Genomic DNA, 60,948 nt, shown 5'->3' with positions numbered 1-60,948 from the left:
GTACTGTGATAAATAAGATATTTCACATCATTACTGTAGTTTTGACATTAAACGCTAAATTCAAAGATAACAATAAATTCATAATATTCCAAAAATTTACTTTTGTTTAAAGGCATTATTAGCAACCCACTGCTGTGTAACATTCATTCGTTTCTTTTTAAAAAAAAAAAAAAAAAAACCTTAAAGTTTTCTAATGGTTTTCCTTCCTCTAGAAGGCCAACACAAACAAATTAGTGTGATGTGACTTGCATTTAGGTGCACTCTGCCCAGGCTTCCCAGTGACGTTGCTAAACACCTTTCCCTATTTTCCATTTATACCTTCTTCAAGATGTGTTAAAGTGTTGTTTACTAAGGGACCCTAAACAGAGGGTATCCACTCCTGAGCTTCTGGCACATGCATATGTTCAAACTCATCCAGGTAACCAGATGGCTAAGGGAACCACTAAAGAAATGAAATACGTTCTGGGCCAACTTGTTGGCCTGAATTCTCCTAACTCCATTTTGAAAGCTGCTAAAACTTTATATGAGCACTATAGTGGTGGTCAAAGTCATGATTCCTGTTCATCATCCAAGACTTTGGGGAAAAAATGGAGAAAAAAGTGATCTGCAGCTACTCATAAACTGTCAGGTATCACCTGTAAAATATATTGGACTGTTATACTCTTGATTCTCTGTGGAAGTCTACTCCTGATGACAACTTCACTCTGAAATGTCATTGGCAGAAACATTCAGTAGATTATCCTCAAAAGCAAACTGTAAAAAACCACTAATGACAATGGTTTTCTCTTTTGTGCTTCCCTGATTGGCTGCACTGGGTCTTAGTTGCAGCAGGCCAGCTCCTTATTTGCGGCTCACAGGCTCCTTAGTTGCGGCATGCATGTGGGATCCAGTTCCCAGACCAGGGATTGAACCCAGGCCCCCCGCACTGGGAGCATGAAGTCCCAAACGCTGCGCCACCAGAGAAGTCCCTTGTTTCTACGGAGTTGGATGTTAAAATACATAGAGCTAAACTCAGCCCTTGGTCATTTTGTTTAACTAACTTTGTGTTCACAAGATCTCATTAATCATGTTAAAAGCCCTCCAAGCACTAATTTCAGAAGAGCAAAAAAAGAAAAGCAGAGTTCATTGCTTAGTGGATATCCAATATTTATCTTCACTGAAAAATTAATTTGGCTTTAGTATCATTAAGTAGGGATATGACATCCTCAGAACCAAAGACTAACAAAAACCTCACTTTTCTTCTTTCAGGAAATTAACGGCTATAGAGAAAAGTTTCAGTGAGGTAGAATATAAGCTCACATAAGCCACCGTTGTTCAATTTCTAATTCAGATACCTTACTCCTAAAGGTGAGAGAAATATGAGAAAACAGTGTGTTTTATTCCTGGGCAAAAAAGGAGTGAGGAGATATAAAGAGACGGGTAGCAAAGATAATTATCCACTGATCATTTCAAATTCTCATTTTGCAAACATTTTCTTTTTAATTTTTAAAAATTAAAAAATATATAGAGTAAACTGATATGAATTTCAAATACTTTTCCTCTGCCAATGAGCAGACTAATTAGATAAGAAACAAAATAAAATCTTAGGTAGTTATTAGACTGGATAGTCCAGTTTAAAATCACTAAGGATTGACCATCAGTACACTTTGTTACTGGAAGGCATGTACCAGGGTTTGTTAGAGAGGAGACTGAGCAGCCAGTTATATAGTCCAGAAAAAGAAAAAAGTAAAGAAGGTGTGTAGAGAAAGTTAAAGTTAAATCTTTAGGTCCTCCCTAAATCTCTTATCACTGAAAAGTGACTGTGTGAAAATGTGACTGGGAAATAACAGTAAGTAGCCCCTGGGCTCACGGCAGAAGGGATGCTGGCTTTCATTTCCAATAATTCAGGGCACTGTTGAGGGACACTTTCTTCTCAGTGAGGAAAGGGGAAGTCTGTGGTGCCCAGAGCAGAGAGCTCTTTGGTTCTTGGAAACTTTGAGAAGTTCTCTATAGCAACAATTAGAGACTTGAATTCATCTTTGGGGAAGGCCTTTCCTTTGTTATGTGAAAACCACCCTAATGGCCCTTTAGTTATAGTAAGTGAAGCAAGTCTTCACCTAACCCAATGTTTTTGGGGAAAACTGCGACATCGCAATTAATCCGAAAGCAGATATTCTAGAGTTAGACTGAGCAGCCAAGTGAACTGGTTTGTTAACGGTTGTGCATAGTTGAGTCTCACTGTAATTTGGCATTAAAGTTAGCATGTCTGCCTAAATGCAATAGCTCAGAGTTGTCCTAGATTCCAAATGAATATTTATTAAAATGAAAGTACATTATGGTGGTTTAAAATTAGAAAACTTTAAAATAGGATTAACAACCAGAAATCAAGACAATGGGAGCTCCCAAAGGCAGATGGAATTAATCAATTACAATTTTCCTCTTGATTCCATATTATCCATTTATGCAAAAACTTCTCCACCAAAATTCTGTGACATATTGAATGACTTAGGGCTCATAACTCCTTTTAGAGTTTTTGCCCCTTCATAAATTAAAACTTTTAAAAGATCATAGTAGGTATTTAAGTACTTGTTGATTGATGCAAGATTTCATTTGCTAGGAAAGTTTAGTTCAAACTCATCTAAAAAGTTTTTGAGAAATGAATGCAGTATTCAAAGTGGATTATATCTCAACGTACACACCCTGATTTGATAGAGAGGCACTAGCTACAAGCTTCCAAGTTTCCATCCTTTAAATCAGTGAAAGAAAGGAAATCTAGGCTTTTCAGTTTAGCTTCTGCATTATCAGTAAACTCCCTAGAGGCCTTCTGTAGTGGAAGCCGGGGTGGGCCCATTGGAATCCCAGAGACAAGAGTCATGATGGCTTTGGTCTGCGACACTCCAAAACCTAGACAGGAAAATATAAATGAGGAAACATGGCTGGCACTGTCCACTTTGCCACAAACACTCGAAAGAAGAGATCATATTCTTACAGTGATTACTATAACAGGATAAAGTGGAACTAAAAGATGGGAACATTTCCTGTCAATATGGCAGACTGAGCAGATGTAGGAAATCCCTATTCCTGCTTTAAACATACAGAAATGCTGGAAACTTTTTAACAAATTGACAAACTGTAAAACAAAACAAAGTGAGACTCAAAGTCAACCTCAGAAGCAAGAAGGAGGAACGAGAAGTATCAGGAATAAAGAGGTCAGAGTAGTAAGGAGTTGCTGAAGCCAGTGGTCCATGAGGATAATCTGATTCAGGGATACACTGTTGTGGATTGAATGATGTAGGACTTGGTCACTAGGTCACAATTTAGTTCAAACAAATCTAAGAAGTACCTGAGAAATGCACTATTTAAGGTAGTTTATGACTCAATGCTGCTGTTTTAGACTAGGGCAGGAATGCAAGATGAAGCCTTGAGTCTGTACACAGCAAAGAGCTGGAATTAAACTCCCCATATAAAACTGGTAGCCAGCCTTCTATGAAAAGAAATAGAAAAAAAAAACTGGCCCACTGGTCTAAGAGGCAAGGAAGCATGACTTCTGCCAGGGTGTGGAAGGAAAAAAATCATATAAATGAAATCCCAAGCCTGTGCCATATATGAATGCTGGATCCGTATTTGCATTATGTGCTTGGTACAGGAACCATACTAAGAAATATACCTAAAGACTGGTTAGAACTGATGAAACTATAGTGTCCTAGCAGAGGCAAATGTAAAATCATTTGATGGGACAACTCACAACCTAGAGTACAATGGATTCTCCAGAAAACAGCTGTCTCTGAAGATGAAATCAGAGTTAAAAATTACAAAGCACACAAGGAAAAAGAAGCTGCATGAGAGACAGCAAATGCCCAACTGACAAATTTTACATCCTGAGAAAAGATGATACAAAATTCTGAAAGAGGCTTCACAGAGATAAACGTAAGAATAGAAGCCACAGGCTAAGAGAAGGGCATATAAATAAAGAACAGGAAGATCTGGAAGAAAAAGACAAAAAGAAATGCTGGAAATTAAAAATATATAATCAGTAAAACTAAACAGTAGAAAACATAGCTAAAGATAAAATTAGTGATTTTGAAGGTAGATCTAAGGAAGTAATCCAGAATATAGCACAGGAAGATATTTGTTTTCTTAACTGGCTATTGCTCTTGGATCAAAGGTATGAGAAGTAACTTTCTTTTACTAAGGTAATTTGGTTATAGTAACAATTGAGCATTGGGAAGAAAAATACTAGCTTGGCTAAATATATAGAATATACTTTGCTAAATGCAAAATGGCCCTCCTAGGCTTATTATGAATGGTGGAAGACTGAGAGCTACCTTCATGATAAGGCTTTATCATGTTTATTAAGATTAAGTCTCTCTTATATACAATGGAATATTACTCAGCCATAAAAAAAATGAAATCTTGCTGTTTGTGACAACACAGATGGACCTAGAGGGTATTATGCTAAGTGAAATAAGTCAGACAGAAAAAGACAAATACTGTATGATTTCACTTACAAGTGGAATCTAAAAAACAAAAAATGAACAAACATAATAAAACAGAAACAGGGTTACACAGTGCTGCATGTCAGTTTTATCTCAAAAAAACTGAAAGAAAAAAAAAGTCTTTCTTTGACTAAACCATGAAAACTCCAACCCCCAAGGAAGTCTGAAACGAGCTCTTTAAAGATATGTTCTTTTAGATCATAAAAACTGTCTTCAACAGGCCTCTTTTAAAATGCCAAAAATCTGGCAAAAGAGTAAATCCTTTCAGCTAATACCTTACAGCTATACTTTACAAAACTACTGCAGAATCACTGCTGGTATGCAAAGTGATCTTACACGTACAGGTAAACTTTTAGTTCTTTAAAAAACTATAGAACTAGTAGTAGTTCAAAATCTACTTTAATGCATTTTAGGAACATATGCTAAACCCACGATTTTGTGAGAAGTATTGCTTAGGACAAGGGAATGATATTAGGTAATAATAGTACTGGTGATACACAAATATGACAAAAATCATCAAAGTGGAAAAGCAAATGGGAAGCATTGTCTTTGAAGGATAAATAGTTGGCTGAAAACCCTGTGAGAATGAGGGGCATAGTACATAATAGGTGCTTAGGGCTTGGGAGGAGTTGCCAGGAAGAGGCAGAAAGGCTCCGAAAGGAAGGTAGGAGGTCTGCCAAGAATAAACCTAAAACTTTTCCTGGGCTTGACCCAGGTCCTCAGGAAGGGCCAATCTCTTGCGGAAGTGGAGTGAATAGTGGCATTTATCATTTGTTATGGGATAAGACTTAGGAGACTGTGGAGAGGTTTCTCTACTCAAATTCACTGTATTTCCCTCAAACTTTACATTGTCATATTATTCAAACCTCCATCCATTTAAGCTTACTTGTGTTAATAAACTCTTTTAAAATTGCAGATACTCTTGGGAGAGCTGTCAGTCATTCACAGTTTAGTAAGATCTGTATTCAAACTGCCTTCCTCTAAACACTTAGGCTTACATCAGTTATAGTGTGGTAGTAGAATTTTAATGAGCAGAGGCAAGTAAAGGGAGGGAGTGTTGATGGTGTAGGAGAGAAGGGGTTAAAAAAATGGTGTGTGAGCAGAGTGGGGAGGTGAACAAAGTGCTAAGATGGAGGAGAGAGATTTGTAGAAGGTTGCCAAGACCTTCCAACTAGGTTTACTTTACCATTTTATAGGACTGGCCCTGAAAGTTAGTATTAGGAATAAAACTTTGCTTGTAGCTGATTAAAAGGTGTTCTTGTTGAACCCTCAGAGAAAGTGATGAAAGTCCCTCATCACCTTCTCTGAAACGCTCAGAGAAAGTCTATTTCCTTTACACTCTCCAGTAGGAGACAAAGCGGGAAACTTACCGAGTTTGACCACAAAGTTGATAAATCTCTGAATACAAAACTGGAAAGGAACAAACAAATCTATAGTCAGTAATTACTAAACTGTGATAATTTAAAGAATTTAGAGGTCAAATTGCAGAAACCCCAAACTAAAAAGTCCACACACCTTAGTTTTCTGAGGGTCTTTTGGAGTGGAGAACAGCCACGTGAGGATGACTCAGATCTACCCAGGATAAGGTAGGATCTTTTCATGTATATAAGCTTTTATGAAATGAGCCCATGAAGAAAAGAAGCTCCAATGAAGGAATTGTACAACAGAGAGTTAGGATGGGGAAGGTAACCTTTACCCACCTAGGTTACAGAGGTAAACTTATCAGCTAGTGCAGTTTCCAAACTGGGGTACTCTAACCTCTAGGGTACTTTCCAAGATACCTCAGGAGCACTTGGTCAAGGCTAAGATTTATGGCAATTTCTAGACCCTCAACTTCCATAAGTGCTATTTCTAAAATTGATCAGAATAAGAAGTTGCACATAATGGAGGTGTAGCTTGTCCTTTTATATTTCCCTTTTCACAGTCCTTCTCCTACTTTTGAAAAAATAAAGACATACCTCTTATATCACTGCCTTGGGACACCTCTGGGAACCAAATAAAGGAGCAAATCAAAATGTTGGTATTGGCATCCACAAAGAGAGCTGACAGAGTGATTCCTTTAATTAATGGATAACAAGTCCTCTAAAGAATCATAGGGTTTTCAATTTTTTCCTTTCAACTTTGCTTTTAATGTTGTGTTTCAGGTTGTCAGTTGAAAATCATTAAATGATCAAGCATATGACTCAAAAACTGCTCGAAGAACTGAGTGACATTGCTATACCAAAGTTTCTTCCATTCTTATCTACTAATATATATAAACAGGGTATCACAGCACTTATTTCTATAAAAGCAAAAAACAGAAATAGTATTGATGCTGAACTTTAACTCATCCTAGCATTAAAGGATATTCATCCACAAATTCATGAAGCAATTCTTAAAAAGATTCCCATTCATCTCATCAAGAGATGCATTTTCAATAACATTTTACTTTTATGTTGTTTTAATCAATGGTATACTAGTAATAAAAAAGTCAATGCAGAATAAAATTTTGATATCAAGCCTTACAAACATAAATGCACGTGTTCTTTTTTTCCCTAACACACAAAGTATGGCACATTACATTCAGAAGTCTCTACTTTGTTGCTTTTTTTACACTTAATGTATCATGGAGATCTCTCCAGATGTGTGCATATAAAAGTATCTCATCCTTCTAAAGGGCTGTATGTAGTTCCATTAAATAACTCAAACATAATGTATTTAACCATTTCCTTATGGGTGGATATTTGGGCTGTTTCTATCTTTTGCTAGTATAAACAATGCTATAAGGAATATCTCTGTACATGTATCATTTCACTTTGTAAATATAACAGATGGTATTTAAGTCCATGAGAATGATGGACTTCCCTGGTGGCAGAGTGGTTAAGAATCTGCCTGTCACTGAAGGGGACACAGGTTCAAGCCCTGGTCCGGGAAGATCCCACATGCCGCGGAGCAACTAAGCCCGTGCACCACAACTACTGAGCCCGTGCGCCACAACTACTGAAGCCCACGCGCCTAGAGCCCGTGCTCTGCAACAAGAGAAGCCACTGCAGTGAGAAGCCCGCGCACTGCAATGAAGAGTAGCTCCCGCTCGCCGCCACAACGAAGACCAACACAGCCAAAAATAAAGTCCATGAGAATGAGTAAGTTTAGCCCTAACTTTTTATTTATCTGTTTCTTCACTTGACTGCGAACTCCTTTAGGGCAGAGACCAGTTTTATTGAAATTATATATTCAGTTCAGCCCATGGTATATTAATAAGTGAGTAAATGAGACCTGCTCACACTTGCTTTCTGTAAGAAAAAACAGAATGTGGTAAACTAAACTGCTTACCAATACTGTTTTGGGTGAGATGATTTATTTGAGTAGGCTAAAAGAAAAAAAAGAAAAAGAGATGGAAATTGAATCAGCCAATAAAAGAAACCACTAAGTGGAAAGGTTCCGTATCAGAGCTGTTTCACAGTTTACTCCATCCTACGATTTTCACATCATTCAGCTCAGAACAGGTTGAAATTTTCAGAAATAATTTTTTCTGGGAAACTTAGGAAAAAGAAAATCATATATGAAAAGAGATGGCAGGGACTTCCCTGGTGGCGCAGTGGTTAATAATCCACCTGCCAATGCAGGGGACACGGACTCAAGCCCTGGTCCGGGAAGATCCCACGTGCCACAGAGCAACGAAGTCCGTGCACCACAACTACCGAGCCTGCGCTCTAGAGCCCGCGAGCCACAACTACTGAACCCGTATAGCACAGCTACTGAAGCCCGCATGCCTAGAGCCCGTGCTCCGCAACAAGAGAAGCCACCGCGATGAGAAGCCCGCGCACCGCAACAAAGAGTAGCCCCCGCTTGTCACAACTAGAGAAGGCCCGCGCACAGCAACGAAAACCCAAGGCAGCCAAAGATAAATTAATTAATTAATTAAAAAAAAAGAAAAGAGATGGCAAGAGTCCACACAATTCAGACTTCATATCTTAATTTAAACCAAAGTCTTGCCAATGTTTAATCTAGTTGACATAGCTTCCTAAGTCCTTACGCTGTTCCTGCTTTCAGCTTCACCTGGTCTGGGGCTGAATAAAGGTGAATATGAAATAAGCTATTTAAACTTTAAGTTAAGTAGGAAGTAGATTTAGGCTTGCTCAGTGTTCAGGGTTAAAGGGTAGGGATGTATTTAATCACTGCTTGCAACTGCTTCCTCCTGTTCTCTTCTTGGTTGGAGCTCAGGTCACTCCCTCAAACCTCCAGGATGCTTTGCAACTTCTGCTCTGTAATTTCTGATTGCCCTGATGGTGGCCTGTCCTGTTCAAAAGATCCCTTATCTAAACTTACTGGGACTGACCACCTGCTCTGATCTTGCTTATGCCTTTCATTCTCACTCATTTTCTTGGGACACTCCTCTCAGTCACTTTTATGATCCTGAAAGTTCCTGGGCCTCTCGGCCTCCAGAAGTTTCTCTGTAGTGCCTACCCTATTTCTTTCCACCTTATTCTGTTTACCTAACATATACACACTACCAGCTGTGGGGCTGGTTCTACCCTTCGGTGAGGCTCTTCCTTCTCTGGACAGCTAGGCTGTCCTCCCTGTAACATTAACAGCAGCCACCATTTCCCCCAGGGGTCTTCCCTGGAACACTTCAGATCCTGCCGCTTTTCTCTTCCTGTTTCAAAGCCAGTGTCTCCTTTTGGATCACCTATTCAGCTCTTGTTTCCTGCCTGGTGAATGTTTTCAGTTCTCAGCACATTTCCAGGGCAAAGAGGACTGACCTGCTCTGACTTTGGATTACGTCTCCCCTTTGTAGATCACCAGCCTCATAGCTTCCTTATATACTCTGGTGACTCAGGTGTGAAGTTCTCAAGGGGATGGCATGTGGTCATTTCCCCAAAAATCTATCACCATTATTTCACAGTCATAAAAATACTTTGAATGTAGACTAAAAATAAGATCATTTCTAGGAGGAACAGAAAGGAGTCATTCCTGTGTGGGGCCTGTCCTGATGAGACATGCAGGAAACATGGATAATGGGCACAGGTTTGGTTTTAAACAAGAAAAAGTAAGAAAAAGAAGGAAAATACAGAAAGAAGCAGCTAGGCAATCTTAAGGAGGGCAGGTGTGGTAGGAATGCTGATGAGAGAAAATAAGAATTCTCAAGTGGGAAAGAAAAAAGGCTATGATTTATATGAAGGGAAAAGAAAGCTTACCTGATGGTTCAGGGCCGAGGAGAAGTCCTTCCGTTCAAAAGCCTCCAACATCTGGTTTGTCTTTTTTCCCAGGTAGTTATAGGTACTGGAAAGAAAACAGCACATCTGCAGGATCAATAACTTAGAGAGAAGGTCCAGCTCCTCAAACCCCTCTAATGCTCAAAAGGGAAAAATCTACCAAGCCTTCCAGAAGTCTGTTTTTAGCCCCTAATCTATTAAAGGATCAGGTGTCTTCAGTTCTGAGTTTTCCAGCAACACAAAGCAGTGCAGAGGACGCAGAGAACACCAAAAGGAATAAAGAAAAGGGAGAAAAATAGGAAAAGGGTCAAGTTAGAAAAAAGAAAAAAAGTGAAAGACAGAGGTGTATTTGGCAAGGAGTGATTGAGGGCAACACCTGGCCCAGGGCGCACACAGAGGTGCAATGCTAGGTAAGAACTGTGGATAAAATGTAGTATCTGAGGGCTTCCCTGGTGGCGCAGTGGTTGAGAGTCTGCCTGCCAATGCAGGGGACACAGGTTCGAGCCCTGGTCTGGGAAGATCCCACATGCCGCGGAGCAGCTAGACCCGTGAGCCACAACTGCTGAGCGTGCGCGTCTGGAGCTTGTGCTCCGCAACAAGAGAGGCCGCGATAGTGAGAGGCCCGCGCACCGCGATGAAGAGTGGCTCCCGCTCGCCGCAACTAGAGAAAGCCCTCGCACAGCAACGAAGACCCAGCACAGCCAAACATAAATAAATAAATAAATAAAAATTAAAAAAAAAAAAGTAGTATCTGAGGTGGGTCCCAAAAACCCTATGCTGAGGAACTGGGTGAATGTAGCACCACAGTAAAAGGGGCAAATACTAGCAGATTACCTAAATTCTTTGCCAAGTTATATGTTACCCAGAGACTAGTTTCTAGTAATAATATTAATACGGATAATAATAATACAAGGACCATTTATTGACTGTTGTATTCCGGGTGCCTGACATAAACCATGTCTAATCCTCTCAGAGCCCTGTGAGGTAGGTGTGGTTTCCATTTTGCTGTGAAGAAACTATGTCTCAAAGAAGGGCAACAGAGTTGTCGAGAAGCTTACCATCCCTCATACTGCTTATTCTATTACATTTCAGAAAAAATGGAGATGAGAATGTTATTTGATATCGTAAAATGTTCTTGCTGACTTAAAAAAGAATCTCTAACTCTACCAATAAAGACAAATATCTTAGACTAATCACTGAGTTCTTAGAGAAACCAGCAAGGCAGAAGGTTCTAGAAATTCAGAACAAAGATGTTTCCCCAGTTTCTAATGACTTCTCCTACAGTAACTCAGGATCAGAAAAGAGTTTCATGTTGGTGTACCAGGAACAGAACATTGTTGGTACTTCATAAATGTAGTCCCTGGAGTCAATACAAGGCATTCTGAGAACGTGAAGTTCACATTATCTTCTCGTAAAAAAATAGGGAGAATAAAATATAATCATTGAGATAAGTTACCTGCAGATGTGAAACACCCAAAGTCGCAATATGTGCATGAATGTCTAAGGGGTTTCAGAATACTCTAATTTGAATCCCAGGGGTCTCAGATGTATCCTCATTTAGAGAGGAATGTGATCATAATTAAGGAGAAATTAAGTGTAATCAAATGTACTTTGCTTTCAGATTCTGTTGACAGAATAAAAATGCTTAGTATGGGGGCCAGAAAAAAAAAGAATTTCCAAGGTCAGCAGATCCAGGCATTCAGGGTTCCTTGGAGGAAATGGCCTGTAGTGATGATGGATGTTGCAGGCATCCTGGCTCAGTGAACGAACCATTATTTACCATTACATCCAACCCAACTACTCTTCATCAAAGCCATGCTCACCAAGATATGCTATGAGTATTACTTTGCTTCCCCTGTACTTTTCCCACAGGGAGGAAATACACTTTCAGTTAATGTAAATAGTTCAGTCATTCTGCTTGCAGGCACATTGCTACTGAACTAGGTTAACATGTGCAGTGGACATGCCAAATTTGAACATCCCTAGGCCTTCTGCTGAGTAGACATCAGGCCACATGATTCTACCTTCCTAGCTGCAGCTGACCGGACCTTACATGGACACCTGACTTAGCAGTGCTATCCAGTGATATCCTGAGATGCTCCATTTGGGCCCCATGACTGGCCACATGCATGCTGAAGCAGAGAAAGCCCATCTGGAGAGAAAGGCAAATAAAGGGATGTCCAAAGGACCACAGGTGGAGAACGGTCTGCCTTGGCTGTTGAGAGCTTTGCAGTTTTAGGTTCTCATCTTCTCTGAGACCTCACAGCACTTCCTCCCCTTGAGTTTTACGAAATTTTATAATAACTTACCTTCTTTCACATAAGCTAGTTTGAATGGCATTCTGTTATTTGTAACCAAATAATTTCTGATAAAGAAGTTCTGTGCATGCTCTCAGCTTCTGTGCCTCACCCCTAACTGCAACAGATGCTTCTTGTAAGAGTGACTGAGTCGCTAACAAAGTGCTAAGCCCTAGTTCATTCCTTTTCAGTAAGAAAATGTGGCAAAGAAAGGCAATTTCTATTAGAAAAGGTGTACTTGCAAGAAATACAACCGCGCAGGTGATGACTGCTTCTGTGGGGGATTTTACACTAATAAGCATTGGGAAAAATGAGTCCTGCTTACCTGCCCACTGCTCCAGTTGCTCCCATCACCAGAGCACTCAACAGTTGCTGATCAGAAACAGACAGAGAGTATTAACTTTGATGAAAAAGAGAAGAGAAAAGATGCTACTGTATAAGCGGCTACATCAATTGTTGCAGAGGGAAACTAACCTGCTGGGATATGCCAGGGGGAAACTTACCTCATCCACCCCAAAAAGGAAAGCAAACTGTTGCTGGCGATTCTGATCAACACATTGCCCGAAGTCTAAGAGATCTGTGTCACTGAATTTCAGCCCTTGGAAGGTGGGGATCTTATCCTGAATTCCATCCAACAACTCCTCAGCACGAACTGTTCAAAACAATAAATGTCTCTCTCATTCACCGGTACACCCCCAGAAAATAACAGAGAACATCTCATCTAGCGCCACACATCTGCACGGAGCTGCCAGGGGCTGCTCTCAGCTGCAACTGGCTGCAGATTGAACATATTGAACATGATCACTTGCCCTTGCCTCCTAGTTCCTCTGTACTTATCAAATTGTAACCCTAAATCTTCTGTTCCTTGAAGACAATAGATGGATATTTATAAAGCACAACTTCTATTTTTTCTTCTAAGGAAGTTAGAAAGGAATGGCATTTTAAAAATAACCTCCTAATAAATTTCATCTAACTGTAACAATCTTCTTGCTGGAGAAGTATGATAATGATAAAAGAAAACCTAAAAGAAAAGTGAGAAGAGATTGGAGTACCTTCCTGTGTGCCAGGTGCTGAGAACACAGTAGGGTACAAAGTAGACCCAATCCGTGTCTTAGTGGGGCTTACAGGCTATGTCTTCCCACATAAGACGGAGGGGTGTGTGTGACAGACACAAGTTGTCTGCTACAAGTACATAGGGGTCAATTCGTCTTTCATACTTAAAAATCTTCCATTATAAGATGGTGTCAATGATTGATAAGGGCTGACTTATTTTTGATAAGAGTGACTTATGTTGGAGCTGTTGGAACCATCTAGTCAACAGTCTTATGCTTTCGTGATACAGGGTGAGGTGGGGTGGAGTCGGGGTTTCTTAGTGAAATAGGGTACGATGTGAGAGGTGAAGGTGAAGAAACATGAAAAGAAGCAGTACTTACTCTTTACCCCTGTCAAGGCAGGAATGTGATAGTAGTAAAACGGCAGTGCAGGGGCAGCAGCGGCCACCTCCTTTAGGAAGTTAATCAGGACATCTGAAAAAACAGCAGGAAAAGTCATGGTGTGAACAAGTGTAAAACACTGGCTTTCCCCAGTAAAAATGGAACCTTGGGACTTCCCTGGCAGTCCAGTGGTTAAGACTCCACGCTTCCAATGTAGGGGGCATGGGTTTGATCCCTGGTTGGGGAACTAAGATCCCACAGGCCGCACAGCCAAAAAAAAAAAAAAAAGAACCGTCTAATGAAATGCAACCTTCCTTTTTGGAAGCCAAAAATTCTTGACCACTCTTACCATCTCTGAGACTGCTACTGCAATGTCTTTGCAATTCACTTTATTCAAAGTTTTATTTTCCTCTCTGTAGAAAGGCCAAAATAAGAGGATCAGTTTCCTACCATACTAAAGAGCTATTAAAAAACTGGTGCAAATCTTCCCACATATTAAGAGAAGCTCATGCAATACTCTTACAAAAATCAGAAGCCCGGGGCTTCCCTGGTGGCGCAGTGGTTGAGAGTCTGCCTGCCGATGCAGGGGACACGGGTTCGTGCCCCGATCTGGGAAGATCCCACATGCCACGGAGCGGCTGGGCCCGTGAGCCATGGCCGCTGAGCCTGAGCGTCCGGAGCCTGTGCTCCGCAAGGGGAGAGGCCACAACAGTGAGAGGCCCGTGTACCGCAAAAAAAAAAAAAAAAAATCAGAAGCCCATCAGGCAGGATCCTTTTCCTCTTACCCAGAAGGGTAAGTGTGGTCAGTGAACAGCAAAGACTTTGCGTTAGGATCAGAATAAAGTTGTAACAGTAAATTCTACAACAAGAAGATAAACAACATCTGCTCAAAATGGGAAGTCATAAAAGTAGTGGCACATCTCAACCAGAGTTTGGTACCTTTCCCTTTTGGAGAGAAATTCAGATATATCAGAAGACAGTTCACTCTGGTTTACTGAGGAATTGGGATTTTCTACATCATCCGGTTTGAGCTTCAGCAGCACCATTACTACAGATGATAAATAAATCCAGCAGAATTGCTTACATCTGGATGCCACTGAATAGTGGGAGAGAAGCTTATGAACACATTTGAATACTGTGATAATAAATATTTTGACAAAATTATTGTGTATTGTTATTTTTCATTTGTCTTATGCAAAATTTTTAAAAATCATCTGAAAAAAACTTTTAAAATGTTCATTCTAAATTTCCCAAATAGCAGTATTTAAATTACTTAACCAATATTAACGACTATTTTACTGATAACAGGTAATATTTCATGACAATTTTGACCTGTTATACATTTAGCTATGGATTTGTTTAATCATGCATGCAAATGACATTTTGTCTGTTTTTAATCCTTGTAAAATTTGTACTGCATTTTTGCTAATCAAAAGGATTCAAAAGACTCAGTATACCTGGAAACCACAAATAGTTTCCATAGAGAAAACAATAATTTGATATTTTGGAAGACAATGGATATTTCTGTGAAATCTCTTTTCAAATTCATCACTTAACTCAAATTTGAATAGTACATGTAGTCTCAAAATGTCCATTACTTATATTCCTCTTTTGCTGAGAAAAATGGTCTCATGCTTTGCCATGTGACTCTGACACTCTATGCAACTGACTGGCCAAAAGTGGACACCTGACCCAAACACAGGCACCTGTAGGTTGACCCAGGGCTTGGTGGATGAGCTACTCAGATTACTTGACAAAAGAGCTGAAGTCCTTTAATGGAGTCTTCTCTTCTCTTTTATGGGTAGAGGGAGGCTGAATATTCCGGAGAACTACTGTACCATTGCAACTTCATGCCTCCAGTCCATAAGACTTTACTTTCATGAGTTAAATACAACCATTTGGAATGAAGGCATAAAGAAGTGGACCATGTACAGCACTGTGCGTTTTGACCTATCTACCTACCTTTGTTCCATGGCTTGAGAAAGAAAGGTGCAATGACAGCGATGCCATCGGCTCCTATTTTTGCTGCATGTTGGGCCTTTAAAAGAAGAAAGAAGACCATGGGTCACAATTCTGATGTGTGTGAATGTGGGGTTTTCTCCACCTCAAAAGGCAATTCTCAAACACCAGCTGGGTTTCCTACAATTCAACTCAACTCTGACACTATCTATCTGGAGATACAGGTCAAGGGCTCAGTCCTGCAAGACTAGCTCCCTATCCCCATTTCAAATGCCAGGTTATCACCTGTGCTCCTGACCTATGGGCTATAAATTAGAGGTTCCAACAACCCCCTCCTTCGGTCAATTAATTTGTTGGGGAGGCTCACAGAACTCAGGGAAACATTTTACTTATGAGATCACTGGCTTTTTATAAAAGGATATGACTCAGGAACAGCCAGATAGAAGAGATGCATAGGGCAAGGCATGGGGAAAGGGCACAACACTTCCATGTCTTCTCTCAGTGTGAGTGCACCACCCTCCCCAAATCTCCACAAGTTCACAAAGCTGGAAGCTCTTTGAAATCTGTCCTTTGGCGTTTTCATGGAGGCTTTACTACATAGGCATGATTGATTATATCATTGGCCATTGGGGATTGGTTCAAATAGGGTCGATCATATCAACTCTAACTGAAAGTTCCAACCCCTAATTTTCATGCCTGGTACTCTTGGCAACCAGCCCCCATCCTTAGGTACTTTCTAAAAGTCACCTCATTAACATAACAAGAGACACCTTTATTGTTCTTATCTCCAGGAATTCGAGGGTTTTGGAGCTCTGTGCCAGAAATGGGACAAAGACCAAATATCTATTTCTTGTTATAGATCACAATTTCACAACCATCCTGGAGTAAACGATTTGTTACATTCACCTACAGCTTAGATACTAGAGGTTAACAACAAACTCTTCAAATTTGCCAACCGATGTACCACTAGAGAATGGAAAATTACCACATTTAATGATAAATGTCATTACCAGGAAAATCCCAGGTGTTGCAAAGTAGAGACCTCTGGTGGAGGTGAGCTGTGTATCTAATCTTATTCTTCTGCAGACTTTGTCAGTACAAAAAAACTTGCTAAGGAGACATGAGCAGTTCTTTTTTTTTTTTTTTTTGTGGTACGCAGACCTCTCACTGTCGTGGCCTCTCCCGTTGCAGAGCACAGGCTCTGGACGTGCAGGCTCAGTGGCCATGGCTCACGGGCCCAGCCGCTCTGCGGCATGTGGGATCTTCCCGGACGGGGCATGAACCTGCGTCCCCTGCATCGGCAGGCGGACTCTCAACTACTGCGCCACCAGGGAAGCCCGAGCAGTTCATTTTGAGAAACTATAACTGTTAATTATAGAGAAACTTGCAGATGTCATTTCTCTTCTAGTGTTCAGCCCACTGGATGATACTGTCTTTCCTCTCCAAAGATATTAGTCATATTTTAAAATTTATATTACAGATTGGAAATGCAGTTGAGAAAGGCTGAGAAGAAAAAGATTGTACATATCACAGATATATCACAGAAGACACACTGCACTACTCTTCTGATATTTACTCACATTCCTTCAGAAAAAAAATGAACATTTCCTCCCACTGGGCCCTCATAATATTTTTTATCTATTTCAAGCAGAGTACTTAAACCTAACACATTGTGAGGTAGTTGTGTATCTTACTGGTCTCCAACTAGAGTGAATTCCCTGAGGGCAGAGGTCAGATCTTATTGACTCTTGTGTTTAGGTCAGTCATGGTGCTGAGCACATAGCAGGACTCAGTAGATGTTGTTGATTGCTTTGAAACATGCCCCACTACCTAAAAGGGAAAAACGGCTTTCCTCTGAGACTTAAGCTAGTGATATCTATATCTAATAGATGTGATTAAGTTTCTGCAGAAGTAAAGTAGGAGAGTCAAAAAGAGATTGGGATATAGTCCAAAGAACAATCAAGACACTGGATAGGATTTTATTGACACAGGATTGGAAGTGATATATTTGAATCATTTATTTAGCACCTTGTTTAGGACAAGAGCAGTAGGGTAACCTTAGCTGAAAGGAAGGAAAAGAAACCACTTCAGAGACAGTCGATGGCAGTGCCCATTCAAGCATTATCCAATGGAGAGTTACGTCTAAAGCAGATGCCAATATTACTGTCTCCTTGGCAAGATTATCCCACAGCAGGGGATTATCCCTATAGCAGGGGATTATCTCTATACTAAGATTATCTTTATACTATTCTAGTGTTGAACCCCATGGTTGACACTGTCTGTCATGTCATACATGACAATATTTTAAAACTCACATGACACATAGAAGAAAGCAATTGAAAAGAGAAGGGAAAAAAAAAAATTTCCTCCATTACACTACCATAGTTGAAAGATCTACTGTTAAGAAGAACAACTCAAGTGTAAAAAGGATAAATCGGGCTTCCCTGGTGGCGCAGTGGTTGGGAGTCCGCCTGCCGATGCAGGGGACACGGGTTCGTGCCCCGGTCCGGGAAGATCCCACATGCCGCGGAGCGGCTGGGCCCGTGAGCCATGGCCACTAAGCCTGCGCGTCCGGAGCCTGTGCTCCGCAATGGGAGAGGCCACAACAGTGAGAGGCCCGCGTACCGCAAAACAAAACAAAACAAAACAAAACAAAAGGATAAATCAAGTTTCCAAGTTCTGATTCTAGGCCTACTAAGCAATCACCTAGTAACGTCTTCCCTAGTGGCTTGCCTAAGAGTGTTGAATTGCAGTTTTGCAAGTACACAGTATACATTCCATCTCTAAATTCAATTAATAGGAAACAGAATCAAACAAAACCCACAAGAAGATGTTGGGGTTAGATCAAGTCATTGCGCTCTTTGGAATCAGAATATCTAAATTCTGAGGACATGGTTATGTGGACAAAGAATGTCCCTGCCATTTCAGTAAACAGAGGATGCTTCGGCCAAACAGCCATCAGCCACTGCAGGCACCGGGTCGGTGCGAACTAAGGGGAACTCAGGATGGAGAAAAACATGCATATCAAAGGACTGGTTTCAATAAGCCCAACCTCTTGCACCTTACCATACAAGAAAACACTAAAATCATTAACTTGAGATGCGTGTTTTTATGATTAGCAATAATTTTTGATGTTCAACTATATATATTTTTTTTTTCCAGCCAAAAACTCCTATACATCCAGGCTCCTCCCTTACCTCTTTGGAACAGTCCCTCAGAGCTTGCTGAGTGGCTGTATCCCAGGCTTAAGTCCTCAGTAAGTCTGCTGAATGAAACATAATTCTCAACTTTTAGGCTGTACATTTTTTTTCAGTCGACAGTCCAAGCTACAACATCTTTGTGCTTTCTTTACTTACTTGATTCACAAAGACCTCAAAACTACCACATGGTTTACTTTTCTGCTGGCAACTTTAACTCCTTCCTCCCTCGCCACAATATTACTCCACCTAACCCGCTCATCTCTAAACCCAGAGCGATCCAGTCTTTGCATTCTTGTTCCTATGTTCTGGTTGAAGAGTGTACCTAGAAGAAAATCTCCACACCTGTGTATGACAAATTTATGACTTACAACTTTGGTTGGATTTTAGCACCACTGGGGCAATCCTTTTAAAAAAATTAATTACTTTTAAATTTATTTTTCAAAACTGTGACCAAGAAAAATACAACACTGGGAGTTCCCTGGTGGCCTACTGGTTAGGATTCCGGGCTTTCACTGCCTTGGCCTGGGTTCAGTCCCTGGTCGGGGAACTGAGATCCCGCAAGCCACGCAGTGCAGCCAAAAAATAAAAATTAAAAAGAATTCACCATCTTAGCCATTTTTAAGTGTACAGTTCACTGCTGTCAAGTATATTCACATCGTTGTGAAACAGAACTCTAGAACTTTTTCATCTTGCAGATCTGAAAGTTTTGGAAGGAGCTGTCAGCAGGAACTCCATTTTATACTTTAGGGCTCCATCCTGTTAAACTGTGACTGTGCTGACCCTGCTGACTTTAAAAAAAAAAAAAAAGAAGAAGCAGCAGCTCTCTGTTGAGAAAGGCATCCTGCGGAACTGTGCAGAAGTGTGCCTTTACTGATAACAAGTGAAACACACTTGATGAGTCAATAAATTGTAACAGGAAAAAAAAAAAAAGAATACATACCTTCCAGTCACAACTCTTCACAAAAAACTTTTGGAAACTAAGTGTGCTTCTCTTGTTTTCCTTTAAAAACTCCTGCCTTTTGTTTCCCAGAGGGGACACTGTTCTGTGGTTGCTGGAATCTGTGCTCCCTGAATTGTAATTCTAAGACTCCAAATAACCATAAATTTGTTTTCTATGTCTGTGAATCTGTTTCTGCTTTGTAAATAAGTTCATTTGTATCACATTTTAGATTCCACATATAAGTGATATCATATGGTATTTGTCTTTCTCTGCCTGACTTACTTGACTAAGTATGATATTCTCTAGGTCCAGCCATGCTGAATCAACAGATACACACTACTTTATATAAAATAAACAACAAAGACTTACTATATAGCACAGAGAACTATATTCAATGTCTTGTAATAACCTATAATGGAAAAGAATCTGAAAACGCATATATATATATATATTTGATCCTGCAAAACAGAAAACACTGTTGCATCATTTGAAGTTTATAGTAACACTAAGGGCTGCACTATTGTGGTTTATGCTGGTTTTAATAGTTAGCTAATATCTAATCTCAATCTCGGTGACTTCCCTGTAGGTGCAGTGGTTTAGAATCCTCCTGCCAATGCAGGGGACACGGGTTTGATCCCTTGTCTGGGAAGATGCCACACGCCGTGGAGCAGCTAAGCCCATGCGCCACAACTCCTGAGCCTGCGCTCTAGAGTCCACAAGTACAACTACTGAAGCCCACGTGCCTAGAGCCCATGCTCCACAACGAGAAGCCACCGCAATAAGAAGCCCGCACACCACAACGAAGAGTAGCCCCCACTTGCCACAACTAGAGAAAAGCCCACGAAGCAACGAAGTCCCAACACAGCCAAAAAAAGAAAAAAAATCTCAATCTCAAGACTACTAAATTCTACAGTGGTCTACTAAAAATTAATCTAATCAGGGATTTTAAAAAATGTCCAGAGGGCTTCCCTGGTGGTGCAGTGGTTGAGAGTCCGCCTGCCGATGCAGGAAACGCGGGTTCGTGCCCCAGTCCGGGAGGATTCCTGCGTGCCGCAGAGCGGCTGGGCCCGTGAGCCATGGCCGCTGAGCCTGCGCGTCTGGAGCCTGTGCTCCGCAACGGGAGAGGCCACAGCAGTGAGAGGCCCGCGTACCGCAAAAAAAAAAAAAAAAAAAATGTCCAGGGAATAAAATTTAAGGTTCAACCAAGCAACAGAATTTTGAAGGCAATAACTGCTTAATCTATATATCTGTATATATATATATATGTATAAAACTGAATCACTGCTGTACACCAGAAACTAACACAACACTGTACATCAACTATACGTCAACTTTTAAAAAAGGACCCCTAATAAATGCATTTCTTTATTTTACAGCCTGCTTCTTTTTCGCAGACGACAAACTCTATACCCCTTAAACAACTCTTCTTTCCCCCGCCCCCTAGTCCCTAGTGGGACTAACTCTAATTCTGTTTTTATGAATTTGACTACTTTAGATACCTCATAGTATAAGAAGAAGAATATAGTATTTGTCTTTTAGTGGCTGGCTTACTTCACTTAACATAATGTTCTCAAGGAGGTTCACCCCTATTGTAGCATGTGACAAGACGGATCTGCTTCCTTTTTAAGGCTGAATAACATTCCATTGTATGTATATACCACCTTTTCTTTATCCATTCATCTGTCCATGGGCACTTGGGTTGCTTCGACCTCATGAACAGTGCTGCTATAAACATGGGTGGGGACAATCTTTTTCTGTTTAAGTTTTCTCTTCCATTCTCCAGGCAGCAATTCTCAGTTTTTACCACTTCTCATTTCTGAACCCCATTTCCATCTCCTTTATGCCCAGCAGATGGCCTTGCCTTTTACTTCCTAGAGAAAACTTAGGTTGGCTCAAGTTCTGTTCCTTACCTGCAAACAAGGTAGCTCCATAGCCATCCTTACTTCGCCCAAAAGAAGAGGTGCCTCTGGCTCCTATTAAACGCTCTGCTACAGCAGTTATCACCTTGGGCTACTCTCTTTATGGCTCTGTGTTGGCTTCCCTGCAGTCCTACACCTTATACTCTCCAGCATCCAATATTTAGCAAAAATGATATTGATTTTAATTCAAGCATAAAGATGGAGGCCCCTCAAGTGGTCTCTCCCAGATGGACCCACATACATACCAGTTCTTGTGACTCCTTCAAGCTCAGTGCTCCCACGTGAATTACTATCTGATCCAACCTGCAAAAGAGAAAACACTGTTGCATCACTTGAAGTTTATAGTAACACGGAAGAGCTGTGCTACCTTGGTTTGTGCTGGTTTTAGCAATTAGCTAGTATCTGACTAATCTCAGTCTCAAGACTACTGAATTATACAGTGGTCTACTTAAAATTAATCTAACCAGGGATTTTTAAAAAATGTCCAGGGAATAAAATTTAAGGTTCAACTAAGCAGTAAGATTTTTTTTTAAGCATCTTTATTGGAGTATAATTGCTTTACAATGTTGTGTTCGTTTCTGCTGTATATAAGCAACAGGATTTCGAAAGCAATAACTGATTAATCAATCAATAGTCAAGTACCTTATTTTGACTATGCATGGTTAGAGATGCTGCATTTGATGGTGACAATGTGCATGAAAATAGGTGTAAAGCTGAGATATTTTTGGTTGGAGATAAAAATAAAGAGGTTCCTCAAAGAGTACAACCAGGAACCAGCCATACGAGAAAGGAATTCACTGTGAAAAGTTTTTTCCTATCTTGTGTATCCTCAGAATTTGGCCATGAGTGAGGTTTTCTCTGAGACCTCAGTGTTCACCTGTGGAGGTGCTCCACGGGGCCCTGTGGGAAGAGGCCACACTTTGACTGGTCTTCTGAGGGTAGGATCAATGAAACTCAGCTGTGAATGCAGTCATGCTGGCGAGTCTTCCAGGGACTCAGAGTGACACACGTGCTGCCCTCATGGGATGGAGACACCACATCCCCGTTAAGGCCCAAGCATTGAGTCCTCCTGTGATTCTTGACTTGTTCTGTCTTCGGTAAAATGGGACCTAGCTGGGAAGTGCTAGGATCAGGTCTGCATTTGTTAAGGATAACAGAAGACTTCTGAGAGGAGAAAAGGTGGCTGGCTGGTCTGCTTTCCCCTCACCAGCAGCTTTATTGCATGACCTCCTTAAACCTTTCACTACCCCTGTCTCCTGGCTTAGGTTAAAACAATCATGCATTCCCTCCCCCTGTCCACCCAGCTGCTGGGTCTGTGGCTTTAGTACAAACTTGTGATTTCCCAATTCAGGAGGACGAGGGTCCCGAAAGCCTCTGGTCCCCATGACTTACTTCCCTTTCCTAGTCACTGCAGCGGCTGCTCCAAATCTTGACTTTTCTCCTCAAGCTCTAAATTCCACCCAAACCCTTGTTATTGGCAGATGTCCTCGCTTCCAAGACACCATCTTAGATAAAGATTCTTCCACACACAGACTCCCTCCCTTCTCCTCCTCACCTCTGCGCTTAGCTGTGTTACCTTCTATCTATGCGTTCCTCCCCGCTTCTTAGCTGTCTCCTAAAGCTACTCTGCTTACATTTGGGTTTATTTCAAGCCCCCGTGGAGACCTGCCATCAAAGGCATCAGTTCTCCACTCTCTTTAATCTCTTCTCAATGGCACTGTCCTTTCAGCGCGGAAACGTGCTCATTACTTCCCTGCTTTAAGAGAAAAAAAACTACCCTTCTTTTAATCTTGCTTCCTCCGCTCTAATCCATGATTCCTTCTCTCCTTCTCCTCAGCAGCAGATTTTCTGGGGTGAGAATAAGCTACCCTCACTGGTTCCCCTGCCATGTGTCTGCGGCATTCTAACCTCAGGGCAGCCGCTTCTGTGACAATGACCCAACTGGCTCTGCTCTCTCTCAGGTTAGCTGGTCATTTCCTACTTTCTCAATCCTACTGACTCTCACAGCAACTAATAATGCTTATAACAAACGTTATAATGAACACAGCACCCACTGCAAATAGTTACAGTGAATTCTTATATATTACTTAGTACTGTATGTGTGGCACTGCTTGAATCCTCACCAGCGCCTCATAGGATAGGTACAATTAGTATTCCCGTTTCACAGACAAAACACAGGGCATTTAAGAGCTGCCTGAGTTCACAGAGCTACTTAGAGGCAGACTCAGGACCCAACTCAGGCAGTCTGGCTCTGCAGGCCCTGCTCTTGATCTCCATGCTCCCCCGATGCTCTCTGAAGCACCCTTCCTTCCTTCCAGCAGATAGGATCTGCTCTTCACCTCCCTCTGACCCTTCTGAGGGTTTTCTGTCTGCACCCACTTCCCTATCCCTCCCGGTTCTGGTGCTTTTCTTGATGTTTACCCTTAGCCTTCTTCTTTCCTCACTCTGCCTGTGGTCTTTAAACGTCTGAGGCCCAGGATCTGACTGAAAATTAGCTGAAAACTGAAGATCACTAGAAAGTGCCTACGTGGACACGCATTCACATTTGGCGTATAATTTCAGAGTATCCAAGTTGCTCTAAAGCCAATTAAGGGTCCCCAAAGTGGGCAGGGGCTTTGCACTGACAACCTCTGCTCCAGGCTCACTTGAGACTTACCTCCAATCTTTGCCTCCACCTAAGATACCGTCAATCACCCTTCTCTGATCCCTGTTTACACTATTTATCGGAAGGATCAGTGTTAGTTTTCATGGTCTGACATCTCCATCGGATGGTAAGCAACCTGAGGGCAGAGATCCCGTTTTATATCTCCAGTGCCAGCACAGTGCATAACACACGATGCATAACAGTGCAGAACAGACCACAAATCAAGCTTGGTTAATTGCCGTGCTTACTGAATTGATACTGTCCTATTTGTTTCACCGTGGCACAAACTGAGTGTTATAACCAAATACATTAACTCGCTGAAGTTTAGAGGATGCAGAAAGCTCCCTAAGACTACAAGAGGAAGCACCACAAAAAGCACGCTGAGTCACATGCAGAGAGAACTGTAAGGAAGCAACTGGCTGATAGAACCACCAGGACCCACCCTGAGATGGGAAGGAGTACGAGCCGCTCAGCGGAAGGGCTAGGAGCTCAGCAGCCAGTACCAGGGCCCTGCTCCACAGCCCTTCAGGCCAAGGACAGGGAACCGGAGGGACTGGCCTGGTAGATAAAACAAGAGGCAGTTTCCAGTTTCCCGATGGGATCTCTGAGAGCCGGGTGTGTCTGGCTGCCCTTCCACACGGAAAGGAAGGGCCCTCCTCTGCCTCAGCTCCTCTTTCCACAAGCTGACCTCAGGCCTGATTTGTGGTCGGAGAGCAGGGAGGCTGTGTCATCTGGGGTATAGCTGTGGTCTACGCAGCTCTTGCAGATGCATGTGTTTATCTTGATGGAGCCACTCACTTGTTCCTCCCTTCTGTCACCCACTCCTCCGCAACCCGGCAGCGCTCTGAGATGCTCAGGGACAGGCCTTCTCCTGTCGTGCCATTCACTGTTCCAAACAGAGAGTCAGTCAGTGGGACCAACCGGTACCTTTCGTTCTTCCAGCACCAATGCTGGCAGTGCAGGGGCAGAAATCCCTGCGAGAGGAAGGGACACGGAGAAACACCAGGACAGAATCTGGATGTGGGTGGGTGGGGTGATGCCATGTTTCCATTTCCACCTCAGACTCAGCCTTTTTTCCATCCTCACCTTGTCAAAAGGAGTGGGAAGGTTAAGTATGACTTGTAATTTACAAATCCCATTGTTTTCAGGGACAGAGAGTATTTTAAATGGAGACAGAGGTAACTGCCCATGTTTCAGGCAAATCTCCGAGCACACCAGGCAGTTCTATATTTGGGCTTGAATGGCAGGAAAACCAATACCATTCAGTACTGGGATGTCACGGTGGTCATAGGTGGCAGTTACTTATGAAGACAATGGTGTGTACTACAGATCTAAAACGACCTCTGTCTAAAGACCTGGGTCCCTGGACTCTTTAATCAATAGAAATTGATAAGAGGCCAGATGAGAATTCAGGCAAGGCTTTACTGAGGTTCCTGCTGCAGCATGAGGGAGGGAGAACAAGAAAGAGGTGTCCTTGCTCGCTCCCCAAGGTGGCGAGCTGGTTCCTTAAAAGGGGTAACAACAGGGGCGGGCCTGTGGGTTGGGCAGGAGGCGTAGCTTAGGTGTGCTACCCACCCCCTCAGTGCTGCTGGGTGCAGGGATCATGCGCGGTACCTGGCATGCTCCCAGTACCTTAGAAGTGGCAGCTGGCGTGTGGCCTTTTTGAATCTTATTGTTCATAATTGCCCCCACTGCTCATGCGTGTAGTGATTTTTACTCCCTAATAGTTTCTTTGTAGTCTGTTGCTCTCAGAGACGTTTGTCCAGGTGTAAGTACTCCAGTAAAGGGTCCCAGGTCCCAGCCTATCTCAGGTGCACTACCAAATTATATAATCTCTTGATCATCTTTTAGGTCTAAAATTGATGAGACTAAAAATCCACAAATTTTACATGGCTTAGCCAGGCTCAACCATAACCTGTGACACAATAACACTGTGACCTCCTAGCTAGTAATCTGGTGACAGCTACTTTCTAAGGACTGAGCTAGAGATATGTAGATCTCTAAAGATGACTTACCAAAGATATTCTTCACTCCCTGTTCTTCTACAAGATAATCCACATACCGACCAATGACTGAGAAGTTGATTTCTCTGAAAGACATAAAGAAAAAAAATTAGAAAAAAAATGTGTATTTCTTCTTTTCTAGATTATTCAATTCATCCCCACAATTATAAACTGCTCTCTCTTGTTCATAGTTATTCAAATCCACCTAACCAGTCTGAAATTCTTAGCCTGCTCTGAATAATGCTTGGGTTTTTTTCTTCCCTTGAGTCTGGTGGTTTCTCTACTCAGCCATATGCCTCACTTATGTGAGAAAAGCACTATTAGTTATCCACAAAGGTTTTATGTTTAAACTTCATCACAAGTAATACTTAAAAAGTAATTATCTTTTGCCCTTTGGGGGCAGAGTGATGGTTGGGGGCATGGTTAAACAAGAACTTAACATTTTCCATGTGGCGAGAAACAATCATTTCTTAGGCTTACAAAATAAGAACATTCAAACTTAGTAATTTAAGAATTTTAGCACTGAGTATTTGTCACAATAAATGAAGGCTTAAAGCCATTTATATGTGTTAGTGTTAAACTGAAGAGGGATAATAGTTGAAAAGGAACTTTGTCATCACTTTGCCTTTCAAAGTGTTATCTGCGGAACAGCAGTATCAGCAACTGGGGGAGTTTGTTGGCAATGAAGAGTCCCAGGCCGCACACAGTTCTCCTGGTCAGACTCTGCACTGTGACAAGATAGCCACGTGATCTGCATGCACTGTGCCGTCTGAAGAGTACTGACCTTGCAAAGATCTGATGCTTAAAATCATATTGAGTTTAAAAAATCTAGAAACTGACTCACAGACAGATCAGATAAAGTGACCTGTTCTCAATCAAAATACAGGTGGGGGGACTTGCCTGGTGGCGCTGTGGTTAAGAATCTGCTTGCCAACGCAGGGGACACAGGTTCGATCCCTGGTCCAGGAAGATCCCACATGCCGCGAAGCCACAAAGTCCGTGTGCCACAACTACTGAGCCTGCGCTGTAGAGCCCGCGAGCCACAACTACTGAAGCCCGCAGGCCTACAGCCCGTGCTCTACAAAAAGAGAAGCCACTGCAATGAGAAGCCCACGCACCGCAACGAAGAGCAGCCCCCGCTCGCCGCACCTAGAGAAAGCCAGCACGCAGCAACGAAGGCTCAATGCAGCCAAAAATAAATTAAAAATCTTTTTAATTTACTAAAAAAAATACAGGTGGGGAGGATGGAGGATGGAGAAGGAAAATACAAAGGAAAATGGTGGGGCAAGTGTGTGTTAAATGTTGCAGAATGCATGGTTGCCAAGAACACTCAGTACTAGTTGGCTAGTACTTTTGCATTTTAGTCAGCGGGGCCAGAGAATCCTAATGTAATTTTAACCTTATTAACATTCTCTTCATCTTTACTTATTGTATTCCTTAAAAAACAAAATGGAACCAAAATGTCTGATGCATATAGAAAACAAAGACATCAAAGTGTATATGTCAAAGGGAATAGGAACAATAGAGATAAAAACAAAGAATGGATAGGCAACCACTGCCCACAACACTCGAGACAACTAGTCCAAGCTGCCACTTGGGAAAAGGTAGGTTTTAATGTAGTTAAAATGCCTGCAAGGGGAGCAAACTCTCTCCATAACGGCTCATGCCTGAAATATCATTAACACTGCCCCTCCCTGTCCCACTTGCTCAAATGCCGAATATTCGCTTCTCAGTCTCACTAAGACTCCAAGGTGGGGGAGTTAGCTGCCTAGACAATCCACCTCAGGACCTTCATTTAGGTCAGCTTGAGCCACTCAACTTCTTGAAATCTCTCTGCCTCAGATATTTCTGACCACTTGGAACCACACCTTTACACCACACTAGCCCCTTGCTGCTTCCATCAGCTCTTCCCCACTTGGGACAAGCCCTGAGATGCAGGAACGATTAGCTGGGGCTTTGTTTGTGTGACACTAACTTTGGTTTTGACCAATGATGTCCATCTGCTCATGCAAGCAACTTCCCAATCGCAGATTGGAAACTGGAAATAAAGCCTTCGGGCAATAGCTTGTGTTGGAGTCACAGATTCAAACGCAGTGGCTCCTGCACACTTTCACTGAAGTCTTGACATCTCCCCAGTCCCACCCTGGCCACATACTGAGACACTGAGAGCAGGCCTGGCCTCTTCTGCAAGGAGAAGCCTGCAGAGCTCCAGATGATTGAGGCCTGGTAGGCACCGTACTCGCTTTGATGTGCTTTCTTTTGGTTTAATCTAATGTTTTCTTATTTGGAAAGGGAAGCTAGAGAGCTTGTTTCCATTTCCAGAAGTCCTTAAGGAAGACATTTAGTCTTTTTGGGTGCATGTGTGTATCCCCAAAGTGGACTCTAAACTCAGCAAGGACCCCCACTACCAAGCGGCGCTCTATTGGCCAGTCCAGCGCCAAGTGCTCAGCACTGCACCTGGCTTCAATTAAAGGCTCAATCATTATTGCTGTTATTATTCCTCAGTGACAAATTCCTCACACCCTCAGCAAAGTTCGTATCTCTATTATCATGGACATCACTTTGTACACTGTTTATGCCCACCCTCCAGTCTGGAGCAAGAACTTCCTGAAGGCAAGAACTGTGCCTTTTATACCTTACAATCTCTCATCTGCACCTGGCACAGCACAGACACTCAACAAAGGCTAGTGAAGGAGCCTTGATGCAGGAAGTTATGATGATCAAACACCTATAATCTCTGCTTTAAAAGCAGATTATCTCCACACTTGCTGGATGTGTTTACATTTCACTACCATATTAACTGAGCAAAGAAAATAGCATATATAAATAACTAAAATATTGAGAAAAATACGACAAAGGCTGTGACTCGTTAGAAAGTATAGAGGTTCAGCAGGGGACTGATAATTCCACTTAGGGAGGCTGGGAAGGACACTTCAAGGACAAGGTGGATCTGGAATAAATAGGGTGAAATCCTATGATCCTCTTTCCCTCTGACTGTATTGAGAGCTGCTATTTGTCTGGCCCTACTCTGGTGTCCTCCTTCTAGAGAGCTGGCCACACCCTCAGGCAGATCTAGGCCAGCATGTGAACCCTCCAGCTCCTTCTCCTTCCTCAGAGAACTCCACGCTATTTTATGGCGTCAGTGTAGTGCTTGTCTACACTCACCCCCTCTCCCCAACTCCTTTAGGCATTGCTGGATGACAAATACGATAACTCCACTCAGGTTAGGGGTGCTAATGGGTGATACATCATCTATTCCTTCAAGAAAGCAGTTTGCTTTTTCTTATAAAATGTCCCTAGCCTATAGGAGTGCCACTAATGGTGGAATTCTGGGGCAGTGGCAGAGCCCCCCATAATGTCCTTGGACTTATGGTCTTTTGGAACTACCAAATCTCCTTACAGAGATCAGAGGTTGAAAAGGGATGGCTCCTAAATGTGTTCTGTTTGACTTTCACAACGTTAACATTTCTTTTCATGTTAAAAAACAAAAAACAAAAAAACCTTTGTTTGAAAAGCCAGACAAGGGAAATGCAAATCAAAACCACAATGAGATATCTCCTCACACCTGTCAGAATGGCTATCATCAGTAAGAACACAAATGTTGGCAAGGACGTGGAGAAAAAGGAACCCTTGTACACTGTTGGTGGGAATGTAAATTCGTGCATCCACTATGGAAAACAGTATGGGGTTTCTCAAAAAAACTAAAAATAGAACTACCATATGACCTAGCAATTCCACTCTTGGGTACATACCTGAAAAAGACAAAAATACTAATTTGAAAAGATGCATGCACCCCAATGTTCACAGCAGCATTATTTACAATTGCCAAGATACGGAAGCAAGCTGTGTCCATTAACAGATGAACGGATAAAGAAGATGTGATATATATACAATGGAATACCACTCAGCCATAAAAAAGAACGAAATGTTGCCATTTGCAGCAACACAGATGGACTTGGAGGGCATTACGCTAAGTGAAGTAAGTCAGGCACAGAAAGACAAATACTGTATGGTAGCACTTACATGTGGAATCTAAAAAATATAACAAACTAGTGAATATAACCAAAAAAAAAAGAATACTTGCAGATACAGAAAACAAACTAGTGGTTACCGGTTGGAAGAGGGAAGAGGAGAGGGGCAATTTAGGGTTAGGGGGTTAAGAGGTACAAACTATTAGGTATAAAATAAGCTATAAGGATACATTGTACAAGGGGAATATAGCCAATATTTTGTAATAACTATAAATGGAGTATAACCTGTAAAAACTGTGAATCACTATATTGTACACCTGTAACTTAGATAATAAAAAAAAGAAAACCCGATGATCTAACAAGGCCAGGCCAGGCCCGCATTTCCATACAGCACCAACTGGCTGGGAAGAGCAGTGGCTGTCTGCTTTGGAGGTACAGAAGCCCCCCGGGTCACCTCAGATACCTGCCTGACTGTAGGTGCGAGGTTTGCAGCCCTTGACAGAAGATGCTCAGGGCTCCAGTCACAAATGGGCCCAGGGAAATCACCCAGAGGTGTTACCATATTTGTCACAAAGGCACCCCAAACAGCAGGGCTAGGGTGGCAAGAGGATGCTAATTCTCTCTGGGGACTTTGCTCCCTTCCCTATTTTCCCACCCTACGCTACCTCCCTAGGGTGCCTGGGTTTATGTTCATTCTTGCAGGCACTGAACCAGTTATTGGGCAGTCACCACAGAGAGTGGAAAGAATGAGATTGGGTAATTATTCTCCCCACTGGCTGGCCGTTTGGGGCTTGTTGCTCCTGGAAGGTGAGAGATGGCATAGGCCAGTCCACTTGGAAAGGCTCCACTGGCTTTCCACTGCCTCATCTCTTCCTTCGTGAGCGCTACAAACACCTCTTAGCACCTATGGGGAGAGTGGCCCAGAACCAAACTCCATGCTTGCTGTAGACATTCTCATACGTTTTGTTTTGTAAACGTGAACAGATTTTTAACGCTTTAGTTTTGTTTTTTGTTGTTGTTCTTCTTCTTTGGCCATGCCGCATGGCATATGGGATCTTAGTTCCCCCACCAGGGATTGAACCTGCGCCCCCTGCGTTGGAAGCGCAAAGTCTTAACTATGGGCCCATCAGGGAAGTCTTAACTACGGGACCATCATACTTAACTCCAATGTAATGTCTTAATTTCAGTTTTCATTGGTTCAGATTCTTCGTCTTAGGACCACGATTTTTTTTTTTTTTTTTTTTTTTTTGCGCTATGCGGGCCTCTCACTGCTGTGGCCTCTCCCGTTGCGGAGCACAGGGTCCGGACGCGCAGGCTCAGCAGCCATGGGTCACGGGCCAGCCACTCCGCGGCATGTGGGATCTTCCCAGACCGGGGCACGAACCCGCGTCCCCTGCATCGGCAGGCGGACTCTCAACCACTGCGCCACCAGGGAAGCCCCTGGACCACGATTTTTTAAAAATAAAAGTACTTATCTTTCTTCATATTACGGAAGGTATATATTTTAGAAAGTACACACAATAAAAGAGAAAAAAAACCACTCAGGATCTCCCTAGAGATTATTACTCTCATTAGTTTGATATTTTTCTATTCACAAATACACAATATAGTATTTTCTTAAATAAATGTAGTCATATTGTACATAGTACTGTAATATTTTTTTCACTTAGCATTCCAAATTGGATATTTTCCCACATTCTCAGATATTGTTACTATACTGGCTGCACAGCATTTCATTGCATGGAAGAACGCAATTAATTTAGCTAAGCCTCTATTCTTGGACATTTAGTTTACTTCCAAACTATGTAAGAGGGGGGAACGTTTATCAAATGATTTTTGCCACAAATTGAGGCCTAGAGTAGGTGAATTGTGAAACTACATGTAGATTATATCTCTTCTCTTAGCGTATACGGGTAATAGAATTTTTCTGAAGCAGCTTTTCAGAGAAAAATCCCTACTGCTGTACATTTCTTCTCCCGGTGCATCACACACGGTGAAAGACTTTCGCTTTGAGAACACGAATCAACAGGACAGGTTCTTTTCATAACTGGCATGAGCTGGCATGCATATCAGAAAATCTGACGTTCTATCTCTTTGCCTATTATATGTATACTTCACCATTCAAAATCAGATGGAAGTTATGTGCCCTTTCTGGCAAAATAACTACTTGGTTACTTCAAAATTCCTTTGGCAGAGAAGCATGCAGGGACAATACCTACCCCACCTTGCCAGAGGCAGAAAACATCCTGGGTCATTTAGTCTCCCCGAATAGTTACAAAGACAATAATCTATACAACTCCGCATCCAGCAGGCCAGGCCCTTTCTGACTGGTTGGGTAACAGGTTTGTTGTTACTAGAGGGTGTTGTGAAGATTCCCATGGTGAAGTCAAGGGCATTTGAGGGAGAAAACACAACTTTTTTCTAGACATTTTGGCCAATCTGAAATGGACTTTCTGTTCTAACGACTGTGAATGTACCCAAAGGAAAGTGATTTCTTGAAACAACTAAGGAAAGCAAAAGTCTTTCACTCTAGTGTAGAAAAAGATGTGAGTTGGGATGGGTAGAGATAGACCTTCCTTTCCAGCTATGTGTTAATCTTTAGGATCTTGGTTTCATCAACTGCAAAAATAGAGATAACAGCTCTCTCTCACTGAGTTGCTGTCAAGATTTAAGTGGAATATGTCCATTAAAATGCCCAGCATGAAGACTGACACGTAATCTTTAGCCAATCAGTATTAGCTTCCTTTCCTCGTGAAATAACAAAATTATTCACTCATGAAATAACCAAATTTACCACACACTGTGCTAGATGCTGAAGATACAAAGATAAATAAGATACGTGCTCAGTCCCTGTGTATGGTCTGGTACCCAATAAATATCTGCATAAGGTTAAGTAGCTCATAGCCTGTTGGGAGAGACAGGCATGTAACAAACAGCTACTGTAACAACTCTCATAAATAATTGTGATGTAATGTGAAAAGGTAGGCACAGGATACTATGGGACCACAGAGGAAGGACTCTATAATGCTTTCTATGGAAAATGGGGAAGAATCACCAGAGGATGGTTTTGACGGATGAATAGATGTATTCAATTGGAGCAGAGAATGGAGAGGGTGACGGTAGAAAAAGGCAGAGGAAACAATGTGTAAAGGCACAGAGGGAAGAAAGGGGATGAGGTGTTTGGGGAAATAGAAACGTGGCAGGAAAGGTAGACTGTAAAGGACTTCCTACGTCAGCCCAGGCTCCTGGGCTTTAACCTTCAGACCAGTTCATCCCAGACTTTTATGTGCTAAAGAATCATCCAGGGACACCGTTAAAATGCAGGTCTGGTTCAGTGGTATGTAGCAGTGCCTGAGTTTCTGCATTTCTAGCAAGTTCCTATGTGACGCTGGAGCTAATGGTCCACGGCCTGTACGAGTAGCAAGGCTTAGACAAAAGGGAATTCAGACTCTTAAAGAGTAAATCTAACAAATGATTAGATGTACTTATGAGGACTGGACTATAGTGCGGAGGATAGATTGGAGTTGCAGGTACTCAGGCATTCTTACTTAATGGAGATCACCACAATATCCCTAATAATATTTAACATCAGAGGACTTCAGACTCTTAGCATTTGAATGGGCCTTAGAGATCATGTGGTTGAACTCTGTCTCTTCATAAAATATGAGAGAAATTTACAAGGTGACAAGAGCTCCCCAGGATCAGACAGCTAGTGGTATCAAAGCTGGGGGTCAAGAACCCAGATACTCTAACTAAAATCTATTTAACCATGTTTTTGCTGACAACTTCCCCACTCTAGGACATCAACTTATATTCAGAGTTGAATCATTAGAATTATGAAGAAAAAATGTTCAGCCATTCTGAATTACGGAGGCCATGGTTTACTCTAAGAGCCAGGTTAGGAAAACTCCTATGATGGCTGGTCACCAGGCAGAATTTCCAGGTGTTAGATTCCGTGTGGCTCTTCTTTCTGTCCTGTCTCTTAGAAACACGTCAGAAATGCAGATTTCCTTGTGGGCAAGTGGGTTAATGGCCACCTATTATTGGTGGGTGCTCCAAACCTGCTTCATACCTATAGGAATGTTTGGATGGAGCAGAAAGATGGAGAGAAAAGGGAACTAACAAAACTTACATGTCTACTATGTGCCATGTACTGACACACATTTTGATTTAATTTAAATTCTTACAAGGCCCTTATTTAAAAAAATGCATTTTTATTTTTATTTCACACCTTAGGAAAGTGAGGGTCCTAGAAGAGAAAAGAATTCATGAAGAAAGAGGAAATTGTGTAATGGAGGCAACAGGGCCAGAGGGAAACAGAAGGATCCGGAAAAGCAGAGTCATTTTAGTTATATCTAATATGCGTGGGTCCTGGTGTCCCAGAAAAATGGCAGGATACAGAAAGCACAGTGACACTCCGCAGGTCCCAGATGAACAAACAAGACTTAGAAGAAGCCACTTCTAGGCTAAGAGGGGTCTGATTAAAACGCTTAAAGTAGCATCAACCAGATGTAGTGTTTTGAGCTTGCAAACAGGATCTACTCCATAACAGGAAGTAAATCCTATCTGCTCATACAATCACATGCCTTCCGTTTTATCTGCCCAACAAGTGGCTGACACATTGAGGAGGAGCTGACTTTAGTCTTTCTTAGGCCCTGTGGAAATGGAGAAGCAACAGAAAAAAAAAATTGCTATTAACCATTGAATGATTTACATGCCATCTCAGCAAGAATTTTATTTAGACCAAGTAAAGATGTGATTTTTTCAAGAATCTTAGAAGCCAGAAGTCTTGAACTCCAATGATCTCAAGGAAAACTGTGATATGGTCAACTCTAAATGAGAATGGTAAAAGTCATAAGAAATTTCATCTACTTTAAAGGGGTAGGGTTAAGGTTTACAAAATTCAGTAACAGAAGACCAAAAATGTAAAAGCCTTACTTAAAGATACCTTAAATACCTCATCTTCTGTTTACTTCTTATGCCACAATAGCAATTCAAACTTAATTGACCTAAGCACATACTGACCCCATGCTAAACACTATTATATGGATTATCCCATTTTAATACTCATAACTCCATGATGTAGGTATGACTACATTTAAGTTTTATAGAGGAAGAAAGGAGAAGCTTAAAGAAGCCAGAATTCTGACTGTTTTGGCAAACTGACTCCTCTAACAGGTTAAAACACTTAGATCCAGATGGTGGATGAATCCCCAACTTATGAATGCCAATGTCCAAGGGGGGAGTTATATATTGCTCATGGACGCCCGGGGCACATGACCACTAACTGCTAGTACCAGCAAAGGGACCGCCATAATATTCACTGGAAAATGCTTGCTTGGGTAACAATTTCTCAGCAATCATCTGCTGTTACCTCCCTCTTGCAAGCTCCGAAACATTTAACCAATGTTGAAATGTGACTGTAAGACATGCCTAAGGGGGCCGTCTGGCAGCTACCTTCCCCACTTTCCTCACGGTAGGACAATTTCATCACGTCCACGGACAGTCTAGAGACAGGATCTAGAGGCCAGAACTTGATATCAAATCCTGCTAAAATGAGATTCTCCTCACCCAACTCCACCGGCCTTATTTGGGAAGGCCAGGGCTCTGCTGAAATGCAAGAATTTGCTTTGTGGGGCTACAGGCACTGGGAGGAAGGCAAGCTGCCATATCTTACCTCGTCTCCTTCTGCACTGTTTGTGATATAGAGACCTCTTCTCTGACTTGGGGTCAGAGACAGTGCAGGGGCAGAAGAAGCTGCAGAGTCTAATCGACCGCTGCTATAGAGACCTTCTGACCATTGGGGTGGAGGGAGATCCCTTCAGTCCCAAACCATAGTTACCCATGCTCAGTCATCGGCGTGATGGTCGCAGCAACGAGACCTTGAAGTTTCTTCTTCGGGGAGGCCATTGAGCTGCTGAAAAAGTCTGGAAAACATACAGCGTAATTCCTCTCCTTCTTCTAGGAATGTCAATTAATGATAAAACTCCGGGGCAAAGTCTGTTCCCACAAAGTTTAGAACTGTGAAAAATGCTTACAAGTATACAAACACACAGAGCAAATGAGAAGAATGTAAAATGTGACAGCTTCATTTTACAGAGGAGGAAACTATATTTTAAAGACAGGTGATTTGGAGACAAGAAGAGAGCAATGTTCTGGGAAAATACCATTGGAAAGGCCTCCTGTTTTATCTATATGGATGACTGAGGCAATCTGAAACCTCAGAGAGCAGGGGTGAATAACAGCAGAAGAAAGAACCTAACTCAGCGAGGTCGAATATGTAAAAAATTACTTACTGCTCAAGTTGAAATATGGTCAGGAGAAAAGAGACATTCTTATCTCTTTCTATACCTTCATACTGTTAAGCAAGAATCTCCCCTAAAATCAGTACTTAAGTCTTAAGGCTTCAGTGTGATCTACAAGACTATCTTCAGATTTACCTAACTATCCTTTCATATGCTGGTTTTGACCAGTTTTTCCCTGTTTTTTCCTAGCTCTAGTAAATCGCATCACAAACATTTATTCACCTCTCCCCCACTAGACCAAGCTCCCCCAGGACAGGAAACAGATTCATTTGCCTTTGTTTTCTCTGCACTGAGTGGTTTGCTGGAAATCTCATGTTCAATTAAAAAGTGATGAATATATGGGTGATTGAATGAGGTGTTCAGATTGTAGCTTGATGATGACTTCCACAGATGGGGAGATCGCTTCTGAGACAGTGAACCTGGCAACACTCATTTGAGGCAAAAGCATCCCTCACCACCTGGCAGAGAGTGTACCTGTCCACAACCAGCGTAAAAAAAGCCAAGAAGTTGCCCACAACAGGCAATGAGAGGCAACAGCATCCTGGTTAATGGCCTGCATTCCATAGGTAGACTGCCTGGTTCAACCCACAGCTCTGCCACTTAACTAGTTATAGAAGAATTGTTATTTTTTGAGCTGTAGGACATGAAAATTCGAAGCCACAAATGCAAAGTCTAACAATTGAAGAAGAAAATAAAATATAATCAGACAGTATTTGGTGACAATTGTACAAAAGATGTTTGGCTTAGAGAAAATACAAGAGAGGGTATATTATAGTTCTGAGGTCCCTGGCACATTTAAAAACACAGATGCCCACTAGCAACTTACATCTTACCCACATAATGTAATAATTATGAACTATCTCATTTTGTTTGTTCTTTATAACTGTTAATCTCATCTCCCCAAATAGGAGTATAAACTTCCAGAGTAGAGATCATTCCTTCTACTTTTTCTGTATCTCCCAAGAGTCCTGGCTCAGGTGAGCCCTTGAAGCTAGAAACAGGGCAGAACCAGGACAAAAACATGAAAGGGTACAGTGTGTCAAAACTTATTGCTTTTGTGAAAGGCCAACGATGATACCTCCCCTTATAAACAGATACATCCCTGGTGAGGCTTGCTCCTGAAATTAAGCCCAAATCCTTCAAGTAGCTTTGCTCTGTACTGAAGGGGAATAAAGGGGAACCTTAACAGATATATAGGATACTAGGGTTTCTCTGACTTTTCCTAGTTTGAAGATGAGACTAACTCCTGTTGGAAGTTTTGGAAGAGAAATGTAATCACCTGGCCCATGGGGAAAATGCAAGGCCGATAACACAGGCCCAGTCTACCCCAGAGGAAGGTCTGAGCATCAAATGAGGTTGATGTTGTGCCCGCTGCACATCTTCCCTTGGCCTTCCTGCATGCACCTCAACTCGAGAGCCCAAAGCGAACCTGCCACTGGTCTTCTAAACAATTTCTTCCTTTGCTCCTTACAGTAGAGGGGTTAGAGCACCAGCTCTGGAGACAGACTTCCTGGGCCTATATCCTGGCTCCATCACTTACCAGCTGGGTGACTTTGGGACTGTTATTTAACCTCTCTGTGCTTTAGTTTCCCCTTCTGTAAATGGGGATAACAAGCATCATATTTCACAGGGTTGTTGAGAGAATTAAATTACTTAATTCTTGTAGAATGATTAATAGCAGTGCCAGGCACATAGTAAGTACAGGTTCGGTCCCCTCCATGAAGTCTTGTCTGCTGACCACAGGACATTAGCAAGTAGCATTCCTTTATCAGCACACTTTTTCCTGTCATCTCAGCTCCACTGGTACCCGCCTCTCCAACCCTGGCTACTCTTTTCTATTCAGAGTCTAAGTCATTTCAGTTCCAACTGTTATCTTCTTTCCCTGCAATCCTTCTCTCCCGCCTTACTGCCCCTCTCCTAACTTACCCTTTGTTACCTCTTATCTAGACCATTGGGCACAACTCCATGTCCAAGGGGCCCGTAGGGACTCAAGAAAGTTCAAGTGATAAGAGTCCAGAGAGCTAGGTTCCGCATTAAAAGTCTCCTAAATTGGAAAGTACTAGGCTGTACACCCTAGATTTCCATATTCTTGTGCTTTTGGCTGCATTTCTTTCATATTTAGAGCAGTTACAAGGATATTCTTAGGATGGTCAAAAGCTTGGACTGGCAGATAGATAGATAGATATAGATATCCATATATCTCAAATTAAGTGCACTTAAATACAGTTTGATTGGTTAAAGATATGGGGCCTGGGAGTCACTGCCCTAATCTCAACTCTCTTCTTCAAAATAGTCAGGCTGCCAGAGTAACCGCCCGGTAGCTCAGACATTTCTGATCTTGCTTTTGCCCTGCCGGAAAAAGGCCAGTTAACTTCTTCCCAGCTTCCCCAGGACAAATACCAAATTCCATGGTCTGGGTCTCCATATAGATGTCTTCACACCCGAAGTGCACTAGCCCAGTTGGTCCCCACTGCTACCTACCTTGTGCTGGCTTGTCCGGCTCTCCCACCCGGAATGGCAACATCTCCCACTTCAGCTCCTTCAGTATAACCAACTTTCAGAACTCACCTTAAAAACTAGAGAACATTCTCTGATTCCCTAAATGAAAATAACTTCTTACTCTTCAGAATTCCCTCAAACGTTTGTTTTTCATTAAAAACTTTACATAAGAGATATTTAGCAAGGTAGTTTTGGCTCGTCCGTCTAGAGTGTAAGCCATCAGGGGGCAAGAACAGCTTCAAAAATCTGTCTTTGCACAGAGCAATACACCAAGTAAACGAGCAAAGACTGCTGGCTTTGTAAACTGTGAAACTGCTACAGGAAGAGATGGGGTAAAAAATCACAACAACCGTAACTGAGAATGATCCAGATTTTGTGAATTCGAGTTTTAAATAAAAACTGGGTAAGGTTATGCTTTCAAATTCGTCATAGTTTGTATCAAAAACAAATAGAGGGCTTCCCTGGTGGCACAGTGGTTGAGAGTCCGCCTGCCGATGCAGGGGACACGGGTTCTTGCCCAGGTCCGGGAAGATCCCACATGCCCCGGAGCGGCTGGGCCCGTGAGCCATGGCCGCTGGGCCTGCGCGTCCGGAGCCTGTGCTCCGCAATGGGAGAGGCCGCAACAGTGAGAGGCCCACGTACTGCAAAAAACAAAAACAACAACAAAAAAACCCACAAATAGAATGTTCTCCAGCCTAAGGCTTAATATGAATTTAGAATGTTACTACTGAAACACTTGGGCAGGGCCTATTACTCTCGAAATCTTACACCTTTATCCACAGACAAGAACCCTTAGTGCAAAGAATTCAGGTTGCCTAAGTCAAATTCTCTTAAAAGGTAAAAGTTAAAAAAAAAAAATCTCTGGGGAAGGTGGAGGAGGAGGATGCAGCTCTGGGCATGAGGAATCACTAGAGAGAGAAATATTAATACTTGGAAAGGAAGAAACAAATAGAGAACCTAAACAAACAAAAATGCAGAAATACAATTTCCCATCAAATGAAGGGACTGTATCACACTTAATCACTAAACTCTCTTCCCCCCAGTGGCTGCCTCTGATCATTTTGAAAAAAGGATCCTTAGGGCCCGGCTCTGTGGTCTGGACAGAATCCAGGGGAGTGGGTCCCTCCACCCCGCCCGTACAGACACTCGTCCGGGCCGGGAAGGTGTCACGTTCACACTTCCTCAGGCTCCATTTCCCAGCTCCCCTGTCTTGCCCTTTGCGTCCGGCCGTCGGCGCCTCACCCACCGCCGAGTCCAGTGCCCCGGCCCTCTACCCCCGTTCCCTGGCTGTCGGTCAGTCTCTATCCGTCCGTCCGTCCGTCAGTCCACGCCTGCGTTGCCGCTCTCACCCAGACGCCGCTGGTTCACCTCCGCCGCTGCGCGCCGCGCTCCCAACCGCGCTCTTTATCGCCGGGGCCGCGCACCACGTGCCCGCCCCGCCCCGGGGCCTTGGGGCTGTAGCGCCGCCCCACGCTCCCAAAGCGTTAGGCAAAGGTGGAGCTCCCTGTTTTTGAGGGGGCCCCCGAACGCCGGGGCCTGAATGAACATGGGCGCGCAGTCGCAGCTTCCTGATAGTTGCGAGCATCTGAACTTGCACTTGGGTGCCCGCAGCGCGTGCTCACCCGCGGCTCGGCTCTGCTGCAGCCCCCCTTCTTCTGCTAGGCCTTTCCTAGCACTTCCGCGTCCTGGGCTCTCTTCCGTCTTAACTTTTCTTCTGTCCAGGGCCCTGCAACAACAGGTATTTTGTGGTCCACTTGCAGGAACGTCAAGAGTTTATTTTCTAATATCAAGTGCTGTGTTAATCAGAAACACAGCCATAAACAAGTCCTCAGCTTTCTCTTGCTGATGTGAATTAACCTCAAATTTCTATAAAAGGCAATGGCTGATGCTTGTTTCATTTAGAAAAAAATGAATTTCTCAAAGTGCTTTCTGGTTTGCAAAGTGCTTTTATATCCATTAGGATAATTCTTTCATTGCACACAGCACCAGAAATTAATTCATTAATGAATTCATAAAACAGTTCTGTGTGGTGGGTACTATTTTTTAAATTCATATTTTACAGATGAGGACGCATTCTCCCATTTTATAGATCAGAAACCGATGTTTAGACAGTTAAGTGATTTGCCAAAGGCCATAGACCCAGTGAGTGGTTGAGCCGTAGGTTGATTTCAAGTAGTCTGGGAGCTGTTACTATTAACTGCTATTCTGTTATCCTGCAAAAAAGGAAGGAAGGAAGAAAGAGTCCTAGTGACACCTATTTGTTTTGTAGTGTTAAAAAGAATATTATATTCCAAGGGGACAATGTTAGTATTTTTTTAGTCATATTTTAATATATGCAAAATTAAGTATTTCAACACCCAAAAGATATAAGCCATTAGGGTTAATATTGTCAGCCAAAAAGCCAGTATTCTGAATATATTTTATATAATGTTTTATAAATAAATACATGTTTATATAAATGTTTATATATATTTGGTAGTACACAGCAGTTCCTTATTATAATGTGTTAGGATTTGCTAAGAAGCAGATGCTAAAATGGGAGTTGCTGTGCAGGGAGATTTTTGGGGAGAAGGAGCAGGAAAAGGCAGGGAGAGCCTTTAGGTTGTCATAGAGGGCTGACACCCTTGGAAGGAGAGATGGAAAGAAAGAGGGGAGGGTAGAAAGAGTCTCATTAGAATGGAGGGCAGTGCACATCCCAGTATCCACTATCTGCCCTGAAGAAACTCACAGCCTCTACTGTGAATTGTAGGAAAGGCATTTATTTTAAAAAAAATATACAGACCTGTGCAAAGATGCTAAGAAACCCTGAGGGGAGACTCTCAGTGGGCTAGTTGAGTGGGTGTGTGTTTATGTGTAAGTGTGTGCATGATGAGGCAAGAGAGTGTTTCAGGAAAGTCTTCCTGCGGGGGAGGTGACACCTGTCCTAGACAATTGAGTAGGCCTTAGAAGGGAGAGACAATAAAATCTCACTGCTGGCCTAAAGTCCTCTGACACTTTTCTGATGAGTGGCAAGGGCTCTGTGACATTTCATCTCTTGTTATCCAGTATTATTTAATCACCTTTATTAACTTTTCATGCTTTTGTTTCCTGCCCCCTAACACCACTGTGATGGTGCTCCAAGCAGGCACCGGGTCCTATTTCTTTGTTTTTTATTTTTATTTTCCCACAGTGCAGAGAGCATAGTGTCTGTCCACCTGCAGGCCAGGAGTGTGGGGTTTGGAGGCATTGACTCCCTTCAACTCTCCTTTGTTTTTTAAAAAATATTGGGGTTCCACATCATATTTTGTTCACTGTAACTCAGGTTTGAAACTCGGTGATGTAGAGGAAAGAGCTTGGGGGATATAGAGCACTGTAATTGATCAGATTGGCCACATGTTCCATCGTTGGATCAGGATGTGGAGCCAGGCTCCTGGACTGAGGTAAAGGGTGGTTTCCCAGAAAGGTTGCACTCACCTTCTTGGGAGGTTGCTGAAAGGTTCTAGAACCAATTTGAATGTATGTGTGTCAGGGAGGGGGTTTTCCCACACTGACAAGGAGCAGTTCCCTGACACCAGCTGGGTATCCTGTAATTTAACTCAGTTCTTACACTGTTAACCCAGAGCATCAGATTCCACAAGGGTTCAGTCCTGCCCTCCACTTCAGCTGCCACTTTAGAGCCGGGTTGATACCTGTGCTTCTCACCAACTGGCTGTAAATCAGAGGTTCCCATGACCCCCTCCTTGGGTTGGATTAATTTGCTAGAGGGGCTCATAGAACTCAGAGAAACATTTTCCTTACTAAATCACCGCTTTATTATAAAAGCATACAACTCAGGCACAGCCAGATGGAAGAGATGCATAGGGCAAGGCGTGGGGAAAGGTTGACGAGCTCCCATGCCTCCCCAGCTGACCACTCTCTGAGTGAAACCGAGCAGGGCCCTGTGGGCCTCCAGGGCACGGAAGCCACTTTTTGTCCCCTATTTCTTTTTTTATTTTTATTTTTGCGGTACCCGGGCCTCTCACTGCTGTGGCCTCTCCCGTTGCGGAGCACAGGCTCCGGACGCGCAGGCTCAGTGGCCATGGCTCACGGGCCCAGCCGCTCCGCGGCACGCGGGATCCTCCGGGACCGGGGCACAAACCCGCGACCCCGCATCGGCAGGCGGACTCCCAACCACTGCGCCACCAGGGAAGCCTCCCCCATTTCTTATAGACCAGAGTCCAGCCTCCATGACCTTCCCTGAATTCCAAAGGGCAGATCTGAACAGTTGCTAATCAAGAGAGAAGCAGCCAAGAAACCACCTGAGGCAAGATTAAAAGGACCAGAGAAACTCATCAAGATTAGGAGGCCCCGGGGCTTCCCTGGTGGCGCAGTGGATGAGAGTCCGCCGGCCGATGCAGGGGATGCGGGTTAGTGCCCCGGTCCGGAAAGATCCCACGTGCCGCGGAGCAGCTGGGCCCGTGGGCCATGGCCGCTGAGTCTGCGCGTCCTGAGCCTGTGCTCCGCAGCGGGAGAGGCCGCAGCAGACCCGCGTACCGCAAAAAAAAAAAAAAAAAAAAAGGAATCCCCTGTGTCCCCCTTTGCCTGGCAAAGTAATAAAGCTGTTCTTTTTTTACTCCTCCAAAGCTCTGTCTTCGCATTTCTATTTGGCACTGGTAAACAGAGGCCAGGTTTTCAGCAACACCAGCACCTCCGTGTGTTCACCAGCACAGAAGGTCTCCAAACCCTGTCCTTTGGGGTTTTTATGGAAGCTTCATTACACTGGCAAGAATGATTAAATCATGGCTATTGGTGATTTGAGTCAACCTCCAGCCCCTCACCTCTCCCTGAAGATCAGGGGGTTGAGACTGAAGGATCCAACCCTGGAATCACAGGTTGGGTCTCCTGATAAGAAGCCCCCATCCTTAGGTGCTTTTCAAAAGCCACCTCATTAACATAACAAAAGACACCTTGATTGCTCTCAACACTTAGGAAATTACAAGGTTTTAGTCACTCCATGCCAGGAACTGGATGAAGACCAAATATATATTTCTTATTATAAATCACAATATCACAGTTGCCCTTATCAGAAAAGAAGAAATGGATTTCAGGCAGCTAAAATACTGCTACATTAGGGCACATTCATGAAGGAAGGAGAGCGTAAGTTGGATCTTGAAGTGTTGCTATCCATTGTGGACCAGAACAGGTCTGTCCTTAGGTGAGCTAGAGTTGTTTCCATTCAGTGTAAAGAACGTATAACCAGGTTATAGTTATGAGAATTTCTCTTGGAAATTCTGGCCTTGCAGGTATGTCAGAGGGGCTGGTAGAAAAGCTGGAGTTCATTTTGCATCTTGTCAAATGCTTGTTCTGCATCTATTGAGATGATCATATGGTTTTTATCCTTCATTTTATTAACGTAGTATATCATATTGATTTGTGGATGTTGAACCATCCTTGTGTCCTTAGAAGAATCCCACTTGATCATGGTGTATGATCCTTTGGACATTTTGTTGAATTTGGTTTGCTAGTATTTTGTTGAGGAGTTTTGCATCCATGTTCATCAGAGACACTGGCCTGTAATCTTCTTTTCTTGTGTTGTCTTTGTCTGGTTTTGATATCAGGGTGATGTTGGCCTTGAAAAATGAGTTAGGAAGTGTTCCCTTCTCATATTTTTGGAATAGTTTGAGAAGGATAGATATTAAATCTTTGAATATTTGGTAGAATTTACTTGTGAAGCTGTTTGGTACTGGACTTTTCTTGGGAGCCTTTTGATTACTGTTTCAATCTCTGAACTAGTGATCAGTCTATTCAGATTTTCTATTTCTGATTCATTCTTGGAAAGTTGTATGATTCTAAGAATTTGACCATTTCTTCTAGGTTGTCCAATTTGTTGGTGTATAGCTGTTCATAATATTCTCTTATAATCCTTTGCATTTCTATAGTATCTGTTATTTCTCCTCTTTCATTTCTGATTTTATTTATCAAGGCCTTCTCTTTTTTTCTTAGTGAGTCTAGCTAATAGTTTGTCAGTTTTGTTTATTTTTATGAAGAACCAGCTGTTAGTTTCATTGAGCTTTTCTGTTGTCTTTTTAGTCTCTATTTCATTTATTTCTGCTCTGATATTTATTATTTTCTTCCTTCTACTAACTTTGGGCTTCGTTTGTTCTTCTTCTTCTAGTTCCTTTAGATGTGAAGTTAGATTGTTTGAGATTTTTCTTGTTTCTTGAGGTAGGCCTGTATTACTATAAAATTCCCTCATAGTACTACTTTTGCTGCATCCCATAGATTTTGGAATGTTGTATTTTCATTTGTCTTCAGGTATTTTTTGATTTCTCCTTTGATTTCTTCATTGACCCAATGATTGTTTTGTAGCATGTTGTCCAGTCTCCACATTTTTGTGATTTTTCCAGCTTTCTTCTTGTAGTTGATTTCTAGTTTTATACCTTTGTGGTTGGAAAAGATGCTTGATATGATTTCAGTCATCTTAAATTTGAGACTTGTTTTGTGTCTCGACTTATGGTCTATCATTGAGAAAGTTCCATGTGCACTTGAAAAGAATGTATATTCTGCTGCATTTAGATGGAATCTTCTGTAGAAATCTATCAAATTCATCTGGTTTAATGTTTCATTTAAGGCCAGAATTTCCATGTGGACTTTCTGTCTGGATGATCTATTCATTGATATAAGTGAGGTGTTAAAATCTCCTACTATTATTGTGTTGCTGTCAGTTTCTTCCTTTAGGTCTGTTGATAATTGTTTTATGTATTTTGGTGCTCCTATGTTAGGTGCATATATAATCACTGTTACGTCTTCTTGATGAATGGTCCTCTTTATTATCATATACTGTCCATTTTTGTCTCTTGTTACTTTTTTTGGCTTGAGGTCTATTTTGTCTAAGTATGGCTATACCTGCTTTCTTTTGGCTGCTGTTTGCTTGGCATATCTTCCATCCCTTAACTTTTAGCCTGTGTTTTTTTTTTGTTTGTTTTTTTTTTAATTAATTTATTTATTTATTAATTTTGGCTGTGTTGGGTCTTCGTTTCTGTGCGTGGACTTTCTCTAGTTGCGGGGAGCGGGGGCCACTCTTCATCGCGGTACGCGGGCCTCTCACTGTCGCAGCCTCTCTTGTTGTGGAGCACAAGCTCCAGACGCGCAGGCTCAGTAGTTGTGGCTCACGGGCCCAGTTGCTCCGCGGCATGCGGGATCTTCCCAGACCAGGGCTCGAACCCGTGTTCCCTGCATTGGCAGGCAGATTCTCAACCACCGTGCCACCAGGGAAGCCCTAGCCTGTGTTTATCTTTAGGACTGAGGTGAGCCTCCTGGAGGTAGCATATAGTTGAGTCTTGTTTTTTATTCCATTCAGCCACTCTGTGTTTTTTGATTGGTGAATTCAATCCACTTACATTTAGGGTGTTTTGGGTTTTTTTTTAAACATCATTTGGAAGCTTTTTTTTCCTTAATAAATTTATTTATTTATTTATGGCTGTGTAGGGTCTTTGTTGCTGCGCGCGGGCTTTCTCTAGTTGTGGCAAGTGGGGACTACTCTTAGTTGCAGTGTGTGGGCTTCTCATTGTGGTGGCTTCTCTTGTTGTGGAGCACGGGCTCTAGGTGCGCAGGCTTCAGTAGTTGTGGTGCGCGGGCTTGGTAGTTGTGGCTTGTGGGCTGTAGAGCACGGGCTCAGTAGTTGTGGTGCATGGGCCTAGTTGCTCCTCGGCACGTGGGATCTTCCCAGACCAGGGCTCAAACCCGTGTCCTCTGCATTGGCAGGTGGATTCTTAACCACTGCACCACCAGGGAAGCCCTGGGGTGATTACTGATAGATGAGGAATTAGTACCGCCATTGTATCTTTTGTTTTCTGATTGCTGTATACTTCCATGTGTTTTTGTCTGTCATTTTGGTTTGGTGGTTTTCTGTGATATTTTTCTCAGTTTCTAGAGGGATATCTCTTGAAGGGAGAAAAGTCCTGTGCATAAACTTGGTTTCAGAGAACCCTCTGGGGTCACAGGAAGGGAAGGTGTTGAGAGCAGTCATGCTCAATGTCTCCTGGCTCAGTCCTTTGGTGAACATCCACTGGGTTCCTAGGGAGAAGGAGCTCGAAGGAAAAAAATCAATTGAACAGAAGAAATGTACTTCCATACTTGTCCTTCTTAAGTGGGGATCTGTGATTCCAGTTTTTTAAAATAAGAGTTTTATTGAGATATAATTTAATAGTATACATTTCACCGATTTTAAGCATGCAGTAGTTCAGTTGTCTTTACTATATTCAGAGAATTGTGCAACCATCACTACAGTCAATTTTAGAACATTTCCAACACCCCCAACAACCTGTACCCATTAGTAGTCGCTCCCTGTTCCCTCCCTCCTCCCTGCCCCCAGCCCTAAGCAACCACTAATATTTTTATTTCTATAGATATGTCTGTTTTGGACATTTCATATAAATGGAATCATTACAGTATGTGGTCTTTTATGTCTGGCTTCTTTCCCTTAGTGTAAGTTTTTAAGTTTTCTCCATTTTGCGGCATGGTTCAATTCTTTGTTCCTTTTTATGGCCAAATAATATTTAATTGCATGGATATACCACATTTTATTTATCCATTCATCAGCTGATGGAAATTTGAATTGTTTCCACTTTCTGGCTATTAGGAATAATGTTACTACTGTGACTTCAAATTTTCAACCTCCTGGAATTTTGTGGTGTCCTTTTCCCAGTAGAGTTAGATTACAGTTTATAGTCAGTATATAACTGGCCTCTCTTTAGTTCCTTGGAAGCCCCAAGTTCTTACCAAGATCAAGGCTTTTACAGGTGCCCAGGATGCTCTTCATCTGGCTGATTCCTACTCACCTTCAGATCATGGCTTCAATGTAACTTTCCTAAGAGTTAGCTCATGCAGGCCCTCCCCATCTAGGTGATGCTTTCCTCCTCAAAACCCCCAGTGCTTTCCCTTCCCATCACAACTTATTAGTATGTTTAGTTCTCCCTATTAGTCTGTAAGTTTCTTGAAGACAGTAGCCTGTCTGTCCTATTCCCTGGGACACACATAGTACTACACATAGTGCTACATGGCAGACACTCAACAAATAGTTGAAATAGTATGGAGTGCAGAATTGATGTTGATAACCGAGAGCAGTATGCTACTAGCTCTATGCCCTGAACACAGACTTCAGCACTGATGGGAAGGGGCTGCCTCCTTGTTGACTGGTGTTGATTCAATAGTCGGGACCCTTGTAGCTAAGAGGGATGGTGTCAGCACAGAAGAAACTTGGGAACACCAAGGACACAGGAGCTGGATGAAGAGGACAGTAATGCCTCTCTGAGAGCAAGAAGGAAGGGATTCCTGGCATGGATTAAACCAGGGGAACATTGCCTTGTTGCTGACTTGGAAACCCTCTTTCTGTTCTGTCTCTGGACTGATGTGCTAGTGGATTTTACACATTGTTTTGTCACCACCTAATAGTAGGAAAACCCTTTGAAAATTTGGGCCTCGTTTGACTACTAGCAAGGGTGAATCATGAGAGTGCTATAGGTTGAAAACAGAAGAGAAAGTTAATAATGGGCTTTTTTTTTTTTTTTTTACGGTACGCGGGCCTCTCACTGTCGTGGCCTCTCCCGTTGAGGAGCCTGGGACGCTCAGGCTCAGCGGCCATGGCTCACGGGCCCACCCGCTCCGCGGCATGTGGGATCTTCCCGGACCGGGGCACGAACCCATGTCCCCTGTAGTGGCAGGCGGACTCTCAACCACTGCGCCACCAGGGAAACCCTTGGCTGGGCTTCTTCGACAATATTCAAATAATTACAGAGGCAAGACTTCCTTTTGAAGGATGTTCAGCCTGCATTAGCTGTTCCCCACATGAACCTTAGGCCTTTGGGAAACACACAAGTGAGTCTATTCTACTTGTGACAATAGTCTGTAAGGTTCCCCAGAGATCTCAAAGAGAAATAAGCATGTCTTCCAAAGCATCCCGAAGCCCAGTAGCAGCTTATATTATGCGTAAGGTTAAAAACTCACCACTAGATGGCAGTCTATCAGCAGAAATTGCTTTCTCTTTTAATGAATACTTTCTGGACTGAAAGTTTCTGGGAATATCAGTAAACAGTAAAAATATTAGCTAATCTTTTCTTTCTCCCATTTCCCCATCCTCCTTTCCCCCAAATCTATGCAGATTACATCTTTAATTTTAAATGTTTTTAATCCTTGTTTCTCTCATTAATATAAAAAATAATGAGAAAAAAAAGATGTATAGAAACACAGAAACTAGACGTGGAAAATTCTGTTTCCCCACCCCACCTACTAGCCCTTTGGGTTTTGACGATGAAGATGACTATAAGAAGAGGTATATTCAGTGGTCTTGACCTTTTGATATGTAGAGGATACTTAAAAATCTGGTTCAAGTCTATAAGTATTTTCTCTCTCAGGGAAAAAAAAAAATTCTATGCTTCCTTTCAGCATTTGAGGTGAAGATGGAGCAATTAGGAGAAATACATTTCGGCTGTTTTATGAAAATTTATTATATGTACCTTTTGAATGAAAGGAAACTCCCTGGAAGGAATTCACTGAGGTAAGTGCAGTTCAAACTTTTTTACCCAAGGCTGGTTTGATTCTGGATAACATCTGAATTTAGGTGCCAATAGTTCAGGTTCGGGAAGGCTTAGGCCTCCTCTGTCAGCTGGTAGCAGGGACAGGAGCCCTGATGGCCTCTGGAGGGGGACTTGGGGAGGTTTTGCTGGTCCTGTCCCTCCTTATTCTTTCTATCCAAGCCGTCAGGGCATCATTATCCTGGTCCAGCACTCTCAGATTCCAGCTTTCTGTGGTATTTCCACTGTCCTCATTGGTCAAGTTCTTCTGGGTCTACTGGAAAGCTCCCATAAGTTATTCCAAAGTGTTACTCTTTATTCCTGTGCCCCATTTCTCAGGTTAGGTACCTTAGTTATAGCTAAATTATGTTAGCTCTGAAAGTAATACATACAGACTATATTTGGTCATGCATGTAAAGGTGACCAAAGTGGGTCAAAAAAAGCAAAACACAGAACCGTATTCAATTCTTCCATCTGTATTAAAAGAAGTAAAGGTGTTTGTAGGGATATACCTGTACATGCAAATAAGTTATCTAGAAGGATAGCAGTGATGTTCAGAATACTTAACAACTGGTTCAGCATTGGCAGACAGGGATGGCTGCTGACCTTCGAGCTGGAGACCCCCTAGTATCTAAGCTTTAACTCTTTAATGATTGATTGAAATTCTGGGCGGCCAGCACTCCACGGGCTCAAAACAGTGGCTATTTACCAACCTGAAGGGAAATATTTAACTATTTTAACCACCTGTGGATTATACTAGTGTATGCCAGCAGCTATCAACTGTTTCTCCTGGGAAAGGGGATTGAGGGAGGGAGGGACTTAATTTTCAACATGCCTTTTAGTACTGTTTGGAATTTTTGTTTGTTTCTTCTTTCAACTGAACCATGTACTTGTGGATAGAATTTCATTTTGTTCAGCTCAGAAGGTAAGTCTTTTCTTAGAATTTGGTTCTGGACATTTCTGTCTAGTCATCTGACTCCAGTCTGTCTACAGCCTCGGGGCCATCTTCATTAGTTCCATCTTGCGGGAAACTCCTCTACCCAGAGCGTTGCATAAGCCCCTCTGCTTGCCTGGCGGAACTCCCACCCCCACCCCCAAAGTTGGTGTCTGAATCTCCTTTTGTTACTTTTCTTGGACCTGCTATCTCTCCACCTACCAGACCTCAGTCCCATTACTAACTAGTGTAGGTATCACTCTGCTTAATCTTGTGACCAGGAAATAAGCACTTTTTTGTGTTCATACAGCTTTTGTGTGTGTAGAACCTGTGTTTAATGAAGTTTTTTACCTATGCATCAGCACTGCCGGTAATGATTATTATCTTAGTGGTGATAACTCACATTGCATTGGCTGTGCCTCCACCTGCCTGTGGAGTGGACACCCCTCCCTCCAGGTCTCCCCCAGTGTTCCTGGGAGACATGTGGTACCTCTGTTGTGCTCCCTCCCATCTTTCCCTGTGAGACTTGCAGCTCCTTGTTGGTGTCCCCTGCCATGAAGCCATTGGGGGGCAGTGTCTCATCTCAGCCGCTGTCACAGCCACTCTCAGCCAAAGTTGCTCTCTCCTGGGGCCTAAAGACATGGAGAGAAGCCCCTTCTCTTCCATTTTACCACAGTTTTTCACCCAGGTCCCAAAGCGGCATGACTTGTACCCAGTGTCTCACTGAGCCCCTTCCCTCTCTACCTGCAGGCTCTCCATCCACAGGCTCAGACATGAGTCTACGGAGCTTAGGCAGGGAACCAAAGTTGGAGAGAAGATTTTTTTTCTTTCCCATGCCCCTTTCCGCACCCCAGGACTATTCCTTCCTATCCTTTCTCCACCCCCAAGGCGTCATAAAAGCATCTTCAAGCCGACCCTTCCCTTCAGTCTAATCAGCTCCTAACCAGGTCCACTGCTCCCTTAGATTTATCAGACAGAGTTGACTCTTAGTGGTGGGCACCACTGGGCTCAAGCTGACAGCCTGACCACACACATTCTATTCACACTTATCTCCCTGTGTGGTAGTTAACTGTTGGCCCCGTCAGACTGTGGGTTCCTCAAGTATGAGTTTCTAACTGTGTGGTAGTCACCTTTGTCTCCCGGCACCCAGGCCCTGCCTGTTTACACCGCAGACCTTGAAAAATACTTTTGAAAGAAAAATTGAACACAGTCATTTAGCACAGATACCCAAAAGAAAACAGCTCATCTTTACCAAAGGGAGACTCAGGCAACCCACCCAAACGGAGGAAAGCTATTCTTAAAGGGTGTCCTCTATCCTACAAAAGTAGCCCTTCAAAGCTCTTTAGGCTCCTTGCGTTCTCAGGTGGAGAAGATCCAGGGTTAGAGCAGCACTTTCAGAGAGGCTTAAACTGATCTCTTTTTTCCGTTTTATTTTTTGGCTGCGCCCCGCAGCATGTGGGCTCTTAGTTCCTCTACTGGACGGCTAGGGAAGTCCTAAAATGATCTTGTTTTAAGAGAATAACATGTTGAACAACTATTTGACTAGTTACATTTTATTGTGTACTTGCCAATCGAAAAAACAGGAAAGGGCACAGTATGGCAAAACATACTGATCAGAAGGGGAAAAGCAGATGATACACAGGGACAGAACATTTTATTTGTATCATTCCTAGTTCAGAGAAATAAGGTTAACTCAGTGCTCCTTCACCTACATGTTTATAGCGGGAGGTGAAAGTGACAGACTGAGGCATGGATTTGTTAATGCTGGGTATCAGGTGTTTCTTCGCTTATTATTTAGTTGAATAAGTCTGATGTCATGTGATAGACCACTAAGCATAAGCGATTCTTCAACCAAGAAAGAGAAAGAAATTGTATAACTATATGATTTGTTCTCTGAGAAGCAAAACCATGATTCACTGCAAAGGCAGACACTCTTCAATTGGTGTGTGAGACAAACAGAAGTATTCATTATGTTTATTATGATAATAATCATTCTTAACACTTCCTTCAAGGTGTAGCATTTGCAGAAATTGGAAAAAATAAGAATAGTCCAGCAGGCTTACTGACACTCAGTGGTAATATCACAAATAATTACAGTCATTGAAATAATTTCAGAGATGAGAATGAGAGTTTAGTTTGAGAGAGAGAAAAAGAGAGAAAGAGAGAGAGAGAGATTTATTTAACAATCTGTTAACGATCCCGCAGCTCGTAAGAAGTCTCTCTAATTCCAAAGCATGACCTCTTTCCTCTACACGGCAATGCCTGCCCAATGGGAGAATGCTATCATGTAAAATCTTCAGATGAAAACCATCACGTGATCTTAAAAATGGTATTGTTTGGTGACATGTTTTGGTTTCCCTGTTCTATATACATAGAAAAACTTAGGTAGAGAGAAACGAAATGACTTGCTAGGTGATGAGCCAGGTTGGACTGAAGGATAGTGGCTGGAATGACCACGGTGCCAAGTGTTCTGTTCTCCAGCACCTTCTCTGTTTTCTACTCCACGTTCTAGATAACTCAGATGCTGGCTTAAAGCCCATTAGAGATCAACCAGTCTCCCAACCCACCCACCAACCCATAAACCAGCCAGCATTTGTCAAAGGCTCACTTTGTTGTTCTTGGAACAGTGTTTGTTTGGTGCTGTGGGAAATGCTGAAGCAAGACCAGACAGGGTCCCTGCCACCCTGGTGCTTGTAATCTACATGGAGAGACAAGACAAAGCTACATGACACAATTACAGAATCTGACAGAATATAATAAAGTGCTAAACTGTGTGGTGTAGGCAATTAGAGAACAAGACAGTATATAATAAAGTGCTAATTGTGTGGTACAGACAATAAGTATAATAGGAGTTCAGTGAAGGGATGGATGAGTGTGGGCTGTAGTCTTCAGGAAAGGCTTCTCATCATGTCAGGCTGCCGTGTTTATCCAGTGCATGATGGGAAACTGAATATGAAATAGAAGACGGATTAAGAGCAGAATAACTGTGCTGTACCAGGCATCTCCTCTCAGTCTGGGCGAGGACAGAAAGAGAAGGAGTTCTTTGACAGGTGGCATTCTCCATTAAAAAAAAAAAAATCAAATTGAGAAAGGCCTTATTTTCTTTATTAATTGTGTTACAGAAAATTTCCTCTGAAACTTATTTTAAATGGAATAATGTGTTACATACACTAGGAGAGTTCAGTGTTTAAAGAAACTATGTTGTAAGTCCTTTTCATTAATGAAGAATACTTTTGCATAATAGATAATCACTTCCTAGTTTACACAGATTCCTTAAAGCAAGTAAATAGATACTCTTGAATACTACTGGTGGGACTGACAAACCTATTACAAGGTAATTTGGCAATGTGTACCTCAAATCTTGAAAATGTGCATATACTTCAGCTTGTCAATTTCACCTCTGGGAATTTATCCTAAGGAAGTAATCACAACCAACTGCAAGAATAACTTTTCTGCAAGGATAATTATCACAAAGTTGAGAGAAGCTGGGGATAACCTGAACGCCCTCAAATAAAGGACTGACGAAATAAATTAACACACATTTAGAAAATGGCATGTGTAATTACTAAAATACTGTAGAAAAATATTTAATATAGTGGAAAATATTTACAAAATGTGGGTAAGTGAAAAAAGCAAATTCTAAAACTTGTAGAGTATGATTTCTTTTTGTTTTTCTTTATGCGGACCTCTCACTGTTGTGGCCTCTCCCGTTGCGGAGCATAGGCTCCGGACGCACAGGCTCAGCAGCCATGGCTCACGGGCCTAGCCACTCCGCGGCATGTGGGATCTTCCCGGACCGGGGCACGAATCCGTGTCCCTTGCATCGGCAGGCGGACTCAACCACTGTGCCACCGGGGAAACCCTGATTTCATTTTTTTTTTTTTTTTGCGGAACGTGGGCCTCTCACTACTGTGGCCTCTCCCGCTGCGGAGCACAGGCTCCGGACGCGCAGGCCCAGCCGCCATGGCTCACGGGCCCAGCCGCTCCGCGGCACGTGGGATCTTCCCGGACCGGGGCACGAACCCACGTCCCCTGCATCAGCAGGCGGACTCCCAACCACTGCGCCAGCAGGGAAGCCCCTGATTTCATTTTTGATAAAAATATGTTTTATGCAGAAAAACTTACCTGAGTGGTGAAGATACATGGAATTTCCACTTATTTATGCTTTTGTGTAACTTCCAAATGTTTCCCAAGCTACACGGTTTGCTCTGTAGTAAGACATGTATTAAAATCCCATGGTCCTCTGATTTCGTTTGTTTTGAGAGTTTGAGTAGTCATACTCTGGACTGTCATCCGGTGAGTTTTCTTAGGGTGGGGCAGGCCTATCCTATAGGGATTCCTACAGACCTAGCAGCTGGAAGTGGAAGTGGAGGTGGTTGGAACTGAAGAACTCATGTAACAGAGGAGTTCCAGGCTAAGAGACAAGCATCAGAAGCACTGTTCCATTCTCCTTTGAATTAGAAACAATTCCTATTTAGCAGAATATACACCTTATTTCTTGAACTCACATCAGGTAGGAGATGTTTTAGAGGTATGCACATTTTTTAAGGCTCACACAGCATGAGGTTTTAATAGCAAAGCCTTTCAGAGTGGGGGCAGAAAGCCCAGGACATGAATCAATTTTTAAGACGTCTGGAATACTAAAAAAAAAAAAAAAAAAAAAAAGGACCGAAACAGAGTTTGAGAAGTTGTATTTTAAATGTTTATCTTGAACACAAGAACAGAAAGTAAAATTTCATTTGGAGATTAGGTCAGAAGCCTAAACTTGAGATCTTTGGTGAATGTGGGCTCAAAGACAAATCAGGCACTGCCTTCAAACCACATGAGGATGTGGAATCACTGAACAAAATCAACCAACGTCTGGAAAGGATTTTGGAATTTTTGGTTCACGGGATTTTCCATGTCTAAAATGAAAACAAAATACTCTTTTTCTATTCTAAGGACTTGATTTCGAACTGTTTTGAAAGGGGCCTTTCTCTGAAACATTTCAATACAAAAGTTCTTTATTTTCTCATCCTATGACTCAGTGTCTTACATTTTTTTAGGTTTTGACTAAGGTCTTCAAATATATTTGTTTGAACACCTTTTCATTAGTAATTTTCTATTTTGACCTCACCATCTAGCTTCTCATCTTCTGTTGGCCCAGTGAAAATAAAACACAGCAAAGTCAGAATTTTACTTCCTTTTTTATGCTTCCCAAATATAGAGGAAATCCTTGGATACCCAGGTTTGGGGGAAGTCAAACCTTAGCTAAAACTGGGGCATGTCTGCCTCCCTTTTGAAGAATACCATCCTATAGGAAACATTCTGTGGGCAGCATCCCTGGAGTACAGGTGAGGACTTGTCCCTGCACACTCCCTTGTCTTCCCATTACTTGGGGTTAATTAACCCTCTGTGCTCCAGGCTTTCCGTTGGGTGGCATTGCACAGTGCTCAGCTGGAGGATGAGTGGCGTATAGCAAGTAATTAAAGCATTTCTGACAAATGGCAGACAGCTGACATGGACAAGCCTTCTCTCCCACTACCTGTATGTAGAAGGCTGGATAAAACATGGCAGCCATTGAAAAGATATACAACCAGTATTCAAAAAGTACGGGAAATAGTCTAGTTCTCAGTATGAAAAAGGAACTCAGAACCAGTGTGATAACTGTAGCTAAATGTTGCTGGACCTGAATGTGGGTCCGAGAATCTGGGGGCTGGGGTGTTGAGGCCCATGCAGAGACAGGATATGTGGCCTCAGGCCAGGTTTAGGCAGGGCACTATGACTAAGTTTGTCAGATTAAGCAAATAAAAATACAGAATGCCAGTTACAGTTGAGTTACACGTAAAAAAATGAATAAGTTTTTTAGCATAAGTATGTCCCAAAAGTTGAATGGTGCATACGTAAAGTAAAAGATATTTACCTGAAATTCAAATTAGACTGAGTATCCTTCCTAGAAATTGTCATACTGAGTGAAGTAAGTCAGACAGAGAAAGTCAAATATCGTATGAGATCGCTAATATGCAGAATCTAAAAAAAAATGGTGCAAATGAACTTATTTACAAAACAGACTCACAGACTTAGAGAAAGAACTTACCGGTTACCAGAGGGGAAGAGTGCGGGGGAGGGGTAGTCAGGGAGTTTGGGATTGACGGGTACACACTGTTGGATAACCAACAAGGACCTACTCTATAGCACAGGGAACTCTGCTCAATATTATGCAACAACCTAAATGGGAAAAGAATTTGAAAAAGAGTAGACACATGTATATGTATAACTGAATCACTTTACTGTACACCTGAAACTAACACAACATTGTTAATCAACTATACTCCAATATAAAATAAAAAGTGAAAAAAAATAACTGAGTGTACAGTATTTTGTACGATAACTCTGTGACAGAGTTCTGTCAATAAATCCTGGAGTCTACGCAGGGTGCCTCATCCGTGAAGGAGGGACTAGAGAAAACATTGACCACTGTTGTGAAGAAGCAGGAAGCTTGTAGTTACTCTCGTGGGTGGAGCCATGGGTGGGAAAATGTAAATGCCTCCCAGGCCTTACCATGAATAAACATAGAATTTAAATTTATACAACCTAAGGGACGTAGAAATGTCAACCTGAGAAATTACCATAAAAACTGGTCCAGAACCTTTGAACCCTCAGAATTTCACCAGAAACAAACTAATGTGTTGGGGGTATTTCTTCAACTTAAACACACAGGGATCCATTAGGATAAACAGCCCTGCTGAAGGTGAAGTCTTAATAAAAAATGACATACCAAATGAAATGAATCACCCTGAAGGGCAACCCGAAGATAAACAAGAAAATTAGCAACTTAAGAATTGAGCTAACTTTGAAAAATTGTGAAATATATTTCTTTTAAATGCCAGAGACATAAAGGAAAGAATAGAATGAAAGAATAGTTTATTATGAAGAGAAGAATAGGTTTGTTTGAAAAAGAACCAAATGGAAAGTACAGAAATTAAAAATGTACTTGTTGACATTAGAAACTCAAAGGGACATGTTACATAGCACATTAGACACCTGAAGAGAACAAGTGAACTGGAAGAAAGAACTAAGGCAGTCACCCCGAATGAAGCACAGAGAAATAATGAGGCAGAAAAAGACGAACGTGAACAGCAGGATTGGAGGTTAGAATGAGAAGGTGAGACGTCACAACATTGTAAATCAACTATACTTCAATAAAATTTAAAAAAAGAAGGGGATGCATGCATGGACACACACGCACACACACATACACGGAAGACATAAGGAAAGGGGAGGGTGGAAAGAACAGAGGTACGATTGTTAAGACGTAATAGAAGTTGCTTTTAAAAAAGACATCCTAAAGCACAGATAGAAACTTATTTCTCTCCCATAAAAGATGTCAAGGACTGGTAAAGTGGCTCTGCTATTTTCAATCTGTGGCTTCTATTTCAGGATCCCACATGGCTTCTTTAGCCTTGGCTCTCAGGTCTGTATCCTAGGCAGGGGTGGTGGTGGTGGGCGAGTTTGCCGGGAAGGGAGAAGGGGCATGCATGCCCATTTCCTTAAAAGCACTGTCCAGAAAATACACACATCACTTATATCAGAAAGCCATTAGGGAGGCAGGGAGAGGTTCTCTCCATATCCACCCTTTTTCTTTAATGAAAAATAATGTTCAACCTAGAAATCTATATCCAGCTGAATTATCATTCGAGAATGAGGGAAAAATATTGGCATTTAATGATAAATAATTTTAAAACTAGACTCTTGCTAAAGAACTACCAAAACATACTTTGGTAAGATGGGCATTGAATATAGAAGGAAGGTGTGGGATACAAGAAACAATAATAGCTTCCCTGTATGCCTTGAACTCAACTGCACTTAAAAATTCATCTTGAAATGTATAAAGCAAAAATATGACGGAATTATGAAGATGAGAGGTACCTTGTAAAACACATCAGATCAGAAGATTTGGGTTGTGACCTCTGCTTTTACACTTTATTTCTCAGAACTTCAGGTTAGAACTAGGTATTTCTATAATTTATTCTAACTTTAAAAAACAACAGTAACTCTGGTTCATCAGTTTTACGTCCTTGTGCTGTAACTTTTCTGGTTTACAATGTGGGTTTTGGATTATGACAATCCTGGTTCAAATCTTTGCTCTGTCATTGATTAACTTTGTGATCTTGAGCAGTTTAACCTCTTAAAGCCTCAGTTTCCACATCTGAGAAATAGAAAAATAATTGTTCTTGTGCTAGAGTTCTCTAAGCAGTAGAAGCTGACTCTTGCTGAATAAGTGGAAAAGCATTTTATTTAAAAAATATTGGATGAATCACAGAAGAGTTGAGTGGACTGTAAAACTGGGCTTGAAGATAAGCCTGGTGGAACAATGCCACAAACCAAGCCACAGATCTAATGGAAAATTGCTGCTGCTCCACAGCTGCTACTTCTGCATCAGAAAATCACCATCACAATCCCTGGGTAATAGCCACCACTGCTGCTGCCACCATGAAAAACCAGACAGCTCTGCCTCCCCCTCACCAGCGAAGATGCAAAGATGGAATGTCCACGCAGAACTTCTTTCGTTGTTGCTTACTTCTGAATCAAAACCTTATGATGGCATCCCCAATTGGCAGTAACTAAAGCATGCGCCTGAATCCTAGCTGCAAGGGAGGCAGGAAATTTGCATTCTGACTTCTTTTTTTTTTAATTTAAAAATTTATGTATTTATTTGACTGCACCAGGTCTTAGCTGTGGCATCTTTGTTGTGGCATGTGGGATCTTTAGTTGCGGCATGCGAACTCTTAGTTGTGGCACGTGAGATCTAGTTCCCTGACCAGGGATCGAACCCAGGCCCCCTGCATTGGGAGCGGGGAGTCTTAGCCACTGGACCACTAGGAAAGTCCAGCATTCTGTTGGAGTGATGATGACTCAGAATTTGGATATTTCCCCAAATATAGGAAGGAGACTCAAAAGATGATAGGCTGTCGTGAATAGGATAGATGCCCACGATCATCATCATATTTACTGTCCTGAATTTGAACTCCCTCCTATGTTTGGGGAATTTACCTTTTTGTAAGTCTTGCTAGGTGGAAGATCTTCACCTACAGCAGAAGCCAAAAAAAGACCAGATACTGGTTTGCTTGAAGTTTTGACATGAGACTTAAGCTCTTGTCCTATGCTTTGTGACTGTAAGAGTGACACAGAGAAGCAGGGGCAGTTTGGTAGTGTCAGGGAGGAAGAAATTTTCCTCTACCCTTCTAGGTTCTTCTGGCTGGTCTAAAAAATCAAATTGACAGGAGATTAACAGGAGACCATCAAACAAAAGTTTAATAACATGTATACATGGAAGAGACCCAGGAAAGCTCAATAACTCGCCAAAATGGCCAAAGCCCTCATCTTAAATACCATCTTTAGCTAAAGACAAAAGAAGATGTTGGGGGTAGTGGTTTGGACCTACAAAGGGGAGGAAGGCAATATACATGGAGATGGAAAAGCAAATGTTTGGGACTTCCCTGGTGGCACAGTGGTTAAAACTCCATGCTCCCAATGCAGGGGGCCTGTGTTCGAGCCCTGGTCAGGGAACTAGATCCCACATGCATGCAACAACTAAGAGTTCGCATGTCACAACCAAGGAGCTGGTGAGCTGCAGCTAAGGAGCCTGCACGCTGCAACTAAGACCCAGTGTGACCAAATAAATAAATAAAAATACGTAAAAAAAAAAAAAAAAAGAAAAGCAAATGTTTGATAAATAAATGTTTGCTTGGCCATGCAGAGACAATGGGATAAAGAGAGGAATTTGTATGAACAGAATTTCCCAGGTTCCTCCCTAGCTCATACTATAGGTGTCTATGGTGATAACTCCTTACTGGAACAGGTCCTCTGTCTACTTCCCTTTAGGCAGTTAGGGGGAAGGTCAGTGGGCTTCAAAAATAATCAGCCTAAATTAATCTTCATGCCAAAGAGACACAATTTGGGGTGGCAAATTTTGCTCCCCTACAGTAGTCATTCTAGTGACAGAGTGTTGATGGCTATGACAGTGAGTGTCCAATAGCCAGTAGCAGTAATGACAATAGGGTACAGAGTCCACAGCTCTTATGATCATGAAGAACATCTTTTTCCTCATCTGAAAATGGGTACACCTTACTTTAGAGGGTGCATGTAAGAATTCATTGAAAAAAATTGCATGGGAGAAAGGCCTCTAAAAGCCTCAAGGGCCTTCCTTATCATGCAAGGCATTATTCTCTTCCCCTGGGAACATAGCATAAAGTTTGGAGTTGTAGCAGAAAAGGAACAATCTATTTAAACTTTAAGAGAACAGATAAAACATGTAAGAGAAAACAAAGACTATTCATTTATTTGACCGTTATGTTTTGAAAGGTTATAAATGCAACACTACATAATTTGTTAACTGGAATAAATAACAGAGCACCTATTTTGAAAAGCCGGCTACCCCATCATTATATTATACTCAGTGTGCACTTGAGGTGTTTGAATTCCAGCTGTAATATGTCTTTTGAGTATATTCATTTGAAGCTCCAGATAAGGCTGGTTCAAAATTCTCTGACATATTACAGTTACCTCTCAGTTAAAAAAAACTCAAGACATCTCATTGTCAGAATCTCACGTGATAAGAATGTACAGTTGATATAGCAGGGGTTTTCATTTTGTTTTTGTTTCT

The 60,948-nt window shown here is 42.2% G+C and overlaps 1 protein-coding gene across 1 annotated transcript; it reads right to left on the bottom strand.

Annotated features, from left to right (window-relative positions):
- Positions 1-2,275: 2,275 nt before the first annotated feature.
- On the bottom strand, positions 2,276-40,194 carry NPL (N-acetylneuraminate pyruvate lyase). The gene is made up of 12 exons (XM_065876683.1): positions 40,190-40,194; positions 35,879-35,963; positions 26,078-26,151; positions 24,861-24,948; positions 21,664-21,721; positions 15,363-15,438; positions 13,401-13,493; positions 12,471-12,619; positions 12,293-12,339; positions 9,653-9,737; positions 5,846-5,885; positions 2,276-2,883 (listed from the first exon to the last, which is right to left on the bottom strand). The coding sequence occupies exons 2-12, from the start codon at positions 35,944-35,946 to the stop codon at positions 2,699-2,701; spliced, it is 963 nt and encodes a 320-aa protein (XP_065732755.1). The 5' UTR covers positions 35,947-35,963; positions 40,190-40,194; the 3' UTR covers positions 2,276-2,698.
- Positions 40,195-60,948: the final 20,754 nt, after the last annotated feature.

This window comes from Phocoena phocoena, chromosome 1 (assembly GCF_963924675.1).
Source record: "Phocoena phocoena chromosome 1, mPhoPho1.1, whole genome shotgun sequence".
Lineage (NCBI taxonomy): Eukaryota > Metazoa > Chordata > Mammalia > Artiodactyla > Phocoenidae > Phocoena > Phocoena phocoena.
The sequence above is the reverse complement of the archived record's forward strand: the minus strand, read 5'-3'. Positions and strand labels throughout refer to the sequence as shown.

Bases quoted from the DNA above. Each gene is read 5' to 3' on its own strand.
- NPL (XM_065876683.1), bottom strand. From the start codon at position 35,946: ATGGCCTCCCCGAAGAAGAAACTTCAAGGTCTCGTTGCTGCGACCATC. The intron at 24,949-26,077 runs GTAAGTCATCTT...TGTTTGGAACAG, and splicing joins GGGAGTGAAGAATATCTTTG to TGAATGGCACGACAGGAGAA. The intron at 9,738-12,292 runs GTAAGCAGGACT...TTTTCTTTCCAG, and splicing joins GCAACTGGAGCAGTGGGCAG to TACCTATAACTACCTGGGAA.